This window comes from Cannabis sativa, unplaced genomic scaffold, assembly GCF_029168945.1.
Source record: "Cannabis sativa cultivar Pink pepper isolate KNU-18-1 unplaced genomic scaffold, ASM2916894v1 Contig3, whole genome shotgun sequence".
NCBI lineage: Eukaryota > Viridiplantae > Streptophyta > Magnoliopsida > Rosales > Cannabaceae > Cannabis > Cannabis sativa.
In genome coordinates this window covers 2,517,551-2,589,639 of record NW_026870039.1, presented here as the reverse complement: position 1 = coordinate 2,589,639, position 72,089 = coordinate 2,517,551, and the positions used below count along the sequence as shown (strand labels likewise).

Here is a 72,089-nt window from a genome sequence, read left to right as displayed (position 1 = left end):
AAATATCTTAAAATATCTGACCTTAAATTTAAAAAAATATAATCAAATTTAAAAATAAGATAGATTTTTAAGCAAAAAGATAAATACTAATTCTATTCAAATTCAAATTACACTAATATCTTGAATTAAATTAAAAAAATTTAAATTAATTCAAAATGATAATTAGAATTGAATTAGGAATAGTAATAGTATATATACAAAACCATACAAAAAATTGGAAGTTAATTCCATGAAAAAGTATGAAAAATTGAAGAAAATTGAAAAAATTCGAAACTGTACGGACAGTTCTGCGATCGCAGGAAATTATCAGCACAGCCCCGATTTTGTCAAATCTTCAAAAAATCATAACTAATTCAAATAAAATCCAAATTGAGTTCTGTAAAAGGCTAACTTGCTTAATTTTTTCCATACTATCCAATAAAAATAATGCCAGAACCGAAATAACAATTATTTTTCACGAAAATTTCACAATCATCAATCAATCATCAAATAACACTCAATACAACATGATACCATCCAAAGAACATACAAACAATCGTTTTAAAGTCCAAATTACATGTAAGTAAATCAATTACCATGGCTCTGAGGCCAGTTGTTGGAATTTATTTTACCAGGATCTTAGATCTACTCACAAGTATGTTTATTAACAATCTAAATATGAACTTTCTAAAACGATAAATTAAACACATATAAAGTTTAAGAAACCTTACATTGGGTGCAGCGGAATATAATGACTCCTTCCGTTCAGATATCTAGCCCTTGATTCCTTTCTGTAGCAGAGCATTATCAATATCTGAACCTGGATCTCTTTCTCTGAATCTTTGATGCTGAAACTCCTTTGCTGATGATCTTTCTTCACAATCTTCCTCACTATGATTGAGGTATCACTTGATGTGTGTGGGCACTACTCATACACTAAGGATTTCGAAATTATCAAGGAAGAAGAGAGAGAGTGGTCAGCTAAAGATAGGGAGAGAGAAGGCTCAGTTTTTCTGAATAGAAAAAGTCAGAAGAAAAGTGTAATTTTTCTGAAGCCTTCACTATCTATTTATAGCATTCCACTAGGGTTAGATTTGAATTATATGGCATTAAAATAATGAAAAAATCAATTTAAAAAAGCTACAAAGGTGGCTGGCCATACACTTAATGGATTGGGCCTTGGGCTTTGCAATTTTGCAATTTTAACACCTTTTGTATCTGATTTTCTCAAAAATGCCAATTTCCTAATTCAATCATTTAAATGCCAATTCTAACTATTTAATAACTATAAATAATTATTAAATAATATTGTCATTTATCATATTTATTAATTGAACCATACAAAGTATCATAATTAACAAATATGCCCCTATAAACTCTTTCTTTACAATTTCGCCCTTACTTAGTGAAAATTTCACAAATAGACATAGTCTAACTTGTGAATTATAATTGATTAATCAAAACCAATTACATGAGTCTTACAAGCAATATTATCTCAACTAGTGGGGGGACCATGGGTCTATATAACCGAGCTTCCAATAAGTAGATCAAGAATTTAGCACTAAAATTCACTAACTTATTAATTCTTCGTTGAATCCACGCATAGAACTTAGAATTGCACTCTCAGTTATATAGAATGCTCTATATGTTCCACCATATAGACACATCATTAGTTATCCATTGTTATAATCCTAATGTGATCAATGATCCTCTATATGAATGATCTACACTGTAAAGGGATTAAATTACCGTTACACCCTACAATGTATTTATTCCTTAAAACACTTGACCCCGTATAAATGATATTTCAGCTTATGTGAAATGAGTACTCCACCATTTATGTTCGTTTGGTCAAGCTCGAAGGAGATCATCCTTTGCTTACTATTCGCCAGATAGAAGCTATAGATTCCATGTTTATGCTAGCGCTCCCACTCAATTGCACTACCGTGTTCCCAAAATGTACGTATCACCCTGACCTAAAAGTAGGCTTAACTAACAAATCAAAGAACACGAATAGCCTTTCAAGATTGAGCCTAATCATATCAGGATTAAGATCATTTGATCTAGGATCAACTAGGCGATATTGACTTGAATAGATATTACGGTAAGTTTAATAAATCTAAGTCAAAGTTCAATATCGGTCCCTTCCGATGCATACTCCATGCATCCAACCTAAGCTTTACTTTAACCAATGTTCTGGAAAGAACATAGTATTTCTCCAAATACAAGTAAACTCTTGTTGTAGATTATCATATCAGTAAAACCCTGTGTCTGATAAATCTAGGAAACTTTATTCACATAGTCATGTTTACTTTCCAATGTGTTGACGGCACAATAAACACGATCAAGTATGTGAAAAGGGTTTCAGATGAATTTATACATTATGTACATATAATCAAGAAATAAATCATGTGAACCATGCAACATTAAATGTTGTTTCTGATCTATATTAATAAGTAAATTTGATTATATTGAAATGAGTTTTATTTAGGGCATTAAACCCAACAGTTTCTGGGTGGTTGGCCGAAGGTTGCATCAGACGAAGGTTTCAATCAGACGAAATAACTGTTAGCAAAATGTAATGCAACTCTTGTGAAACATTAAAAATCAGAACAGTGTTTTCACATACGTAACTCTATTTACATGTCTTTTTATGATTTTATATGAACAAATTCATCATCAGAAATTTGGAAAATAACAAAAATACACTCAGATAAATATTTTACTATAGTATTGATATATTTTTTTTATTATACTTGAGTTGGATTGTTTGGGAACTCCAATTCAACTTTTTGAGATCTGCCTTTCATGGATCTAAAAATTGAAGTCAGGACATTAATTTTATGCAAATTAAACTGGATTTCCAGTTGAATTTTAATTTCGTAGTAGTTTTTTTACACTTTTTTTATGAATTCGAAACAGCCCCTATTTTGATTGATTCTTGTCGTCTTCTCAGGTGAAGTCGCCAGAATTAATGGTGGTTTTCTTTCTGGTTGAATTTTCATTTCAGTTGCGTTGGGTTGCTGCATAGTTGCACGAAGGTTGCGCGATGGTTGCGTGATAGTTGCCCAGGAAGCATGGATCTTGGGTTAAAGGTGTGTGTAAGTGGTATTTGTATAATTTTTTTTTTATTTGGGATGTATATTTGTTTATTTGGCCAGCTGGAAGTATTTTTGTAATATTGTTACTTTTTTTGGTTAAAACTGAAAAAATCCCATTTTTTTTTATACAATCATCATTTCACTATTATCTTTTAAAAAATTTATTCATTTTTAACTTAATAAAAATGTTTCACTATTAAAATTCAAACATAATAAATAAAAAATTATCAATTAAAACAATTACAAAAATATCGATACAAAATTTTAACAAAAACAATTATATTTAAATGGGTAAATAACGGCATAAGTGCCCAAAATTTTATGTTTGTAAGCGGCACAAACCCAATGTTTATTTTTAGCGGCATAAGTACCCAATGTTTGTAAAACTGTAATTTTTCTCTAATTTTGTCAGTACAGACTCTGTTATTGTCTTAAACATGGCACATATATAGCTCGAGTTCTAGATCATTAGGTCAAGATAGAAATATGTAGTATCAGTTACTTCCAAATAATGTTCTTTTAAGATATTCAAAACAGAGTTTGTAAAAATTACAGTTTTACAAACATTGAGTACTTATGCCGCTAAAAATAAACAATGAGTTTATGCCGGTTACAAACTTAAAATATTAATTACTTATACCGCTATTTACCCTATTTAAATATTCTATGTGAGGTGCAATCTTTTATACCCAGTATATTAATCAATTCTTTTATCATAATAGGAGTGAAAATCGGTCGGTTATGGTCGGTTTTTAAAATTTTATAACCGACTGGTCGATTACGGTTTTTATTTTACGAAAACCGTAACCGACCGTTTAGAAATTATAACCGTATAAAACCGACCGTACAGTTTTTGGCGGTTTTCGGTTTGGCGGTTTTTTGCGGTTTTGACGGTTTTTTGGTTAAATTATTTTTTTTATTTCAAGAACCGAAACCGACCGCCATGTCAAAAAAACCGAAACCGAAATCGACCGCCAAATTCGGTGATGACGTGGAACTGAAAATTCGATTACGGTCTGGTCGGTTTGATGGTCGGTTTCGGTTTTTCGGTTTTTATGAACACCCCTATATCATAATGTCATGATATCTTTTATAATTTTTTTTTAGGTAATTATGGTCATACTGTGTATAATTGTAATTAAATTCCCAAGAAAGAAATTATGCTTAATAGTATCTAAAGTAGTTGTTTAAAATTATAAAACCAAACACGGTCTTAAGGGGACAGCTGTCACGTTTAGATAGGAGCTGTCATACATTAAGGTACTCATCTTAAGGATGTGTTTATCCATTGACACGTAATCACCGTCAGTCAGATAAAACCACCCAAAAGAGAACACATAAACGACACGCCATTCAGATACTTACGTACATCTTGAACGCTGACGTGGCAACCTTATGTTCCTTTTCGAAACGCAGCACGGTGGGTCCCACTATCTCTTTTGGTGTTTAAACAAAACGGAACGAATACGTTGTCTCACTCACGTGGCACATAAATCCCAAAACGACAAAGAAAAAAGAGCCCGTCGAGGTGTCGTTCTTTTAAGACCCTAAAGGCTAAAACTGGGGAAAACGAGAAAGAAAGAATCTTAAAACTATTCTTTAAATATATATTATTTTTAACGGGTAAAAAAAAATTATTTACACCACATAAAAACATACTCTATTTTGAAATTTTTTTTATTGATATATTGAATTTAAATTATTTTTTAATTTTTTTCTTTCTTATATTTTTATAAAATACTATAAAATAAAAATAAAATAATTTTCAAATATGTAAACAAATAAATTAAAATAAAATATTATATAAAATTTTATTAACAAAATATATACATGAATTTATAATAAATATACAAATAAAATTGAAATAACTATTAATATGAAGAGAAAATAATGAGATTTTTTTTTTTTGAAAAGGTATTAAAAGTAATTTTTAAAAATTAATTAATTTTTTTTTTAAAATAAATAAGGTGTACCTATAATTTTTTGGAATATAAATAAAATTTAAGAAAATATCTTTCTGGTTCAATTTATCTTATTAGAAAAAAAAAATATATTAGAGGGTATTAGTAAGTGCATACCTAGTACCTTCAAAAATATAATATTATTATTGGTATAATTAAATATTGAGTTTCACATTATTTAATAAGAAATAGTAAAAATTACACAATATAAAATATACACAAAATACTACTATTAGTAAAAAAATATATATATATTATATTATATTTTTACGGTATTCTATAAAAACAATACGAAAACAATAATAAAACTACATAAAAATAACATTCAAATAACATACAAATAATATACAAATAATAAAAAACTAACAACAATTCATCAACATAATAACAAAAATACAATATTAAAATAATATAAAATATCAAAAGACCGTATTTATAAATAAGATCTAACCAATTATAAAATATTTAAAATTTTGTACAACTATATTTTTGAATTTTATTTTTGTTTTTTTGTCTATTTTTGAAATAATTTTTAATGACACTTCTAAATAGTATTAGAGATGTTTTTTTTTTAGATCAAAGTCTCAACAAAAGGGATGCTCTATTAGAAACAAGTTTTTTGTTTTCTTTTTTATTATTTTTTTTAATATAATGACCAATACAATGGTCATAATACAACAAACAATTTCTTCCAACCAAATAAGCTTATATTTAGAAAGGGAAAAAAATCTTCTCAAAAAAAAAAAAAAAGATTTTTCTCAAAAACAAAAAAAAAAAATAAAAGGAAAATAAATATCTTTTTCTAATGTATATAAAATATGTTATTTTAATGGAGAGATCGTTTAAAAAGTTACGAGTTTTTTTGGTTGTGAGTTTGGAAAGAAACGCATGCCAGACTATTCCGATTTCTGCTAAACTTTCATCTCTCTCATTCCGTTTTCCTTTAAATTCGTAATCATACATTTGCAATTCAAAGATTGTTGAAATCAAGTTCAAGACAAGTAATCGCCTTTCCTCGCGTATATACACAGATATATCCATATAAGCACACCCCATTTTTTCGAAGAAAAAACAGAGGTTTGTATAGAAGAAAAAGGCATGGACAGTTTGTGTTTGAAAACAGGGATTCATGGCATAGCTCCGCCGATTCAAATGGGTGGAGGGCTTGAAGTCCGCACAAACCCATCTCAGTTTAGCGCCGTAGGAAGGTCTAACACAGGTGACAAGTCAACAACGGTTCAAAAGAAGGCGGCGGTGTCTTCGATGTTTTCTTTTAAATATTCATTGAAATCTTTTTGGCCCGGTGGAGGAGGAGAAGGTCGGAGTGGTGGAGGCAGGTATGGTGGAATGGCCCTTGACGACACCGTTTTGACGGAAACCGGTGAAGAGAAGAAAAAGAAGGTCGACAAGGTAGGTGGTGAGAGGAGTGGCGTAATGGGTTCAGATGGACGAAATGAGAACTGGGTTTTGAAGATTTTGCATGTTCGATCGATGTGGAAGGACGATGAGGAGAAAGAAGAAGAAGAAGGTAAAAGTCTTGATCTTGATGCTAAGCTAAGGAAGGAGGTTGGAAATGGTGGTGGGGCCGTTGATAACCAGGGTGAAGGATCTGAGGGTGAGGATGGGGAGGGTTGTCATGCGTGTGATGGGTGTAGAGTAGAAGATGGTGACGAAGAAGTGGCTGAGTTTGATAGAGATTCATTTTCAAGATTGCTTCGGAAAGTGTCTCTTGCCGAGGCCAGGTTATATGCACAAATGTCATATTTGGGGAATTTGGCTTACTGCATTCCCAGAATCAAGGTACTGTAAAATTTGACTCCCAAAAACTTCTGCTTTCGATCTTAAAAAAAAGACCCCCTTTTCGCCAGGATTGGGAATTTAAGAATATGGGTTTTAATGGTAGATTCTGGAAAATAGTTAGATCTCATATTATATGATGTTTGTATTTATAAACTTGGTTCATATGACATCAGGAGTTTCTGGACTAGATCATGGAGATGTTTGTTATCATATTATTCATATTGTTGCGAATATATCATATACAAGAAAGACCTTTTTTTTCCCTTTCTTTTTGGCTTGTTTTAGTCAGTCTTCAATGATAAGAAATGTTCGATTGAATTTTCTTAACACTTGAATAGAAAGAAAAAAAAATGTTGTCTTTAAAGTTATGGTTGATCATTATTTGGCATTGCATTTTCAATGTAAGGATCATAAGTTCTATTGAAATCGACTTGGTTTTGAACATGTTATTTTGGTTTTGTTCATTCAGCCAGGAAATCTTCTCAGATGTTATGGCCTGCGTTTTGTAACATCATCCATTGATAAAAGGGAATTGGCAGCTAAAGCTGAGAAAACTCAGGAGCCAGAGGAAATTCAAGAAGAAAAAAAAGAATCAAAGGAGGTTGAAGAAGTAGAAAATAACAAAAGCAATGGATATGGAATAAGTGCATCTGCTGCTTACCATATTGCTGCCTCTGCAGCTTCTTATTTGCATTCTCATACAAGGAGCATACTTCCCTTTAAATCTTCAAAAGGTGATGTTGGGAAAGATTTGTCCGAAGAAATTAGGAGGACCAACGAGGGTGTCAGGATGATGAACTCTGAGATGGCTTCTTTGATGGCTACCACTGATTCTGTTACTGCTGTGGTTGCTGCAAAGGAGGAAGTAAAACAAGCCGTTGCTGACGATTTGAACTCATCACATTCATCGCCTTGTGAGTGGTTTGTGTGCGATGATGATCAAAGTGGCACAAGATTTTTTGTTATTCAGGTAAGAAGAAGGAAAATTGATCCTTTTCCATATCTTCTTAGGTAAGCAAATGTTTTCATTTTGATTATGTTTGGCTGATGTATCCTAATTATGTTCAGGGATCAGAGTCACTTGCATCTTGGCAAGCAAACTTACTTTTTGAACCTGTTCGATTTGAGGTAAATTTTGTTAATTTGCTCATCTGTTTTCATTTTTGTTTTCTACTATGATGAGTGAATTCTTAACAAAATTGGTTTCGATCGTTTTCAGGGATTGGACGTGCTTGTGCATAGAGGTATATATGAGGCTGCGAAAGGGTTATATGAACAGATGCTGCCTGAAGTCCTTGCGCATCTTAAATCAAAGGGAGACCGTGCAACCTTTCGTTTCACTGGCCATTCTCTCGGGGGAAGCTTGGCTCTACTAATAAATCTCATGTTGCTAATACGGAACAAGGCGCCAGTTTCTTCCCTGCTACCTGTAATAACTTTTGGCTCACCATCCATTATGTGTGGAGGGGATCGTCTTCTTCGCAAACTAGGATTGCCACTAGGTCATGTTCAGTCTGTTACAATGCACCGAGACATTGTTCCTAGAGCGTTCTCTTGCAATTACCCTAACCATGTTGCTGAGTTTCTCAAAGCTGTTAATGGGAGCTTTCGGAATCTTCCCTGTCTCAGTAACCAGGTAAAGAATGTGTATTTTGTTCAAATCTCAAGCTTGTCCCTTTCCTGTTCACCTTTTAAATTGGCATTAATTCTTTTTGTGTATTTCTATATAACAGAAACTATTATATGCTCCCATGGGCAACCTTTTGATTCTTCAGCCAGAAGAGAAGTTCTCCCCAAACCATCATCTTCTACCTTTAGGCACAGGTCTATATCTTTTAACTTATCCGTTGTCGAAAACAGATGATGCAGAGAAGCTTCTTCGAGATGCAAAGTCAGTGTTCTTGAACTCACCACACCCACTTGAGATTCTACGAGACAGATCTGCCTATGGTTCCGAAGGAGCCATACAAAGAGATCATGACATGAATTCCTACTTAAAATGTGTAAGAGGGTTTATTCGCCAAGAGCTAAATCTCATTAGAAAGGCCAAGAGAGAGAATCGCCGGAAGGTGTGGTGGCCTCTTGTGGCGCTGCATAGCGTCAATGCCGGCATTGTTGTGGGTAGAAGATCTCTCGGGACAGCAGCAGGCAACATGGGCCAAGAGCAGTTCAACTTTTCGGGCATTGTAAAAACAGGTAGAGCATCATTGAAACGATTTAGCAGGCTTGTTACATCACAGCACATGCACTTGTTTGTTGTGCTTCTGTTCCCTGCGCGGTTGTTACTCTTAGGAGCATTCAACATGATCAGTTCCAATTGACTTGTCATGTTGAATTGAGGGGCTGGCAAGGCTTGTAATGTCTCTCCCTTTAGCTTTATTTTTTTTCCTTTTTCTTTTTTCTCTTTTTGGTGGGACACTTGTACAGGTGGGACTTCCATTGAAGTTGGTGGCAAGTTGCTTAGATGATTCTTTATTCAATACTTTTTCCAAATTTGGAAGAAAATGAGGTGTTTGTTTAGCATAGAGTCAAGTACAGTTAGGAAAAACATTATTGAAAAGAAAGTCATTATATGAGAAATCTTCCCTTTTCTTGTGAATTTATTTGAATTATTATTATGTTTGATTAACCATATTTATGACATGTTAAAGGTCCACTTGGGTTTCTCTGCACGTTGATTAGAGATGACTAAAATGGTCTATGCATTTGTGTTTTCTAATTTCTATACACCTATAAGACAATTGTTACAGTTTTTCTGTTTTGTATATATTATTATTATAAGATCAAGGGAGGAGTGTAGTTTTAATTAAAAATATTATAAGTTTATTGATCTAATCAAAGAGGTTAATTAATGGTCTTGAGAAAATGATGGTTATTTATTACTTAACGAAATATGAAACCATTGAAAGTGAAATATTGATTCTTGCGTTAGCGTGTTGGATTATGGCTTGTAATTGTTGTGTGAGCATTGGCTCAATAATTGATGCACTGATATATTGTTATTATTATTAGTAATAATACCTATAAATAGTTTTTTTTTTTTTTTTTTTTACAATAAATACCAAGCTGTGAGTCCTTCCTCAACCACCAGTAAAAAACAACTGATATTTCACATAATTTTTTTTTTTAATAAAAGTGATATTTTTTCTTTTCAATATCTCATGCTTATAATATTCTTGACTTTATTTTTGTTTTGGTGATAAGACTAAAATTGCAAATTGCACAACTAAGAGATCTTGTTATTCACATGTGATGAAACTTGGAATGAGGGAGAGAGGAAAGGTCTTGTAATTAGTCTTTCGGGCTCCAATTGCATATAAATCTAAAATAGAAGACAAAACAGGCGTCCCCAGTCCAAAATGGCTTAGCCCTTCTTATTCTTAATACCTATCCATCCAACAATGCATATTGCATAACCTAACCCTTTTCAGTACAAAATCTATGAAAGAAATCTCACTTCTTTTGGGGTTTGTATAACTTGTATAGACAAATCCCTTTCATGGGTTTTGGATGTTTTATTTAAATAAATTAATTTTTAACCGTGTTCATTTTGTTTCTTCTTCGTGTGGGGCTTGAATGTAGGGCAAAAGTGGAAGAAAAGGCCAAGGTTGTGAATTGATATAACCTTAGATTTAGTCCTTTTTATTGGGTCAAACGTGTAAATAATGATGAGAAAGATAACATAGCTTTTGTATGGAGATGTGTTTTTTAGTTTTTTTTTTTTCTCATTCACTTATCCATGCTGGTGATTTGAATTTCTAAGCAAGTTCCCCTAAATTTCGTATACTTGTGTTGGAAATTTTAATTATATTTGACTATGATGAAGTGCAACATTTTGGATGGCAAGAGTTTTAAATGTATTTGTGGTATGTACTGACAAAAAAAAAATGTATTTGGTATGTTTTTCAAAAATGGTTATTTTTGTTTGTCAGCTAAATTGTTTTGCCACGTTTTGTGTCATGATAAAAAACATGTTTATATACCATTTTTGTGCTCTACCGTATAATCCAAAAAAAAAAAAAAATGGATATAATTTGATTGGATGTATTTTTTTTTGAAGAGGGGTGTATCTATTATATTGAATTGAAATATTCCTAAAATTTGTCTTTGGACAAAAATGAATTGAAGAATTGAATGGTAGTTTGTCTCTTACTAGTTACAGATAAAAAAATTTTAATAAAGGAAGGGGTAAATTAAAGGTTTTTTGTTCATGTATATATTAAAAGGGAAATTTGATTTTCTATACTTAAAAAACTTAATTTTTTTTTTAAACCAATACATTATACACTACAAAAAATATGACACATTTTTCAAAACCTCAAAAATACCCCCCTCTATCTACTTTATCTCTCTCTCGGACCGAACCAAAAAAAAAAATAAATGCATGTGGTCCGATGGTCGGACCACATGGTCCGATGGGGTCCGACCAATCGGACCCATCGGACCATGGGTCCGACCATCGGACCAATGTGTCTCTTCGTTTTTCTCAAATTGAAACAAAAAAAAAAGCACAAATTCCAGTTATTGGAGAAGAGTTCTTGGGTTTGCCGTTTTTGGTTTCCAATGTAAACGTTGGTATTGAAGAAGACTTCTTGGGACCATGTGCTTTTTTATTTATTTATTTTTTTGTTTCAGTTTGAGGAAAACAAAGAGACACATTGGTCCGATGGTCGGACTCATGGTCCGATGGGTCCGATTGGTCGGACCCCATTGGACCATGTGGTCCGACTATCGGACCTCTGGTTTTTTTTTTCAGTTTGAGAGAGAGGAAGAGAGAGAGAGGGGTTGGGTCCGAGAGAAGGGGCTGGGTCGTGCATGGTTCGGACGGTGGTCGTGCGTAGTCGGGGTGGTGGGTAGTCGTCGGTGGTCGGGCGTGGTGGTCGGGCGCTGAAGCTGTGGTCAGCGAGAGGGAGAGAGAGGTTCGGGATGAGGCAACCATGGATGGATGATTTGAGTTTTTGATTTTTTTTTCAAATGGGAGGGGTATTTGTGGGATATTAGGAATGTGGTCATATATGACCAATATTATTAAGTATGTATTTAGGGAAAAAAAAAATTAAGATTTTTTAAGTATAGAAAATCAAATTTCCCTATTAAAATAGCAAAAAAATTATATAAATATATTTGGCAGACCCTATAAATATTTATACAATTCAACAATAAAAATTTTACAAAAAATACTTCTTGCTCTATCCATTCAGCCTCACTAACTACTTTCTTTAACAACGACAACTTCCAGCAACTAATCTAGCAACCCAACACAACTGAAACGAAACCCAACTAGAAAGAGAACTACCATTAATTTCGACGACTTCACTTGAGAAGACAACCGAAATCAATCAAATCAGGGGCTGTTTCGAATTCATAAAAAAAAAGTACAGAAAAACTACTACAAAACTAAAATTCAACCAAAAATTCAGTTTAATTAGCATAAAACTAATGTTCTGACTTTAATTTTCAGATCCATGAAATACAGATCTCAAAAAGTTCAATTGGAGTTCCCAAACAATCTAACTCATGTATAATCCAAAAAAAAAAATATCAATACTATAGTTAAATGTTTATCTCAATGTATTTTCATTATTTTCCAGATTTCCTATGGTGAATTTGTTCGTATTAAATCACGAATAGAATAGTAAATTCACATGAAGATAGAGTTACGCATGTGAAAATATTGTTCTAATTTTTTATGTTTTATAACAGTTGCATAAATATTTTGCTAACTTTCTGAAACTTGACATCTTAATTATTACAAATTAATAACAATACAGTAGATTTTATTATATTTACAAGTATTTCATATAGTCAATACAATATAAAACTCTTTAAAGAAACTTTTATAACATATTTTATTTTATTAATATACTAAATTAGTTGATATAAAGTTAATTTACAGAGGTCTAATAATTATTTTTCCACATATTACTATGAAGGTACAAATAATTATCGATCAATGATAAAAAAAAATACTAACAAATAGTTTCTTATAGATACACATTTAAATTTAACATTTTTAGTTGCAATTAAGTTGCACATTAGTTGAATAATAGTTTTGCTACTAGAATATCATAGTATTATAAAAACATGGCTCAGAATTGTCAAATACGCGACTTGAACAGATAAAACATGATTGTTGTAATATTTTTTTGTATTAAATATGTGACATTATTAGTTGTTTTGTACTTTTATGTTAATTGGCTCGCAACAAATATAATTGTTGCATTACAGTTTTCTTACAGTTTTATGTTAACAATAGCTTAGATATTTATCCTCATGCGACTCTATTTCACTTAGATTGCTTTCGATCTTACTACAAGGCCCTAGATCTTGTTTTTGCATGATCAACTTATTAGACAACAAGAAAAAGAAACATGGACTTCATCTTGAAAATAATTAACTATGTAGTAAAAGAAAACCGGACATATAATAATATTAAACATGATCAAAATAGTTTGCAGTGCTTTCTTGATAGCCAATTGGAGTGTTTCAAAAGATTATCTTAGAAAGAGAATCCCTCAAATCGAGAGTGCTTTAGCTCACATCCAGTCTAATGTTCCCATGTCTAGTGAAGATATCCAAAAAGCTAAATCCCAACAATCTCAACTAGACAGAAAGAAAGGGCTCGTTTAGTATGGCGTATAAGAGTCGTATTGTATTAAATAGACATGTCAAAAAGATCTATTTAGTTGGAGCAGGTTGGAGCTCTGACCCGACGGATCACCTCTGATCCGAAACATTCGAATACTTAATGGATCTTGGATCATATCCGCACCGCCCCCGCCTAATTTTTTTTTTGAATCGAATCTGATCCGAACCGATTTCAATTTATTTTAAAAAAAACTTAATTCAAGACTCAGATCCCTTGGGACCTGGACTCGGACCCGGACCCAGACTCGGACCCAGACCCGGACCCGGGACCGGGACCGGGACCCGAACCTATACCCGGACCCGAACCCCGAACCGGGACCCGTACCCAGACCCGGGACCCAGACCTGGACCCGGGACCCAGACCCAGACCCGGGTTCGAGACCCAAGACCTGAGACCCAGACCCGAACCCGGGACCCCGACTCAGACCCCGGACCTGGACCCAGAGCCCGGACCTGGAAAAAGTGTTATAAAATTAAAATAGATATAAAATTATAAGTTAATATTAAAATTCTTTAAAAATAGTTGGGTCGGATTAGATCCGATCCGAATAAGTCGGGTCGGATCTGATCCGATCCGAGTATTTGATCTAGCGGGGCGGGTAGATCCTTACATGATCTGGATCAAGTCGGATCATAGTCGGATCAGATCCGACCCGACCCATTGACACTCTATTAAATAATAAATAATATTATGTTTGGATAAAGCAATACATTGTATTAATTATTACGACCAAATTTTTTAATACAAGATATGTTGTATTATTTAATGCATAACAAATGGTCCGTATCAGCTTGTATTATAATGTTTACAAAGTATTCATGGTCAACAACAATCTCCGACTCGGACCCAGACCCAGACCCAGACCTAGACTCGGGACCCGAATCCAGACCCAGCCCGGACCCGAACTTAGTCCCGAACCCGAACCTAGACTCGAACCCAAACCCGGACCCGAGACTAAGGACCTAAACCAAAGACCAGGACCCAGACCCGGACCCGGACCCGGACCTGGACCCAGACCCAAACCCATATCTGGACCTAGACTTGGACCCAAACCCAAACCCAAACTCGAACCGGGACCCAGACTCCGAACCAGACTCGGATTCAGACACGAGACCCGAGACTCGGTACCCAGGCTCAAGACCTGGACTCGAACTTGGACTCGAACTCAGACTCGGACCCAGACCTGGACCTAGGACCCGAACCCGGACATGGGCCTAGACCCCGGACCCAAATTGGGACCCGAACTCGGGACCCAAATCGGGACCCAGACCCGGACTGGAACCCGGACTCGGACTCTGGACTCTGAACCCGGACCCAGACCTGGACTTGGACACGGACCCGCGACCCGAGACCCGGACCCAAGACCCAGACGTGGACTTTACCCGTAGTTGGTGTTGGGGTCGAGTGTATTAAAAATATATTATAATTTTACACAATCTATTAATACAAGTCAATACCAAATATATTATTATATTAAATAATACTAATACAATACAATATAAACTAACACAATTAAACACAATACAATACGACGTACTAAACGAACCCTAAATAAGTACATTAGCACAAGAGATTTAGAATAGACTAGCTCAAAATTGGGGATGAAAACACTAAACTAATTCACCAAAAAGCATTCTCTACGAAGAAGGATATAGGATTAGAAGTTGTTAAATATTAATCTTCTCTTTTTACCTCTCAAGGTACCAATAAGGATGCTATTAATACTGATTTATCTGGAATAAATAAGAGGATGGGAGAATATTAGAATATTTTATATATGGAAGTTATTTTCTAATTAAGGAAATGATTTTCTATTTAAGGAAATAAATAAATAATTGATTTTCTGATAAATGAATATTTTATATTCATTGAATCTGGACAAAATCAATTATGTAATATTCTATATATGGTCAGATTTCTATATTCATTACCTGATTTGATTTCTTGAATTAATTGTCAAAATATTCTGACAATTAATGTGGCGCAGATACTGATGGAGTATCTCACCTATAAATATAGCGTCTCGGTCCCCGAGCTCCTCACTCATTCTGAATTCATTCAGCAAATTCCATCTAAAGAGAGTTGAGAGAGCGAGGAAGCCCGAACTCCAATACCGAAGCTATCGCAGGGATTGAAGCTCAAAGATCAATGGCTGGAGGTATATTGATCCTTTCATTGCATATATTATAGATATGATTACAGTTATTTTTCTGCATTTCATATCGTTTATATATGCTATATTACATACACTATATTATAGTCTAACAGTTGGTATCAGAGCGGATTTATCTCTGCCTTGATTTTGGTTGAGTTTCATATATATATATACACTTATATACACTATTCATATATATATTTGTTTCGTTCATTTCGTGGTGTATATATATATATACTCATATTCATATAATTCCAAGTATATATATATATTTTTCATACGTATATACATATATATATCTTTATTCTTATATATATAATATATACATTTATATATTGTATATATATATTTTCATTTTCACGTGTATATATGTTTATATATATATTGTATATTATATATATGCTTTATCGCATAATACATTCATAATATTCATTTTCATTATGTGATATATACATGCATATATATATATAACATAAAGTTATCGGTTAAAGTTTATTTTTTCCGTTTTTCATTTTTATTTTTCGGTGTTTATTTCGAATTCTATATACATTACTATATTCGTATAGTATTATAGATCGATCTAAGCATTGAAAATCCATTGAAAAACTTAAAGATGGAAAAAATTTTCAGTTAAAACTTTTTCGGACCCGATTAATTTCGTGATATTAAAGTATACATTTTTTCATGTTTTCGTACATAAAATCTATGTGGATCTCTTTATTATTTGATTTAGAACATTTTAGATTTGAAAACACGCAATTTGGTCGTCGGAAACGCAATTTCCGATTGGGTTTGGGTCGGGTTCGACGGACCCGCGTGCAGAAAAACGGGTAAAATTGACCCGGTTTGGCTGAAGAAGACGACCAAAACGACGTGTCGTTTTCCACAAACGACATGTCGTTTTTTGTGTTTCTGGGCTGCTGTCGTTTGATAAAACGACATGTCGTTTTTCCTTTCTGAAAAACGACGCGTCATTTTGTTAGAATTGTGTGCTGTCATTTTATTAAACGACATGTCGTTTTTTCCCCCATGGAAAACGACATGTCGTTTTTAATTTTTGAGATCAGCCTTTCAGTATATAAAAAACGACGTGTCGTTTTAAGCTTTGCAAAAAACGACATGTCGTTTGGCGTATGGTTTTTCAAAAAAAAAAAAAAAAAAAGAGGAAAAATTCTGAGTTTTTGATAAATTTTTATTTATTTGGAGTATTAATTATTTTCCTATTTTGTGTGTTAATTTAGTCAATAAATTGTATTTAGTTAATTTTCCATTTTTGTTTAATACATATATATAGTATAAATTGAAAATGGAAATTTGTTTAATTTGGTAATTTATTACATGATTTATTTAGGCATGTAAAAAAAAAAATTGTGCTAATTTGTGCATTTAATTATATATTACCAAATTTCTGCAATTTATTGTCTAAATTAATTTTGAAAAATCTGCCATTAATTTCATATTAAGGAATTTGCATTTAATTAATTATCATACATTAATTGTATTATTTTGTAATTATTTGATAAATTTATGTTTAATGCAATTAATTTAGATATGTATGATTTAAATGCTATTCATAAATTCCTTTTATAGTGCTAGATATATTTAGAAATATTCAAACATTAAGATAGGTTGAATATTTTATTTAGCAATTAAGTTTCATAAAACTTCATAAAATTATTCATAAAATATTCATAAAACTTAATAAACTGAATAAAATATGAATAAAACGTAAGTAGTTTTGTGGTTTGACATAAGAAAACATGAACCTGGGACAAATGCTCATATCTAGAACGATTTTTAATGATCTTCGGACGACCACACTAGGAGCACTAATCTCAGTGATTGTCTATTATGTTAATAACGAAATTACTTTTAGGTAGAGCCCAATACCTAATGTCTAAAGTGAAAATATAATTTTTTATAATTAGGGAGTAGCCACAGCATCTTTAATTATATAAAATTATATATTAATTAAAATTCACCTTAATGGACAAAACTTGTAATTAATTATTTGGATATAATAATTTTACCCCACAGGGATTTTATTATATTTTTATAATTAATTAGGATAATATATTAAGTTAAATTCTCTTAATTTACCCCACAGGGAGTTATGAGGATTTGATTTAATAGTGTTATCACAAATTTTAATTAAAGATAGATTTCATTCCTCCATTATTTCTAAATTAAATACTTCATTAAATCTATCATAAAGTTCATCTAATTTTATTATATTTAAAATTTAGCCCACAGGCAATTTTAGATTTAATAAAATTTTCATCTTCATCATGTTTCTACATTGGTAAAACATGAATTCATTAAAGCCTCAATTCTTTTAACATCTAAATTTTTTGTAATCCTATCTTGCAGCTATTTCATCCACCTCTAAATATGCTGAAATCACTAGTGAAATCCCTGAGCTTAGGAGTGACAACTTCAAAATCTGGAAGGAACGAGTTCTTCTCCACCTAGCTTGCACTGACATGGATTATGCAATAAGGAAAGATGAACCAGCTGCTATCACTGATACTAGCACTGCTGCTGAGATTGCACTACGTGAAAAGTGGGAGCAATCTAATCGTCTTTGCATCATGTTCATTATGTCCAGAATTCCTATGGGAATGCGTGGATCGCTGGAGCCACCTGAGAAGGTGAAAGATTTTATCAAAGTGATGGATGAGCAATTTGACACTTCAGATAAATCTTTGTTCATCAACCTCATCCAAGAGTTCTCGTCCACAAAACTCACCGGTGTTAAAGGAGTTCGAGAACACATTTCTAAAATGAGGGACATCACTGCTCATTTGAAGAAACTCGACGTTATCATTCCTGATACCTTCCTGGTTCATTACATCCTTCACAATCTTCCTCCACAGTATGGGCCTTTCAAAATTTCCTACAACACACATAAAGAAAAATGGACTATCAATGAATTGATGACCATGTGTGTTCAAGAGGAAGTCAGGCTCCTACAGGAGCAAGGAGAAAGTGTTCACCTGACCACTCAACCTAAGAAACGCAAGCCATTCAAGAAGAACAAAGGGAGAAAGCCCATGGCTCCCAAGGCTGCCATAAAGAAAGATTCCATCAAATGTTTCTTTTGTAAACAAAAGGGACATGCGAAAAAGGAGTGCAGCCAGTTCAAGAAATGGATGGATGACAAAGGTAATCCAATTTCCTTAGTATGTTATGAATCTAATATGGCTAATGTTAATCTTAACACATGGTGGATTGATTCCGGTTCAACAATTCACATAACAAATTCCTTGCAGGATATTCAAAATCTAAGGAAGCCAGTGGCAAGTGAGCAAAGCATCTTATCTGGAAACAAGATGGGCTCACATGTGGAAGCTATTGGAACATGCAATTTAGTTTTAAGTAATGGTTTTATTTTAAAGTTAGAAAAGACCTTTTATGTACCAAGTTTCTCTAGAAACTTGATTTCAGTTTCAAGACTTATACCCTTTGGTTTTTCCTTTACATTTTCAGACAAATATTTCAATTTATATTATAAATCTGAATGTGTTGGAAATGGTATTTTGTCTGATGGTCTTTAGTGCCTTAATTTACAAAATAATACCACTAATAATGTTATGCATGTTCACACTGGCACTAAAAGATGTGTTATGAAAGAGGATTCCTGTACATTGTGGCACCGGAGATTGGGACATATCTCCATTGATAGAATTAAAAGGTTGGTAAAAGATGGGGTACTCAATACCTTAGATTTTACTGACTTTGATACTTGTGTGGATTGCATTAAGGGAAAGCAAACCTCCAAGTCCGTCAAAAATGGTGTCCATAGGAGTTCTGAGATATTAGAAATCATACATACTGATATATGTAGTCCAGATATGGAGTCACATGGTCAGAAATACTTCATCTCATTCATAGATGATTACTCACGCTACATGTATATCTACTTACTTCATAATAAAAGTGAAGCATTAGATGTCTTTAAGATATTTAAAGCTGAAGTAGAGAAACAATGCAACAAGCAAATTAAGATAGTGAGATCAGATAGAGGAGGTGAATATTATGGTAGATACACAGAAGATGGACAAGCACCTGGTGCATTTGCGAAGTTTCTTGAAGAAAATGGGATAGTTGCCCATTACACCTTGCCCGGTACACCCGAGCAAAATGGTGTTGCAGAAAGAAGAAACCGAACATTAATGGACATGGTGAGGAGTATGCTTAGTAGCAACTCTAACCTTCCTAAATCCTTGTGGACTGAAGCATTAAAGACATCCGTGTACATATTAAACCGAGTTCCAACAAAGGCAGTCTCAAAAACTCCTTTTGAATTATGGAAAGGTTGGAAACCAAGTTTGAATCATGTACGCATTTGGGGATGTCCATCTGAAGTCAGAATATATAATCCACAAGAGAAGAAATTGGACCCAAGGACCATAAGCGGATTCTTTATAGGGTACGCTGAAAAGTCTAAAGGTTACAAGTTTTATTGTCCATCTCATAGCACAAGAATTGTGGAATCAAGGAATGCAAAATTTCTTGAGAATGCCTTGATCAGTGGGAGTGATCAATCAAAGGACTTAGGTCCTGAGAAAGATCCTTCAGAACCTTCCACTTCAAAAACAAGATTGATAATGGTTAACACTCCTGTAGTTCAAACGAATGTTGAACAACCATTACCAATCACTGAAGATCCACAAGTTGGTAATGATAATCCAGTAGATCAAAATGTTCAAGAGTTGCCTGCAACTGTTGAACAACCCGCCGAACCACCGTCGCTCCCCAAGAGCCTGTTGGTGAAGTCTTAAGAAGATCTACTAGACCTATCAAACCAAAGATTTACAAAGACTATGTTGTGTATTTATTAGAATCTAATATTGGAATTGGAAATGATCCAGAAACGTTTTTACAAGCTATGAACAGTAGAGAATCAAAATTGTGGTACAATGCTATGGATGATGAAATGAATTCTATGAGGTGCAACAGAGTCTGGGAACTTGTAAAGTTGCCTAATGGGGCGAGAGCCATTGGTTGTAAATGGGTCTATAAAACTAAGAAAGACTCATTAGGCAACACTGAGAGGTACAAAGCGAGACTTGTTGCTAAAGAATTCACTCAAGAGGAAGGAATTGACTATACGGAAACTTTTTCTCCTGTATCAAAGAAAGATTCCCTCAGAGTCATCTTGGCATTAGTTGCTCATTTTGATTTAGAGCTGGAGCAGATGGATGTAAAAACTGCTTTTCTGAATGGTGATCTAGAGGAGGAGGTATACATGAAACAACCAGAAGGATTTTCCTCTAGTGAAGGTCAGGATTTGGTATGCAAGCTTAAGAAGTCCATCTATGGATTAAAACAAGCATCCCGTCAATGGTATTTAAAATTTCATGATGTCATCTCTTCCTTTGGATTTGAAGAGAATGTCATGGATCAATGCATATACCTGAAGGAAAGTGGGAGTAAGATCTGTTTTCTTGTTTTATATGTGGACGATATTCTTCTTGCATCCAATGATAAAGGGTTGCTACGTGAAGTGAAACAATTTCTTTCAAAGAACTTTGAGATGAAAGACATGGGTGAAGCATCCTATGTCATAGGCATTAAGATTCATAGAGATAGATATCGAGGTATCTTAGGTTTATCTCAAGAAGCCTACATCAACAGAGTTTTAGAAAGATTTCATATGAAAGATTGTTCACCGAGCGTTGCTCCAATTGTGAAGGGTGATAAATTAAATTTGAGCCAGTGCCCAAAGAATGATTTTGAAAGAGAACAAATGAAGAACATTCCTTATGCTTCTGCTGTCGGAAGCCTAATGTATGCTCAGGTGTGCACAAGACCCGACATTGCTTATTCTGTCGGAATGTTAGGAAGATTTCAGAGTAACCCGGGGATAGACCACTGGAAAGCTGCAAAGAAAGTAATGAGGTATCTTCAGGGTACTAAGGACTACAAACTGATGTTCAAACGAACTGACAATCTAGAAGTAGTTGGCTACTCAGACTCAGATTTCGCTGGTTGTACTGATTCACGTAAATCTACATCTGGTTACGTGTTTATGTTTGCTGGTGGAGCTGTGTCCTGGAGGAGTAACAAACAAACTTTGACTGCTACTTCTACTATGGAGGCTGAGTTCGTTTCTTGTTTTGAGGCTACATCACATGGTGTATGGCTAAAGAGTTTCATTTCAGGCCTTAGAGTGGTTGATTCCATTGCAAGGCCACTAAAGATGTTCTGTGACAATTCAGCTGCTGTTTTCATGGCTAAGAACAACAAAAGTGGAAGTCGAAGCAAGCACATCGACATTAAGTACTTAGCTATTAGAGAACGTGTTAAAGAAAATAAAGTGGTCATTCAACACATTAGCACTGAATTGATGATTGCCGATCCTATGACAAAAGGCTTGCCACCTCTTAAATTCAAGGATCATGTAGAGAACATGGGACTTGGTTCCCTTATGTAATTTGTACAAATAAAATTATTATTAATGAAACTCTTATTTTGATTTTTCTCATATTTATGCGCATCTTAATTTTACATTTGAGAAAATTTTCAGAGGACCTGAATAAACATAAGGTTTAGAGGACCTGAATAAACATAAGGTTTAGGGTTTATTCACTTAAGTACATTGCCACATAAAGTACATTGTTATATAATAAATGTATTGTAATACATGGAAGACAATACTCGATTCATAATGAGGACATGTCGCTATGATTCGTATGTTTATTATATAATGAGGAACGTTGGGTTTGAATATTTTAGTTTAAATGCTGACCAAGTGGGAGAATATTAGAATATTTTATATATGGAAGTTATTTTCTAATTAAGGAAATGATTTTCTATTTAAGGAAATAAATAAATAATTGATTTTCTGATAAATGAATATTTTATATTCATTGAATCTGGACAAAATCAATTATGTAATATTCTATATATGGTCAGATTTCTATATTCATTACCTGATTTGATTTCCTGAATTAATTGTCAAAATATTCTGACAATTAATGTGGCGCAGATACTGATGGAGTATCTCACCTATAAATATAAGGTCTCGGTCCCCGAGCTCCTCACTCATTCTGAATTCATTCAGCAAATTCCATCTAAAGAGAGTTGAGAGAGCGAGGAAGCCCGAACTCCAATACCGAAGCTATCGCAGGGATTGAAGCTCAAAGATCAATGGCTGGAGGTATATTGATCCTTTCATTGCATATATTATAGATATGATTACAGTTATTTTTCCGCATTTCATATCGTTTATATATGCTATATTACATACACTATATTATAGTCTAACACAATATACTTTCTTCCAACTCTCTCTTACATTGAGAATGAAGTTAAGTTTGCTCTCTTCCAACTCCATAGTGACAAAGCCCCTAGAATAGATGACCTTAATGCCCATTTTTATCATGAAACTAGGATATTCTAGGCAAAGATCTTTGTAAAGTTCTTGTTGTTCTAAACCATGAAGAGGATTTAGCTTCTACGAGCAAAACTCTTAATTGTTCTTGTCCCAAAAATATAGAATGTCAATAAATTTAGAGAATTCAAACTTATGAGTCTGTTCACAACTCTTTACAAGTTTATATCTAAAGCGCATGTTAATAGACTTAGAAAGATTTTAACCGACGTTATCTCGAATGTTCTAAGTGATTTTCTCATTAACATAATTAGTTTTGATAATGTTTTGATTGCTAATGTGAGTCTTCATGCCATTAGACATAGGAAGGCAAGAAAGATATTGAGTTGGGATCAAATTAGATATGGAGAAACTTTTGATTAAGGTTGAGTGTCAATTCCTTGATTGGATTACATCATAAGACATTTTAATTTCCCTCTTAAGTTTATTAATTTAATTATAAAGTGTCTTTCTTCTGTCAAAATAAGTTTCAGTATTAATGTTTCCAACCAAAGGTATAAGGTAGGGAGATTCCCTATTATTGCTCTGTTCTGAAAGACTATATTAAGGAAGCTAGCAATGATCTTAGAGGCATTAGAATTTCCAGGTTAGCTCCTCTTATCTTTCATCACTTATTTGCTGATGGTAGCTTCCTATTTATAACTGTTAATGCTACTTCTAATAGAGTCATCAAAAAGGCTCTTGAGATGGTCAATTTTAACAAATCATCTCCACTCTTTACCCTTAATACACCAATGCAAGAGCGAGAGTTTTTCCTTCAAAATCTTCACAACAAGTCTTTTATTAAAAAATATGTTAGTCTCCCACAATGTTTTGAAAGAACTAAAAGTTCCTCATTTTATTTCTTGATAGATAGTGCTAAAAGCTACTTAAACTCTTAGAAGCTCGAAAAGAAGTCCTTAAAGCTGTCATTCAAGCTCTCTTCTACTATGCCATGTCTTGTTTTAAAATCCCCATGAAAATTTGCAGTAAAACTGAAAAAATTATGGCAAAATTCTTGTGGAGTTCTTATGGGAGCATTTAAAAAATTCATGATAATTAACAATTTTGCCCCCTGAATTTTTCGATAATACTAATTATGCCCCCTAAAATATACAGCTAGTTAAGAATCCCCTGAATTTTTACATTTACAAAAGTTTAGTCATTCTACTATGTTTCGTCTCATTATTCCGTTTAAATGCTAATGTGTCTTTGTAAATTAGTAATTTTGCTTCATAAACTTTGAAAACTATCAAATCGTATTCCCTCAAAATAAAAATGAAAGATTAAATTTTGTTTAGTAAATCTTAAAAAAAAAAATTTAGATCGTAAAAAAATTATTTTAGAGGTAATGAAATAGAATGGAATGGAAAGGAAACAATTTTCATTCCATTCCTTTGTTTGGTTGCATTTTAAAATATAAGAATGACATTCCAATGGAATGTTCTTTTCACCATTTTGGTGGAATGACTATTCCATTTTAAAAAAAAAAAGAAAAAAAAGACCATTCCAATATAACAAGAAAAAAAAATTCAATGATTTTTTTATGCATTTTAAATCTTATTCCATTCCATTCCTATTCTTATATTTTCATTCCTCCCAACCAAACGCCACCTTAAATATAAACGATTTTTTATTAGATGCTTATGAATTGTTGGAAAAAACTCCTTGTGAGATGTTAGGAATAATGTGGATGATCTGGAATTTAAATAACAAGCTTTTTGGCAAGAATGCTTACACTGTGCAGGAGATTTACAGTAGGGTAACAAGATATTCCAAGAACATAAGGAGGCTCCGACAATTGACAGGCAGAGGAAGAGCAAAAAGAAAGAAACTAGCAAGAGCTGCAGATGGAAACCACCACCTCAAGGCAAATTGAAGCTAAATGTTGACGCTGCCATAGACTCAAAAAGAGAGAATGTAGTTGTTTGGGCAATAGTTAGGAATTCGAAAGGAGAAGTTAAGAGTAGGAAATGCAAACTTTCCAGGAGATTACTCCCCAACAATGGCAGAGCTTGTGGCACTAAAACGAGCAATAAGCTGGAGTATAGCTCAAGGTGTACCAGTGTCATATATAGAGACAAATTCAAAAGAGATAGTAGATAAAATCAATAATAATCTTAAAGACTTATCCCCTTTGGATGATGTTATAGTTTTTATAAAGAACTCTTTATCTATAACCCCCAGTGTTTCTTCAACTCTTGTAAGAAGGGAAGACAATACCATTGCAAAGAAGGCACTTGTCTTGTAAAGGTAATATTTCAAGTGTTTTAATGATGTAACTTGTACTGAACAGTTCTATTTTTTTAATGAAGTTACTTATTCAGTTATTCTCAAAACAAAAACAAAAAAAAATCAGCATAGAGTAGTTCAACCCTTATTCTTTCTTTTTTTTTTTCAATATGTAGACTTGATATAAAGCAAGCAAACTACACTGCATAATCATCACATCAAGTCCATCCTTATTACAACAACAGCATATACATTCCACTATCATGGACCTCGTGATTTTGTTTAAATTGTTCAATCAGAATACAAGCTTTCCAGGAAATATCTATACTGATTATCCGTGAGAATTTCATGTTCATCAAGAGTACAACTTCTTCCACCGTAGAGATAAACACAAGCATTTCACTACAGATTAAGCTTACCTGCTAAGTACCATGAGTGCATGGCAAGGCTGCCAAAGGACATGATATTAGCAAGAGAAGACAAGCCGTGAATCATCCCAAATTTCTTGTTCATAGCTGCAAGCTTTGGATTCACCTTGGCAACTTCCACATTCTTTGACCACCCAACTTCACCCCCAATGTTCTCTTCTCTTTCCACTTTGTGTCTTTGCTTCATCATCTAAACAATAAAAAGGGTCGAAATGCTACATTAGTATTCGAAATTTAGCATCAGCACACTTATCTGATTCTGTTTACTGCTCCCAAATGAAAGAAATTGAATTGTAAGGAAAATTGTTTGGAGACAACTGACAAAAACTAAAACATTTTGGCATTGTAAGTGCCAGGTTTTAAATTCAATATGTAGGCAAAATTATGAAGGGAATTCAGATGCATCTTTAGAGGCATTCCAAAGTCAGATACTTGAGTGAAATGTTCAACTTGAAGAACACCAGGAAAGATTCAAGTTTTGACTAAGTGGGACATTGCCTTTTGTTAAAAATTTGTGTATACGTTATGTAAAACTTGATCTGTTTGTTACTGGATCGCTTACTTGGACTAAATGTCCCAAGAAGTAGCTATCGAAAGGTAGTGAACCTGTAAAAATCTTTTGAGTTCTTTCTCTTGAGCTTCTATCATTGAATATTGAACAGAATAATAATAACAATCTGGTAACAACTCTAATTTAGGTGGCTAAAACAAATTTAGCATGTTCCAAAGTCAAACAGTAATTATTTCTAAGTTCCCATTGTCATGCTTGGCATAAAAATAAAATCATTGAAAATAAAGCTTCTATCATTGAATATTGAACTGGAATAATAATGACAATCTGGTAACAACTCTAGTTTAGGTGGCTAAAACAAATTTTAGCATGTTTCAAAGTCAAATAGTAATTATTTCTAAGATCCCATTGTCATGCTTGGCATAAAATCATTAAAATAAAGCTTTTGTGTTACTTCAAATAGTAGTTAAATCGAAAATTCTCTTTGTCAAGCTTACAATGAAGCTTCTAATTAAGTTTTTTCAAAATAAGCTCGGTATAACTACACTAATTCTCATGCCCCTTGAGAATTGAAGAGCCTCAGTTATCTCCATTTACATAATAACAATGTAATTACTCAGTTAAAAACATAAATGTGTAACCTGTTAATTCCCACTAATTATATTAAGATCCAATTAGCATGTTATTTTCCAAACACAGCCATAGCTTTTTCTTCCTAGTTTGAATAATTTCCAAATATGAATATGTGAGTAGAACACATCAATAAATGACGAAGAGAAGTACTTGGTTATAGTCTCAGAAATACTAGCTAATATGAAAATCTAAGAATTTTCACATAAGAATTTTCATATTTTCTGAGAAACAATGGAAACGTAAATCAATAATTTAGATTAATAAGTGCTAAGCCTTGAACATCATAGTAGTAGGTTGTAACGTCATCAAAACACGAGGTTTTATGTATTTATGAAAAAGAGAAGAGTTTTAAGAAAAACTGACCTCAATGGTCATGGGTGTAAAGACAAATAAATTGGTCAGATTGAAGGCGAATGCAGATAGCAAAAACCCGAGTTGGTATTTCTCAGTAGTAGCTGATGTCTTCCATGGATGCAGATACCCAAACGAAGCTACTGATACTGCGCAACAAACACCCACCATTGAGAAGTAAGCAGGGAACATTTTGCTCTGCAAATTACCAAATTGATGCCTCGGAAGGTTCCTAACAAATTGTATCACAAAGCAAGAATTTCCATGTTAAGAAAAGTAACAATAGTGAGACATTATTATATTTCATTATGTAGTTGAATATAATAATAACAGAAAGAAGAAGCCCTAAGCAAATTTTCCTAGTTTATTTGAATTGAGTTCCAGGAAAAAATATCAAAGAACCAATAGTTCTAGGTTTGGTCCTCGAATATTAATGATTATCAATGAAAACCCTACTAAGAATGAATAAAATAAAACCGAGAAACCCTCTTTCCCTATCAATGACCAATCTCAAAATTTTCAAGAAGTTAACAAGTATAAAACCGAGAAACGCTCTTTCCCGTCAACCAAACAGATCATATATACCTCCAATTCCACATCTTCTTCTAGAACTGAAGACCAAGATTAACAATTCCAACGATAAAAAAACTAACACATTTAAAACAGAACAACACCTACTTGAACATGATGATACCGCCGATGAAGGTGACCCATATAGCTGCACCCCAAGCGGTGGAGAAGCAGAGAAGATGAGCCAATTTAATATAGGTAAAAATTTTTGGTGAATGGTGACTGTCGGACTTAGATCCAAAGCTCTCCGGTGAAAATATAACTCCAACCGCTAAGAAGGTGACCGCAGTAAGGAATCGAGATAACCAACCCATCTCACACTGGAGTGTCGTCTCGTCGGTTTTGCAGAGCAAGATTATTTGTTAGGAAAGAAAATTGGGGAGAAAAAAAATGAAAGGAGTACGGAGAATGGAAAGAGTAGAAGTAGTAGAACCAAATTGTTAAGAAAAGTTAGACACTGTTTTCAATTAGTATTAGAGTAATTTATATTTAAATTTAACTTTCGAAGTAAGTTTAATTTTTAGAGGTATGAGTTATGAATTTTTAATTTTTTTTAAAAAATATAATTTATATGTACCACACATGGATAATGAGTTGACATTCATATATATACAAAGTTCTAAAAATATAACTTAGGTATTATTACCGCTAAAAATAATCTAGCTATTTATTTGTAACTGAAAGTTAAACTTAGATATTTATACTACAAACTACTTTCAGTATTAACTAAGCAATATAGTCGTGGTGAGTTTAATTTTTTTTAGTATTTTAACAAAAATAATTATTTATTAATATAATAAATAATAACATAAAAAATTAATTATAATATATATTAAGGGACACGATTTTGTCTCATGATGTACTTTCACGGAATGTATTTTGTGGTACATTAAATGAGTCTCAGTGTACATTAAATGGGTGTCAGGATACGTTTCTACTTTTTAACCCTAATTACCCCTAGATTAATCTCAGCCATCAGATCAAATAACTCCCTCATCTGACATATGTCGTACATCACGGACTACAATCCGTGAAAGTGCAATAACGGAACAAAATCATATCCCTATACATTAATATTAAAATTATATTATCTAATTACATGTTATTATTAAAAGAAAATTATCTATTAAAAATAAAAGGGAAAAAAACAGGAAAATTCCAAAAAGGGTAAAATATTACAATATTACTATGGGTCGGCCCAATCAACATTTATACAGCCCGCATTGAAAAAATTACAAAAATACCACCTAGTCTATACCTTAAGCTGCACGTCACGAACGGAGACGATGAAGAAACATCCATCGATCCAATCTGCTACGCAACCAGAATGAAACCAGAACGAGTGTAGAACAACTATAAATTCTGGCAAAATTTGATTGGAAAAGAAGAACTCCAATGATCTAAATAGAAAATTACGAAAAAAAAAACCAGAAAAACCGTGAAGAAACTGAAATTAAACATTTGATTTCGCTTTTAATCGTTCAAAATTACTCAATCCAGCCTAGAAAATCCAGATTCAAACAATGTAAATCTGTATTAAACAGATCTGGAGCTCCCCCTCGAATCCAAAAAAAGGTATGATATGAAAATTTATTCAAAAATGAATATACGTCATATACAGTTGCATTCTGGTTGATTCACTAGTTTACAACAGGCAAGTCAGATTCTTAAAAACAAAAAACAAGATCTGATTCTAATTAAGGAACCACATGTTACGAATAAGGCTGTTTTTAATTTTTTGCGTTGCCTTACAGTAGCAATATCATTTTAAAATGGTTTACAAATTATGAAAGAGTGTCACTTGACGTGTACCAAATACTAGCAGATATACAAGGTACGATTTATGTAAATGGTGGCAAATTAGTTTTATAATAGTTGGAAATTGATCTGATTCAAATAAACATGATGAAAAGGCACAATGACAACAATTATGTTAATTTGAGTAAAGAGTTGTGGTTTTTAAGTTGATTTACAGTTGCATAATCATTTTATAATAGTTTAATTCCATTTTTTGCAGGAATTTATTTTGGAAAAGAGAAAAGGAGAAAACACTTTGAGAAATGGTTAGTTTCTGAAATATTTTTTAACGTTTCTTAATAGTTTTATTTTAGTTTCCTAATAGTTTATTAACAGCAAAAAAATAAAATAAAAATGGCAAAAGCAGGAATCAGGACAGGAAATACAAGACTTGAACAAAGGGAAAGAAATAGAAGTAAGTTTGTACTCTATTTCATAACAGAATCAAACCAGTTTTAAAATCGTTGCCTTGCACTAATAACCATTTCAAAATCACAGGAAAAGAAAGACATTCCATTCCTAGTCTTCTGCAATGGACAATTTGATGATCGAATGAATTATGAAAATTATGAAGCTAGTGGACATTACATTTCAGCCAATTGTAACTATGAAGAATTACAAACGAAGCTGAAAGATGTCCTGGAATGCAACCAAGAAAATACTGTTTTGCAACTGAAATATCAAGTCAAGGAAGGATACCAACCATTAAGGATAAAGGATGATCAAAGCCTGCATTTCTACGTACAACTCAAACTAACCCCGACTTCACAACATACCCATTGCGTGTGAATGTCATCAACAACCCAACAACAACCATCAATCCATCATTCTTGGGAAATGTTAATTCATTAATTACACATACAAGCCCCTTTGAACCGATCGAATACAATGCAGCAACAACAGAAGACTCAACAAATCAAAAACATACAATTGAAGCTACAGAACCGGAAGATGGGGGAGAAAATTTTGACTTTATGGACTATGCAAAACTTGTGGCAGAGGAGATGGTTGAGCAACTGGAAAACAACAAAACCAGGGAATTAGAAATAACAGATTATGACGAACTACTAATCACAGATCCGCAACATCCTGAAATAGAAGAAGCACAAATATACAAAGACAAAGAAACACTCCAGAGTGTGCTTGGTTTCTATGCAATTAGGAACAACTTCCAATTCAGAGTGAAAAAATCATGTGCAAGAACATACAAGATTTGTTGCTTGGATCCAAAATGCAAATGGGCACTAACGACATCCAGAAACAGGCCAACAAAGTCATTCATCATTCGAAAGTATGACAGGAAGGTGATACACACTTGTGATCTAAACATAAGATTTGCCGACAAAAGACAAGCTACAACGAAATTGATTGGAAACTACATCAAGCCACGGTTTACCAACATAAAAATAACTCAAACGCCACAAGACATCAGAGGAGAAATGAAACACAAGTATGGGGTGAGAATGAACTACATGAAAGCATGGAGAAGGAAAGAGCACGCGCAAGAAGAATTACGAGGAAAAGCCAACAAATCATACAAGCTACTGCCAAGTTTTTTGCACATGTTGCAAAAAACTAATCCCGGAACAATAGTTCACATGCAAACAGAGGAAGACAATAGCTTCAAGTACTTGTTTGTCGCACTGGATGCTTCAATAAAAGGATGGAAGAAATGCAAACTTATAATAGTTGTTGACAGAACTTTCCTTAAATCAACATATGGAGGTACATTGCTCTCTGCTTGTACACAAGATGGAAATGGGCACATTTTTCCACTAGCTTTTTCTGCTGTGGATTCAGAAAACAACAACTCATGGCAATGGTTTTTCACAAAAGTAAGAGAAACATGTGGGATTATAGAGGAACAGTGCTTGATCTCAGATAGACATGAGAGCATAATTAAGGCACCTGCTCAAGTATTTCCAGAAATCACGCATTGCTATTGTGTATACCACCTGTTAAGCAACCTAAAAGCAACCTTCAAGAAGAATGCAAGCAAGCTGGATAAACCATTCTTCGCTGCAGCCAGAGCATACACAGAGAGGAAATTTGAATACCATATGAGGGAGTTGGACAGCTTGGACATCCGTGTCAGACCATATTTACAACAAGTTGGTGTTGGGTTTTATGCCCTAAATAAAACTCATTTCATATAATCAGATTTACTTATTAATAAAGATCAGAAATAACATTTTATGTTGCATGGTTCACATGATTTATTTCATGATTATATGTATATAATGTATGAATTCTTTTTAAGTCCAGAACATATGAGTTGGTTAAAGATTATAGTATTGTCAGCACAGTGGAATATAATCTTAATCATATGTTCAAAAGTTTATTCCCTGATTTGTCAGAACACTGGATTTAGACTGACATGGTATAATCAGCGATAGGTATTCTTACACCTTGGAAAAGTGTTATGTCCTTTCCAGGACATTAGCAAAGTTTACCAATATCGGATGTATGGAGTATACATCGGAAGGGACCGATATTGAACTTTGATTAGATATGTTAAAATTTACCGTAATATCTATTCAATTCAATATCACCTGTTGATCCTAGATCAAATGATCTCAATCCTGATATGGTTAGGCTCAATCTCAGGAGTGTTATTCGTGTTCTTTGATTTGTTAGTTAAGCCTACTTTTGTGTCAGGGTGATACAAACATTTTGGGAACACGGTAGTGCAATTGAGTGGGAGCGCTAACATAAATATGGAATCTATAGCTTCTATTTGGCAAATAGAAGTAAAGGATGATTTCCTTCGAGCTTAACCAAACGAAGATAAATGGTGGAGATCTCATTTCACTTAGCTGAAATATCATTTATACAGGGTTAAGTGTTTTAAGGATAAAATACATTGTAGGGTGTTACGGTAATTTGATCCATTTACAGTGTAAATCATATATATAGAGGATCATTGATCACATTAGGGTTATAACAATGGATAACTAATGACGTGTCCATATCGTGGAACATATAGAGCGTTTCTATAAGACTGAGAGTGCAATTCCAAGTTCTAAGTGTGGATTCAATGAGGAATTAATAAGTTAGGGAATTTACTTGGTAAATTCGGTTCGACTTATTGGAAGCTCAGTTATATAGATCCATGGTTGTAATACCCAGAATTAAGAAATGGATTAGCAAAACCCTAACTAGATAATTATGTATAATTGAGGAAGTTATATTATTATATAATTTAATATACGTGATTTTATATGAATTTTAATATATTAAAGACCCCGTTGGTGAGCCAGGGGCATTTTGGTAATTATGACCCGAGAAGGGTAAATTGTTGAGATTAAATTAATTACGTGCTTAATAGAACTATATTATTATATAGTATGCCTGTGTTGTCTTTTCGAGTGTGTTACGACGGAGTTAGCGCGGTATAGTCACACTGAGAATTTCGGGCACGAATCAGGGTTCGGGCCCGAAATGTAAATTGGATTGATTATTTGGCATTTTATGGTTGAGTGAATAATCTGAAATTTATTTAGATGTAATTGGTGATGGAAATGACTTTATTGCCCTTGTTTTGTGCATAAGCTTTTATTTGGCCCAAGAGGGCATTTTTGTCATTTTGCCTATTTGAGTATTTCTAACAAAATGAATTGTGAGTAAATGAAATTCATTTTTTTCTGGTTTTACTCAGCCCTAACCGACCTCCCTCATCCTCTCTATATTTCATCTTTTCAACCATTTTAATTCTTGAAAAATTAACCTTGAATCTTACTTGAAGTTGGTGGAAATCTTGGAGGGATTTTGTTAAAGCTTTGTAGGCTTGGAATTTGGGTAACACTTTGATCTTCTCTTTAATAAATTCTGAGTTAGGTGAAACTTGATATATGTTTTATGCTATTGTGTTTGTTCTTGAATGCATGTGGGTGTAATTATGTTCATATAAGCTAAGCTATGCTTGATTGTGTTAGTAGAATGGAGTATGTTGTTTTGTGGTGAGTTCTAGTGAGAATTTTAGGTTTTGATTGGTGTTTATAATCTGTTTTAAGCTTTGAAGTTTATTGTTGTTGCTAAGCTTGAGTTTGGACATGGTATTCAAGCTTTTGGGTATGGAATTTTGTTGATTTTGCTCAAGCTTTGGAGCTTTGGTTGGGTGTTGTTGATTAATGTTAGAATTGATGTTTGTTGTGATGATTTTTAACTATAAGAAGTTAATTTTGGGTATGGTATGATTGAGGTTCGAAGTTATGGAAAATTAGCATGTTTAAGACCTTAAAAATGGAGTTTTGGGGTGTTCTAAACCCAGTCGTCGCGACGGGATTTTCGGCCGTCGCGACTGGATTTGGCAGTGAGAAATTCTGTTTTTCTCAATTTTGTTTTTGCCATAACTTTTGACTCGGGACTCCGTTTGGGACGTTCTTTATACCGTTGGAAAGCTCTTTTTGAGCTCTATGTGATTATCTGTATTTGAAATGCCATGAATTTATTTTATGAATGTGAAATCAGAGGTTAACCCTATTTGTGAAAATCCCGGATTGTGTGTGACTAGGATTACCGGCACCTGGTCAGGAGCACCTGGCGATTTGGAATCTCTACTATTGCGGGACAACAGGTAAGACAGTGATTAACACGTAGAGTATGCGCAGTGGCGCTTATGTTGAGAATGATATGCATGAATGTTTAAGTAACTGGGATTAGGGTTATTACCCTAATAGGAACGGTCTAATAGCCTATGGTTATTACCCTAGTGATATATGTGTATAAATGCCATGCCATGTTAATTGAAATGAGATTTAAGGATTATGTGCTCAAGGCATAATCAGGTTGGACTCGGTACTCATAACTGAGATGAACCGCTTCTAAGGCCTTAATGTATTTAGACGTGTGAGAGTAACACGTGGGTCTACGTCATGTAGATTTAATTAGATGTGTGAGCGCAACACATAGGTCTACGCCACGTAGACATAAATGGGCATGATGAAATAATGATCAGGTCTGTGCTATACAGACATATGTGAATGAGCATAATATATTTGTTATGATTTATACTGTCTTGCTGGCCTTGGCTCACGGGTGCTCTACTGTGCAGGAAAGGGTAAGGCATTAGCTGATCAGCCATGAGTTTCAGGAGCAGGGCGAAGAATGTACATGTTCATGCCACTTCAGACCAAGCGGGTTATGGGTCTAACAGTGTTGACTTTTGTATTCGGTTTTGCCGCTTAGGTCGGCTAGTAAGAAAGAACTTGTAATAAGTTTGTAAATATTTTTGGGATCCCAACTATTTTAAAAAGTTTAAATATATTACAAGTTTATTTTCAGTCTGTTTAATATAAAAGTTTAAATTCTGCGCTATTTTAATTAGTAATCCCGGTTAGGGGATTAGGGTTTTATAAGTATTATGGGTAGCGTGCCTAATTATTTAGGGCGTTACAATGGTCCCCATACTAGTTGAGACCATACTGCTTGTAAGACTCAGTTAATTGATTTTAATTAATCAATTAAAATTCTAAAAGTTAGACTATGTCTACTTTATGAATTTTCACTAAGCAAGGGCAAAATTGTAAAGAAAAAGAGATTTTAGGTTTATTTATTGATTAAGAGACTTTATATGTCTAAATTAATAAATATATTAAATGGCAATATTATTTGATAATTATTTCCAAGTTATTAAATAATTAGAATTGGCATTTAAAAGGTTAAATTGGAAAAATTGGCATTTTTGAGAAAATGGGAATGGAAAATAACAAAATGGGAAAGTTGCAAAGTGAGGCCCAATACCCTTTGTATGGCCGGCCCTATGCATGAGAAATACCATTTGTAGTTTCCATTATTTTAATGCCATACAATTCTAACCTAAACTCTAGGGTTTTCTATAAATAGAAAGTGTTGGCTTGAGGAAACTAAGACACACATCTTTGATCACTTTGTTTCTCTCAGAAAAAGCCTCACACGCCTCTCTCTCTCTTTTCTTCTCTCTAAATTTCGAAACTTTGAGTGAATGAGTAGTGCCCACACACATCAAGTGGTATCTCAATCATAGTATGGAAGACTATGGAATTTCTGCATCAAAGAAGGAGAAAAGAAGATCCAGGTTCAGATCTTGGTGATGCTCTGCTACAGAAAGGAATCAAGGGCTAGAGATCTGAACGGAAGGAGTCATATTATTCCGCTGCACCCACTGTAAGGTTTTCTAACTTTATATGTGTTTATTTTCATTGTTTTAGAATTCATATTAGGTTGTTAATCCAACATACTTGTTAGTAAATCTAGATCCTGGTAAAATAATTTCCAACAGTTGGATACCATAAATGGTCAAGATACCACTGCAAAAATAACAGGTATTCAACTATGACTTCAAACATTGTTGAATCTCTAAATGCAACAAACTTAACAGCTAGAGAGCTACCAATCACAACACTGATGGAGTCATTGAGAGCTTTGATACAACAATGGACATACACAAACAGGAAAAAGACACAGAAAACAACAACATTTTTAACACCTACAGCAGAGAAAAAATTAGTCAACAACTTTGTGGACTCATTGACTGAAAATGTAAAATCTCTTAAAACTTTAAGTTGCATTACTGTTTCTTAATAGTTTATTTTCCGTTTCCGGAACATAATAACAATTTTATAAATTGACTTAATTCACAGGTAAAGCCAATAAACGAGACCATGTTCGAAGTGGTAGAACTAACCAGATCATGGGTCATCAATCTCAAGGAAAAAACATGCAGTTGCAACCGATTCCAACTTAACGAATTACCGTGTGCTCATGCGCTTGCTGTTATAAAAGAGATGAACTTGAATGTTTACAACTATTGTTCAGGTTATTACACAACAAGAACATGGCTTGAAACATACAACGGCTCAACATATCCGGTACACAATCACACAACATGGGATGTACCACAAAACATAAAAGATATCATTGCTTTGCCACCAAACCAGAAAATAAGATCTGGAAGACCAAGGAAACGAAGGTTTTTATCTGATTGGGATACAAAAAAACATAACAGGTGCAGCAAATGTGGTCAACACGGGCACAACCGAAAGACATGCAACAATCAAGCAATAAAATAGATACAGATGAATTATTTGAATTATTTAATTGTGTGTGAGAATTCACACAGGTTGATATGTTATATTCTATACACATGGGATTTTATTTTTGAAATTTTTTAAACAGTTTGGTAATAGTTGCAAAATCGTTTTTTGACAGTTGTGACACTTCTTAAATATTTAGTACAAAAATAACTTCTTTATTAAAGTTTTAAAAAAAGTCAGATAGGAATTGATCAAACATAATTAATAAAGGAAAATGGAGAAAGGGAAAAACGGGAAATAAATACATTGATAGTCAATTAAAAAATACAAGTACGCTGAACAGTGTACATTGTTTGTATATAGTTGTAAAATAGTTTCTATATAGTTGTGCGACTGTATATAAAAACTTGAACAATTAGAAATACATACAACTTCTGCTGATACAAACATATAGAATAAACATATTATAAGGATTGATGTCAAATATCCTAAAAGTTTAAAACCAAATCCAGAGTATAAAACCAAATATAATACCTAGAAACATAAAATCACTAACTATTGTCTGATAATAGATTCAACCAATAACACCAAATTGTCACTAAATTAAAAGACCCTACTTTTTCAATTTAGAAGCCTTAGAAGACTTGCTTTGCTTCTCATCCTCGCTATCAATGCTTTCATCAATTTGTCTTTGGCCATATGAGAAGAAAAGGACACCAAGTCAAGTACGATAAACTTCGATGTCAAAATCTGCAGGAACATCTTTTCCATGGATGAAGAACTCGGCAAATGCAGCCACAAAATGCTCCACAATCACTAAAAAACGAGAAAAAAGGAAAAACACAGTCTAACAACTAAAAAACAACATAAAATAAACTTAAAAGAAACAACTCACTTTTTCTGCTGAGACGGGAGACCACTAATCTCCACAATTCTTAGAGGAGCTGTAGGGTCATAACCTAAATCAGGAGCATGTGACCTATTCTTCCAGAGTCCAAGGAGATCAAAAAACAAAGGGAGCAACACAGAATAAGCCTTCATTGCATTCCTAGCTGCATCATTCATTTTGGCAGTCCTCAAAGAATTATACAGAAACAGAATCCCATCATTCAAGTCAAGACGACCAAACACCCAATGACTTTCCCTCCTTAGATTTATGATGAATAACACATGATCGACTTCATACCAAGGCTTAGAACACGGAATTCGCAAACCTCGGATGTAGTGCGCTATTGGGTGGGTAGCATGAATGTGCGATATCTTAGTCTTCATTGCCTTGGCTTTGTTGAACTTGTGGTACAACGCTTGGATGGAATCATCAAAGAGATAATCAGTTGTTGCAAAATTCAATGTAACAACGGAACAATATTTACCTTTTCTCCTAAGGTAATAGAATATGGTGTTCATATGCTAAAACAAAAACATAACAGAAACACAAATCAAAAGGTTGAACAACTGTTTAAAAACTTTAATACAGTATCTAAAGTAAAAAAATATTTAAAAAGCAACTGAAAACCAACTATCATAAACTATAATGGAAAATAGAAACTTTACCGAGTCATTTATAAACATGTTGCAAGTAGCCAAATGATAAAACCATGTTTTATCCTCCACATAATCAACACTTAACCTAAAAACCGGGGAAAATTTCTTCGCACCATCAACATAACAATTGTAATGCCTAAAAGAACAAACAAACAACAAAAAAACAATATTAAAACCAAAATAAAATTGAAAAATAAAACAGAATACAAATACAGAAATAATAAAAATAGTCACCTAGGATGTTTAAGCAAGCCTTGACCAATCCACGCGTCAAACTTTGCCTCAATCTCAGGAGATACGGGATCAGCAAATGAATCATTAAGAGCATAAAGGCCCTTCACATAAGTAACCATTTTAAAATCCCTATCATCCCCAGTTGATTGAGAACCTGAGGACATTACCTCCATTGGAGTGCTCCCCACATCAGCCGACCCAAAATCAACAAAAGGAGATTTCAAGGCCGGAGCACGCTTCCTCTTATCCAACAGAGGTGTATTAGAGACAGTGTCCTCAGTTTCTTCATCAGTATGAAGTGGCAACCGGACTTTGACCAACAACATCTGGATTGGGTTGGGGGACCTAAAAAAAACAAATACTGAAATTAAACAGTTGCAAAACAAACAGAAAACTATTAAGCAACCAAAATAAAACATAATTTTCTTGCAAACAAATTAAGATACACTTACATGGATTTTACGAACAGCCTCCAAGCCAGCCAACACAACTTGATCATCATAAATTTCAAGCTGGCTTAACCCATCAAAAAAATTGTCTCCCTTTAATCCAGACTCATTGCCCTTTGGCTTCTCAACATCCTTAGCCCTCTCATCACTGCCTCTAACAGCCTCAGATGGATTCACATCAGAAGGAGGAACATCATTAACAACCTTATCAGCATCATCAGCATCACCACCATCTTTAACCAACTCATCACCATTATCGGAGTCGAAATCAATATTTTCAGGATCAGGCAGTTCCTTCTCATCATCCTCAGCATCATCATCATCATCATCATCATCAGAATCTTGAGTTACTAATTCATCAGATGACTTTCCCTGATTCAAACAACATAAATGCAACTTAAATAAAACAGTAAAGAAACTAAAAATAAAGCATGAAAAATAGAGACAATAAACTATGATTAAATACCTCATCAGAAGGACGACGATGAATGGCATTAACCTTCTGCTGAATATCCTTAATTACAGTCATTACAAACTTGAAATTAAGATCAACAAAACACCTCAAGGATATGAAGTCTTCAGCCAATGATGCTTGATTCGAAATGACCATGTCCAACTTAGATTTCATCAAATCAATATCCTCTGAATCAGATTTCTTTGAAGATGAACCACTCTCAAATGTTTGCTTCGATATACCACGGTCATCAATAGACTCATCAAGAAATAAACCTTCAAGTTGAAGCTTCTGCCTCTCTTCATTAGTAGGACATATGTTTTTGATTTTTAACTGAACAGCATAATCAAACAGAATATAAAAATGAAAAAAAAAAACAATTAAATAATCAAATTATTAACAACAACATAAAGCTGAAAAAAATAGTAAAGAAACTGTATTTTACCTTGTTCGACGGCAAATCAAAAATCTTGCCCTTCAAGTCTCGAAGAGTTGGATTTTTGGTCACAATGGTGTTGCTCCAATTCAGAATCCTTGGAATCATAGATGAAACTCTTTTACAGAAAGTGTTGACCATAGCAGGACAACATTCATAAAACCAAACAGTAAAAACCCACGGACATCCTAAAGTCCTATAGCAACCATCATACTAGCCTCCCTTCTCTGCCTTCTTATTTTTCATTATAATCCCATGCTGAATTCCACCTTTGAATGAATCAATAGTCAATTCAAAGGATTCCCTACCCCAACAATACTCGTCCCACCGACCGCTATCCACAACATCTAGATCAAACCTAGATACTTCTTTATCAGGAGTATTACTAAGAAGAAAACACTGAATAAAATACAACACATCCAGTTTCAATCCAAGGGACTCATCCAAACCCCACCTACTACCCAAAAAAGCATCCTCAATAGCTTTGTGGTCAATGGTTTTTACACCACGAAAACAAATTTCCACCAACTGATTTGATTCCTGTGAAAACAACAACTTGTTGCAATCACCGAAATAATCAATCCCAGTAATCAAATAAAATTCCTCAGCACTAAACCGTATGCAACGACCAGCAACCTTAGCCCAAAACTCTTTAGGATTGGGCTGGAAAACTTCCCTCAATAATAGACTATGAACAACTTGGGGATGGAAAACAAACTCAGGCATATCTAGAAAATGACCAAATTGAGTCTCACGAAACGTGACAGTAAATTGACAGATAAAGTTTTCTTAATATCATCAATGACAGAAAAAAGACTAGTGCAAACACATTTAGATCTGTAATAATCAGAAAGACTAAATTTGTAGTCCCAGACCTGCAACATAACCAAAATGGCAACAGTAAAAATAAATTGTGAATAATCAAGTATAGCAACTATAATAAAACTATAACAAAACTAAAAACAAACTCCCAAACAGAAACAACCATAAAAATATAAACTGCAAACATCTGAAATCGTATTGATACCTAAAAACTAACAGCAAACAACTATACCTAATAAAAATCCCAAAACACATCAAACATAAACATATTAAACTATAAACAAACTAAGAGGAAACTACAACCAACTGATTACACACACAAAAACGAAAACATAAGTTTCAAAAATATCTAACAATAAATTACAAACACATACAGAACCTAAAACACAAACGAACACTGTAACGAAAGTAAATACAATTTGATTAAAAAGCCAAACCCAGAAAAGAACAAAATAAATTGATCAAACAAAATTAAAGACCTAAAAAATTAAACAACATCAAACGAAATTTTAAAAGCGAAACCCTAAAATCTCACAAAGTAGAATAAACAAAAACGCAGAAACTAGAAATACAATAAAATGTTCAAAAAATGGGGAAACGAAAATGAAACTGAAAACCAACCTCGGTTCGAACCTCGGCAGCAACACTAGCTTTTTTCCCAGAAACTTCACCAACCATTTTCTCTTCCACACTGAGCTTTGATTTCTTCTTAGGATGTGGCCTCCCATGCTTGGTTAAAGGAGGAGCAAAATCAGAATCATACTCTTCAATAATTGGACGTTTACACTTTGCTTTGTTAGCTAGAGATTTCAATCCCATTTTAGAATTTTTTTTCTGAACAGGGGAAGGAGATGAGGATGAACGGGTGATAGCCATTTTAAAAAGAAATTGGAAACAAAAATAAACTGAGAGGAAAAAAACCGTGAGGAATCGTGACTTTAGTGGGAGTTGAAAAATTTTGGAAGAACAAAAAATGAGAAGGAAAAAACCGTGATGAATCGTGGATAGTTATGCTTCAATAATGGAGGTTATTGATCTTTAAAAAAAAAGAAAAACTGAAAATAAATCAAAAATCAAATGAAAAACAAAAGGAAAAAAGAGAGGAAAGTGATTGGAAGTTGATTGATGGTTGATAGGGAAGCCACACGTGTCTGTGCATGGAATTGATGTGTAAGTGGTATAATTGTAATAAAAGAAAGAGGAAAGGTAAAAATGATGATGTAAGCGTGTAGGAATTTTTTTGTAATAAATTGTGTAAATTGGATTTTTGGTGTAAAAATTTCAAAATAAAATAATATTTTTTTAAAATTTATTCCCAATATTAATAATTATTATTATTAAGAGAATATAAAAGTTGATTAGTGTGTTCTATTATTTATTTATTAGGAAGTTTAAAGATTATATTATTAATCCGTATATATGTAGATTTATTAAACCAAATCATCCAAAACTAAGGATGCAAATACGGAGGGTAGGGAATTCCCACTAAAAGTACGATCAGCCTCAAAAAGAGAAGATCTAACGGAGTAAATTTAGTAATGAAATTTAGTTATAATTTTTTGGAAAATTCTATAATGCATTCCTTTAAAAGGGATACACCGATACATCTCTATCTGTTTTAGTATCCGAAATTATTTTTTAGTTGATTTTTTTCTCATAGTCATGTAAATTATACTTATTTAAGACATCCAGTAAAATTTAAAGAAATTCAGAAAAGTTTAACACGCCGAAAATTACGTTCAAACAGTGTGTTGCACGCGCGACTATTTTATTTTATACACGTGTAAAATAGACTGTTTGAGTTTGAACATTGTTTTCTATATTGTAAATTATTCTGAATTTGTCAAAATTTTGTAAGGTACCTTAAATAGCTATAACGTACATGAATATGAAAAAAAAAATAGACTAATTTTTTTTTTATATGCCGAAACAAGTAGATACATTCCTTTTACGGGATGCATTGGAGAATCACCCTAATATTTTTTTTTTTATGTAAATATAATCTCCCTTTAGTAATTTTTTGTTTTTTATTTTCTTTTTAAAGAAAAAAAGGAAAAATAAGGGGTTCTGGGCTGAGGCTGATCACAGTTACCATGTAATTTCTTACACGGGCCAGAGAAACTCCCAAGTTCAAGCCCATCATTCACTTAGCCTTATCCAAGTCAGGGACATTACACGTGTTATAGATCGGTCCTTGGTTGGGCCAAGTGGAGCGTCCAAATTCCGCCGTATTTTTTTTTTTAATTATTATCGCGCTTATTCATTTGAATGAAAAAACAAAATATCAGAATTTCCCTCCTTTAGTTAAGACTCTTCCACAACAAGTTTCAACACACCAAAAACCCATTTCTCCTTCTGCTTATCTTCTTCTTCTTCTTCTTCTTTAGATTTAGAAGCTTCTGATTCTCATTCATGGTGTTACTGTGTTAGATTTCTTTCTTCTTTGCCTAGTTCTTGCTTTTCCCAGAAAGACATTTCGATTTGACAATGGAAACTACTCAATTAGTTCAACTATTTCACGGCGTCCGTTTCGTCCTCTTTGGATTCGACTCCATTAATGAACACAAGGTATTTCAGTCTTTTCATTTCATATATTGTTGAATTTTCTTTTCGTTATTTGGGTTTTGTTTTTTTCTCACCTATTTTGGTTGAATAAAACGTGTAGATTCGAACTAAGCTTGTGGAAGGTGGGGGAGTTGATACTGGGCAGTATTGCCAAAACTGCACACATGTGATTGTGGATAAAGTTGTCTATGTAAGTGCTCTTAAGTGTTTTGCTTATCCATTGTAATTGGATTTTTCTGTTTTACTTTAAGTAAATTGGGTTTATTTTTCTTGGTGTTTTCTTGAAATGGTGGGAAAATAAAGAAATAAATTCAGTTTTGTAACTATGTTTCAAAATTCATATGTTAGTTTTGAAATTTAAGTGGTCTAAAACCTTTATTATTTGTTCAGGATGATCCTCTATGTGTTGCTGCTCGAAAAGATTGCAAAACAGTAGTGACTGGTTTGTGGGTAGATCATAGTTTTGACGCTGGAATGCTGGTTGACGCCACTACGGTGAGGGTTTATACATTATTGTTTAGCTCTATCATGGTTGTTTGATTTTGGGTTTACAAAGGAGTCTGAATAATTTTTGTTAATTTCAGCTTATGTTGCATGACAATGTTCATTTAGAATAATTAGTCTGGCATTGATGAATTCCGCCTAATAGATCAACAGTGAAATGCTTTTTATCCATCACCTATGGTTGATACCTTTCCAAATTAAATCCCTAAGGTGGAGTAATGAAATAGAATGGAAGGAAACAATTTTATTCTATTCTTTTATTTGGTTTTATTTTAAAGTATTGGAATGTTAATTTTATTCTAGCTATGTTTTTATTCCTTTCAACCAAACACCACTTAATTGGGTGTTTGTTATGTGAGTTTGAGTTGGAAAGAATAGAGTTGGAGGGAGTAGACTTGGAGGGAATATGAAACCCATAAGCTTGAGGGGATTAACATTATCACTATTTTAATTTAAAAAGTAAGATTTACTTGGAAATACAAATCTCTTGTCATTCAAATTTAATTTGAATTTTACATTTCCATTTTCATTAAGTCTAAATCTCATACCAAACGCCCATAAGGAATACTAATTGAGATTTTCATATGTAGCTTGATTTTGAAATTTTATACATGCATTGATACTGAGTTTGGGTTCTCTTTAGTTTGTGCTAGTTTGATTGAGATTTAAGTTTTTGGGCAGGTAATGTACAGACCACTTAGAGATTTGAATGGCATACCGGGTGCTAAAAGTTTTATAATTTGCTTGACTGGATACCAGCGACAAGACAGAGAAGACATTATGGTATACCTATCTTTCTTTTCTTTTCTTTTCTTTTTCCTGAGTTCCGATTATGGAATTCTAGATACTTCATTACTTCAATTAATCAATTCTTTTGATTTTCTCAGAATATGGTTGCCTTAATGGGTGCACATTTTTCTAAGCCATTGGTGGCGAATAAAGTCACTCATCTCATTTGCTACAAATTTGAGGGTAATTATTTTTTTCACCATAATTGATGGGATTTAAACGTGCATGACACATATATGTGCCTTGCTTTTGTTTTTGTCAAGTAATCATTCTTTTCAATTCGCTTACACCATTTGTTCTCGGATGAATTCAATGTGCAACTCAAGAGGAGAAAAAAGAATCACATATATTGCATGTGTAGCTCTACGTTTTATGTTATGTATATTTCTTCTACAGTAATTCTCTTCCACTAAATAAGCCTTAAATAGCAATCGAAATTAATGAGACTTATTTGTGTAGGAGAAAAATATGAGCTTGCCAAGAGATTAAACAAGATAAAGTTGGTCAATCATCGTTGGCTGGAAGATTGGTATGTTTTAGTGGAATTCTTGGTGTGATCTAGCATCTTATCATTGACAGTGAATAACACAAGTTTCCCAAATTTTAGTCATTGACTTTTCTTCTTCTCGTGCTTCTTCTGCTGGCAGCTTAAGGGAGTGGGAAATTCTTCCAGAAGTTGACTATACCACAAGGTGTGGTGATCGTTAAAATATATTTTTTTCTTTCTCAATGTTCGGAAAATTATTCATTCAGCATATGTTACTTATTATTCGCTCAAAGACAGTTACCTCACTTTCATATGATTATCAGTTGCTTTTTTATGCGTACTTTTGTTCTTAGATCTCATTTTCTCTCAACAGTGGCTATGAGTTGGAGATGATGGAAGCTGAGGCAAAGGATTCTGAGGATGAGGTTGAAAATGCATCTCTTAGGCCATATGTAGTAGAAAACGTGCATAGAAGTCCTATCAATATAGCAACTAGCTTTCCAGAGACACATACGTCACCCAAAATAGCTGCAGAGGCGCCACATATTCTGCCTGATTTACCACAGTCTAAGATTCCTTTAAATGTCAATGCCACTGACGACAAGTTTTCAGTGCATGGAGAGGGGAAAAGAATGTCTCCAGCGTCAAGTTTGGATTTTGGGAATCAGAATTCTAGCATCCTTAAAGGGACTTACTACAGCAAGGAAATTGAGTCTCGTTATGAATCTCCTGATGGTAAGAATGCAAGGAATGACTGGACTTCTAATTCTCGGAGTGTTGACAGGGTTCCTTCTAATGAGAGGTTTGGTGCTGCAAGTTCTTCAAAGAAGACACCGAAGAGATTATCAGGTAATGAAAGTGGCTTTGAGAGAGACATTATGGGTGAACCCAAAGTCAATAATCTTTCATCCTTAGCGCAAGCAAAGAGAAGAATTGGCTCTGATTATGTTGACACACTACATTTACATTCTGGAGTTAAGCTAACTGATTTTTCGCCTCCAAAAGAGATACGAAATGGCTATGGTAGTCCCACTTTGCGAAAGGTAAATGATAATGTGAAATCATGCTTTAGGAAGAGTCCATCACCAAACAGTAAAATTCTTGGGCTGAGGTCAGCGCCTTCTTGTGATGGCGGCCATGAGACTAATGCTAGCCGAGCTCCTTTTGGTAGTGGATGCTCTAACAGTGTATTTGCAAAAGTGAACTCTGCAATTGAATCACACTCTACTGATGTTACCACTCATTCCTCTAAGTTAACTAAATCGCCACAAAGCGGCCTCCCTATTTCTGAACCTACAATTTCAGACTGCGGGCAGCATGCTCTTGCAAATGAGAAGACATCTCCATCCTTTTTCAAGAGTGTAAAAACATCCTTATCCTTCTCATCCCGTGGTCCAGACTTCAACAATTTTGTTAAGGAGAATTCTACGCCCGTGGCTCCCATTACAGGGGAACCCCAGAATGGTCAGCAGGATATTAAGGGTTCTGAAAGTAACAATGCATCCCTATCCTCTTCTAAGAGACTAAAAACGTCCTTATCCAGTGGTCTGGACTTTAACAATTTTGTTAAGGAGAATTTTACACCTGTAGCCAACACAAGGGAACCCAAGAATGACATGAATGATCCCAAGGGTTCTAATTCTAAACATGAGAAGACATCTCCATCTTCTTTCAAGCAAGTAAAAACAACCTTATCTAGTGGTCTGGACTTTAACAATGTTGATAAGAATTCTACACCTGTGGCTGCCATTACAGGGGAAGTGCAGAATGATCAGCAGGTTGGTATCGGTTATGAAAGTAACAGAGATCCAGATACTTATAACTCTAATGGCCCTTCTAGTTTGAACTTGGTTGAAGATGAGAAGTCAGTTACTAAACCGTTGGGAAAGAAGACGGGTTCAAAGAAGACATTGGGTACAAGACCGAAGAATGTTTCTATTGCTAACCAAAAGGGTTCCATTTACTTGGGCAAAAATAATACGTCCCAAAATAATGCAGCAACTTGTTTGAGTGGAGAAGAGAGTGACAAATCTCCTATGACCAAGAAGACTCAACTGTCTTCTCCTATTGTCAACAATGAAGCACCCACAAAAGCAGTGGCAGAACATGCTAATAGATCTCGAGATAATGCTATGCCTCAAATAGAATCTCTTGATGATGAAACAGAAGCTCCAGAAGAAAAGGTTGAGCAGTTGTGTGAGAATGTAGTCAACAAACAAAATGATAATGGGACACAGAAGAAATCTGCAAGCAAGCAGCATGTATCAAATGAAGCCATCACTAATATTAAGGAAATGACCTCAGAACAAGACAAGAAAGGAAATGAAACAGAGAATGCAGTGGATAGCACTACTTCTGTTCTGGTCAGACCAAGCTCAAAGGTAGATGGATTGAAGAGAAAAACGCCTAAAGAGAAGAAATCCACTAAGAGGAAAGTTCTGGATGTGGCAGATGTAGTGAAATCTGATGAACTTGTTAATAGCGAAGAGATTGAGCTTGAAAACAATGGTGGGCAGGATAAAGTGGAAAACAAAGCTGTTACAGGTTCTAAACCTAAACACCAAAAAGTATCCAGAAAAAAGAAGTTAAAGAACACTGTGGAAGAAGAGGAGAAGGAGAACAAGCCAACTGAAAGTGGTAATGAAAATGGAAGTCAAGCTAAAGAGCATGGAGAACAATCAGGTCCTAAACCAAAACCCCAAAAAGTATCCAGAAAGAAGAAGTTAAAGAACTCCGTGGAAGAAGAGGAGAGCATGCCAACTAACAGTGGTAATGAAAATGGAAGTCAAGATAAAAAGCATGGAGAACAGTCGGTTGTTCAATCTAATATTACACAAATGAAGGTTAAGGAAAGGGATTCAAACTGCAGACCTAACTCTTCAAAGGAAGAGGGAGGAGTTGCAAACAGTGTAAAAAATGAACCTGCAATGTTTATTTTAAGTGGACATCGACTTCAACGGAAAGAGTTTCAGAGTGTTATTAGGCGGCTGAAAGGAAAATTTTGTCGTGATTCGCATCAGTGGTCTTACCAGGCCACACACTTCATTGCTCCGGATCCTATTCGCCGGACTGAGAAATTTTTTGCTGCAGCAGCATCTGGAAGGTATATTTGTTGTTGTTTGTCTTTTGATTAATATGGACTTCCTTCTAGTTATGAACTTATAACCATTGTTTTAAAATCGGTCAAGGCGTGGCGCGCCTTAAGGCGTGGCGGTGAAAAAAACGATTCTGAGGCAACGCCTCAGCTATTGGACTTGAGGCCTATGCCTCACCCTGATGAGGCAGTCTTGATGCGTATGCCTCTAAGGCGATTCGTGTTGAGGCGTATGAGGTGCACGCCTCAGTCCTCACCAATTGGGTTTCATTTGTAATTGACTTTATGGGTGTTAGTTGGGGCCTTTTCTAACATAATTTCAATAGAGTAGATAGATTTAAAAAGTAAACCCTAAGCAGCTGTCTTCTTCTCCGACTCCCCACTCCTCCTTCCCCCAATCTCACCAGCTCTCTCTCTCTCTCCTCCCTCCTCTCTCTCATTCAGAAGAAGATAATGATGATCATTATGACTTCTTTGACATTTGAGTTAGAATGAGGAATATGTTTCTATATATGTTTAGAACTTTTACTATTTTCATAAGTAATCGAACCTTTTATGAATATAAATTATCATTTGAAGACCTAATTAGTACTTTTCATAAATTTTATGACTTTTTTATGGATTATGTGTTGTTTGTTATGAATTTTATGATATTTTATGAAGGTTTTCTGCTAATTTTTTAGGTGTAAACCTATTTTATTGTAGTTTTTCTTCGTTTTTTAAAACCTTGCTTATAACTCTTGTTTGCAACTGTCATGCAGGTGGATTCTTAAGATGGATTATTTAACGGCTTGTAACCAGGCAGGAAAATTCTTGGAAGAAGAACCTTATGAATGGTACAAGAATGGCCTTAATGAAGATGGTGCTATAAACTTAGAAGCTCCAAGGAAGTGGCGTCTCTTGAGGCAAAGAACAGGTCATGGTGCTCTTCATGGAATGCGCATACTCATTTATGGTGAATGTATAGCACCACCTTTGGTACGTTGAATTAACACAACCTATTGCATTTAGAATTGATAAGTGATTATGATCTTAATGCGTTTTCTCTCTTCGCCTAACATGTGAAGACCCTTTTTCTCATTAACATTTTTCACTTTATATGTATATGTATGTATAACTCTAAAACGGTGTTCTTCAGTGGAGTTGGATTTCAACCTGTCTTGTAAGTAGGCAGAATGGCTCACACTCTGGCTAAGAGTTTGAAATTAACATATATTTTTTTTTGTGTATTTTCATGTTAGCATTTCACATCAATTGGTTCAGATTGTTAGACCATTTACGATTTAAAAATCAATACTAAAGAGAACTAATTTTTTGCCATATGCAATGTTATCAAACAGGACACCCTGAAGCGTGTTGTGAAGGCTGGGGATGGGACCATACTCGCAACATCTCCACCTTACACTCGCTTCCTCAACTCAAACGTTGATTTTGCAATTATCTCTCCCGGCATGCCACGTGTGGATGCATGGGTCCAGGAGTTTCTAAAGCACGAAATACCGTGTGTGGTAGCTGATTACTTGGTGGAATACGTATGCAAACCCGGGTATTCCCTCAACAAGCATGTGCTGTACAACACTCACGGTTGGGCTGAGAAATCATTTGCCAAACTCCAAGAGATTGCAGAAGAGAAAGTTGTGGTGGAGCTGACACCACCAGATCACAAAGATGTACCATGCCTGGTATGTGGGTCTCGTGATAGAGGTGATGTGATGTTGATATGCGGTAATGAAGATGGTTCTAAAGGTTGTGGAGTTGGTTGCCATATTGATTGCTGTGATCCTCCATTTGAAGATATTCCTCAGGATGACTGGTTTTGCTTGGAGTGTATTAAAAGCAAAACCAGGGATCAATCTTCCAATAAAAAAAGGAAAAGGGGGACCTCTTCATTGAAGAAGAGGAGCAGTAAGTAGATGGATTAGATAGGTAGACAGATAGATATGTGTGTGTGTAACTTTATACTTCGTTTTGTATGGACTGTCTTCACTCTGCAGTCTTGTATTTTATTTCATTTAGACATTGTTTATATATTAGGTTCTCTAAGTACCTAAGTAACAAAATTGTTTAAACATGGCCCTTTTTTTTGGGACTGGTTGTTCACTTGTATCTTGAAATTTTTGAGCTTATACTGCCTTGGATTTGCAGTAGTGGTCGGTAATAAGTCAGTAATTAGTGCGAGGATGTAATTATTTATTTTTAATATCATGGTCTTATCCTTGTACTTGTTTTTTTTTTTTCAATAGGAGGAACGTATTAATGTTACTTTGTAATTTGATATGAGGACAAGTATTAAATATTAAATTTAGGTGGTATTTGGTTTTTTTTTTTTGAAAAATGCGTTTATAAATAAAATAAAATTGGAGTTAGACCTCATGGTCATTACAAAAGATATTAACAGGTATAGTAGACATTTCTACCATGCCCGTAACATTGTTGGCAAATGCCCATTTAGTCACATTATGGGTCGCGTAGTTACAATTTCTAGTTATATAAGAAAAATTACAATTAGTCATAAAAGTAGAGAGGAGTTTGCAATGACGCACATAGTTCTCAATCCCCCAAATAGAGTCATCCCCTCTTAGGTTCTTGATAACAACATCAGAATCACTCTCCACTAAAACAAAAGGATGATGTAATGAGACCGCCGTCTCCATGGCTAAAAGACAGGCCGCAGCTTCTCCAGTGAGTGGGTCAGTGAATTGTAACCTTTTTGCCGCCACCCACAAAACTGATTCATTATGGTCTCTCGCAATCGCCACTGCACACATAGTCTCACCTCCTACTTTGACATCGCAGTTGATTTTAATCCAATCTTTCGGAGGCGGAGACCAAGCCTGAGTCTCAACAGACTGTGGAGGGGAAAGAAGACAGGAGCCATAGTCTGTGTAACAAGACAAAATAGAGTCAATATAGTGTTTAATGTTACCCATTGAATTATTATGTACCTTGTCGTTGCGGGCCCTCCAAATCGTATCTACCACAATTGAGGCGTAGAGGAACAGCTCATCAGTATCAACTCCTCTTGATTTAAGATTCCATAGAAAAGTAACCCAGTCCCACATTCGGGCTCCTGAATCCAGCACAGGCATAACCCCCCAAGGAGAGGATCGCCAAAGGTGGAAGGCAAAGTTGCAATACAGGAACAAGTGCTCTGTGGTCTCCTCAGCCTCTCCACAAATAGGGCAGGAAACCTCCTCAAAACCCATTCTCTTAGCAAGAGGGGCTCGTAAGGGTGGCGCATTGGAAAGGATATTCCACCAATGGACCTTATGCCGCTCCAAAATCTTTGAGTTCCAAAGTTTGTTCCATAGTGCCGGAGCAATGTTGCACATAGGAGCCCGATCAAGGGCTTGAATAAGATATGCAGACTTGGTTGAAAACAGACCATTTGATTCTTTTGTCCAGACCCATCTATCCCTTCCCTGACCACTCGGAATACCGCCTCTTAAGATGTTACTAACAGTTTCCTGGTCAAAAAGGTTGTGGAGCTTGGGTGTGTCCCAATTCCCGTCAGGTAGCAGTAAATCCGACACTTTCTCCAAGCCCCGTTGTTGACGATAATTAGACTTAGGGTAAAAATCCGTACCGTGGATAACCCAAGGGTCATCCCAAATACTTGTCTCTCGCCCATCGGATAATAGCTTGCACGCCCCTTTTCTTAAAATCTCTTTTGATCGCACCACATTTTTCCAAAACCAAGAATCGGAGCTCTTAACCTCACAGTCAAAAAACGGTTTACCCTTAAGGTACTTAGATTTGAGAACATTACAGCATAGCGACTCTTCCTCAGTAAGCAGAGCCCAACCCCACTTGGCGAGCAATGCCTGGTTCATCTCCACAGTCTTTCTAAATCCAAGCCCCCCAAGGGACTTGGGAAGGCACAACTGGTCCCAGGCTTTAAGATAGATGCCTCTATTACCTTGTTCACAGCCCCACAAGAAGTCCCTCACCATACCATCAATCCTAGATGCAAGCTTTTTAGAAAGCTTTGTCGTCTGCATCGTGTAAATAGGCAAAGCAAGTCCCACCGATTTGATCAATGTAGCACGACCAGCCTTTGATAACGATTTTAACTTCCACGCATGGAGTTTTGACACCAGATTATGAAGAATGAAGTTAAAATCTGCATCCTTTTGGCGGGATCTAAAAAGCGGGAGTCCCAAATAGTTTATGTTACCCATTTCACAGTTCAATCCCAAAGCTTGCCTGATGCCTCGTTTCATACCATCACTTGTGTTACCGCTAAAGAAAATGGAGGTTTTGAGCTTATTAATTCTTTGACCAGACCAATCACAAAACTTTTCCAGGCAATGCCACATACCCCTTGCTTCATCAAGGTTTGCCCTGCCAACAAGGATCAGATCATCGACAAAGAACAGATGGGAGAGTTTGGGGCCCTCTCTGCTTAGCTTTATACCACTTATGGTACCGTTATCAAGGGCGTGCTCAAGGATGCGCGAGAGGATTTCAGCAGCCCAGATAAAGATGTACGGAGATAGGGGTCTCCTTGTCTAATGCCACACTCCGGGGTCAAACTGTTAAATTTCCTTCCATTGAGAAAAAGGTTGAAGGAAGTTGTTGTGATACACTGGCGTACCCAATGGCAGAACTTGTCAGGGGCCTTGAAACTACGCAAAACGTAGTCAATAAATTGCCAACTCAGTTTGTCGTATGCCTTAACCAGGTCAATTTTGATTGCAAAAAACCCTTCTTTCCCTTTTTTTCTCTTGAAGGAGTGTATGATCTCTTGGATTAAAACATTATTATCTTGGATGTTCCAGCCCGGGACAAAAGCTGCTTGAGTAGGACAGATCAATCTGGGCAGGAACACTCTGATTCTATTTGCAATGATTTTCGAGATTACCTTATAAATCACATTGCACAAAGGGATAGGTCTGAACTGGGATACTTTTTTTGGGTTGGGGACCTTAGGAATGAGAGTAATATTTGTAGCATTAAAGCCTCTATGCATATTCCCTGACTGGAAAAAGTCCACAACTGCATCGCAGAAGTCTTGTCCCACAGAGTTCTAATAGTGTTTGTAGAAGAGAACTGGCATACCATCCGGACTCGGAGCCTTCAAGCTTCCCATAGAGAATAGCGTTTGTCTAATTTCCTCGTGACCTGGGATGACCTCAAGCTCAGACTACTCCAAAGGGGAGAGATGATCATGGATTAAGTAGTCTAGGCTTTGTAGAGGGCCCAGAGGCGGGTTTTTGAAAATGTCACCCAGAAAACTAGTAAACTCATTACCAATATCTTCTTTATTAGTTATCCACACACCATCCTTGTTCAAGATACTATCCACCGAGTTTCTTCTATTACGGATCGTGGCGGAAATGAAGAAAAAATTAGTACACTTATCACCATCCCTAATCCAAGAGACCCTAGATCTCTGTTGCCAGTAAATTGCTTTCCGCCTTAAAGCCTCATTAAGCTCTTTCCTCACCTCCACCTCCGTAGCCCAATTTCTTTCACCAGCAAGCAAACTCTGGACAGCTTGTAATTGACCCTCCAACTTAGAGATACAAGAATCCAATTTGCCAAATTGCACCCGATTCCAGTTACTCAGGGCCAGGCGGGTCGCACCACCTTTCTTAAACACTCTAGCAGGGGCCCAATCATGTGAAACAGACCCCCACGCTTGATCCACCACCAAGGAACTACGAGGATCCCTTGTCCACCAAGCTTCAAAGCGGAAAGGCCTTCTGGCGTTAGAGACCGAAGAGTCGGTATTAATAAAGAGGGGCCGATGGTCAGAATTGCAGGTGGTGAGAGACCGAACGACCGTCTTAGGAAAGATTTGCAGCCAACCGTTATTTACTAGAGCTTTGTCCAGGGCTGACTTAATGTGATTAGCACCGTCTCTATGATTGTCCCAAGTCATGATATCTCCTTTAATAGGCAAATCGACCAACGTATGACAGTTAATCAACTCCGAAATGAAGGGGATAAATTGATCCCTCCCCTTGGACCCAACTCCCTCCGAGTTGCTAAGAACAAAATTTACATCACCTAAGATTAACCAAGGGCCACCAAATCTTTCACCATTAACCATCAAGCTAGACCAAAATTTCTTCTTCTCATGGAAATACGGGGGACCGTAAACACAAGACAACAGCCAGGGACTCCTTGCAGGGTCAGAGTACACAAACCCGGTAATTTGATTTTTAGAAACATTAATACTTTCAAATTCAAAGCCCTCTTTCCAAGCTAAAATTAATCCCCCCGCACATCCCACTGGCGGCACAACAATATTATGATAAAAGTGAAGTTTCTTAAGGGAACATACCAGACTTGAAGCATCCACTTTTAGTTCGGTAATGAAAATGAAATCAGGATTGCACGACCGAATTAGGGCTTTCAACTCCAGAACTGTAGAGGTCTGCCCTAACCCTCTACAGTTCCACGCTACGCCTTTCATGGCTCCTGTGGAGGAGATAAGACATTCTCCTCCACAGGGGTTTGAGAGTGAACCGATAAGCTAGTGCCAGAATTTTCAAGGCCCAACTTAGTTGATGACCCTATATGTGCCTTTTCTAAGTGCTTGTTGTCACCACATGGCTTAATAACTTCATTTAAGCCTTCACTAGGCCCAAATAGGCCCGACTCATAACTATTATGAGTATCTGTCACCACCATTACTCCTTCTGGCCCACCAACCTTATAAAAAGGAGACCCATGCCCACAAGAATAGGCCTTCGTCCCTTGGCCCACATCCTTTAACATATTCAAATTTTTTGGCACATTAGAGGACCCAGTCAAAGATGGTATCGCTATAACAGGAACAAGACCAGGCGACTTTTTCCATTGCAGAATAACGTTCTCCTCACCATTACCAGATGAAGCAAAATCCAATACACAATAGACAGGCATGGGCATGGGGAACCACCCCGCTTGCTTCTGGTTACCACCGGCACCAGGATCATGGGACGTCGCCATCAACGCACACCTCTGACGACGAACAAGTTTAGAAGAAGGGCCCTTAACACCACCAGTTGAAGAATCAGCAACGGCCGGAGTCGAGAACAAGTTTCGTTTATGATTCGGAGAACCTCTGGCCGTAACAGTTCTGGCACTCGAGAAGACATCCTGGTACACGGATGAAGGCTGACTTACATAGAAAAAGTTGAAAGTCTCCTTTTCCATGCTCTCCAAATGATCCATCTTCTCATGACTCCGTCAACACAAGAAACCGTTTCATATAGAGAAAACAGAGCATATAGAGAAAAAGATTTGCTCCTCCAACAACAGGCCAAGGCGGCAAACTTAATCAGCAAACACAAAAATCTAATCTTTAACAAAAAAAAAAAAAAACACAAAAATCTAATCTTTAACAAGCCTATCACTCTATCTCTCTTTTCCGCCTCCCTCTCACTTAAAAAAGACACCATCTATCAGCCCAACCACATTCCCAATTCCAACACACTCTATCTTCTTCATTCACCCATAACCAGAGTAACAAACCAGGCATACATAGAGAAAGTATAAACCCCAGAATAACTTCAACCACAGTCTCTCTCCGTGGAAGGAATCAACCAATTACTCATGACCCCTACTCTCTCTCTCTCTCTCTCTCTCTCTCTCTCTCTCTCTCTCTCTCCACCCTGAGACGTTGGTATTTGGTTAGATGATATTAAAATATAAAAATGAGAATGAGAATAGAATTAAATTTAGAATGCATAAAAAAAAATTAGGTGAATTACCTCATGTATTATTTTTTTTAATTTTTTTTTAAATTTATGGTTTGGGGTTCTAAAGTGGTTGCAGGGCTAGTTGCAATAGAGGTTTTATACGATTTTTTGTTGCAATTTAGGTTGCAGCGCTCGTTGCAATAGGAGTTTCTATGCAGAATTTCATAAAAATGCAAAAAAAAAAAAATTTATTTTGAAGTGTAAAAATGAAAAAATTCTAAAAAAATATTATTCGTGTTTTTAAAAAAAATGCACGTGACATTTCCAATTAAAACTTAATTGATTAAGGTTTGCTCAAAAGCCCTACGAGATAATGGGCTCAGACTACACAGAGGGATGGGCTTCCAAACCATTCGAGATATAAGATATTTATGCTTGGAATTAGATGTTTTTGGATCCAAAAGAGTGCATCGTCCCATTTAAAATGTAGTCAAGACCCTCTGAATGGGTGATTGGGATATATCTGGAAGGGCTTTCCAAGTGACGTTTCGGAAGCCAAGCTAAAGGTTTACATGGTGATCATCTGACACCGAATCCCGCTATATTAGGAGGTTGTCCCCTGTGTCACCCTGGGAATGCGTGTACCACAAAAGGGAACATCCCTTTTGTCCTACGACCATTATTCAGACACTACATTATGTAAAGGAAGCGCGTGCACAACACTTGTCAACCTCAAGTGGTTCCCTAGCCATACGAAGCATAACAACCCCACGGGTTGGGCCTCAGTCCATGGGCCCTAAGTAAGTGTATTTTATATAGGAGTGTTTATCAAACCGCTCAAATCGCTTAAATTGCTCGCACTGCAAAAAAAAAAAATTATGTTTGAAATTCTTTGCGGTGAGATTGCAGTTTGAATTTTTCCTAACCGCGCGGTGCGGTGCGGTCGCGGTTTTAAATTGTTAATATGCGGTTCAAACCGCATCGCACATTATAAAAATACTAATTTTTAAATTTATTTAGGTCCAATATGTGAATGTTCAACTCAAAGCCCACTAATTATTGTATTGTTGAAACATAATTTTTTTTCATATTTATTTTCAAGCCTTATGGTATTTTTGACAAGTATTGCTCAAGCTTTATTGTATTTGTGATAGTTTAATTATTTGGTGATTGTCCAAACTGCAAAAACCGCAAAAACTGCACCGCACCACACCATTTTTTACAGTGCAGTTTCTGCGGTTTTTTAGTTTCGCGGTGCGAGTGCAGTTTGAGAAATTAGAAAAACTGCATGTGCGGGTTGGTTTGAAAAAATGGTCAAAAATTACACCACCCGCACCGCGAACACCACTAATTTTATGTATTTACCCCATTAGTGGGCCAATTTTACATGTAAACCCTAGTAGGTCACGGGTATGTCCATACTCGGGTTCTAGGTTATAAATACTACATTATACCCTCATGCAAAGGGTCAAAAATTCATGTTGTTAACAATATAGCAAAGAGCTAGATTTTTAGCTTGTCAAGAACATTGGGGGTAATACTTTAAGGTTTTCAGCCCAATATAACTCATTTCTAGACTAGGGTTCATTAATACCCGAACCACGTAAGAATCTTCATCTCCATTTCGTTTATTTGATTCATTTTCTTAGTTCTTACTTCATTATATTCAGCTTTCAAAAATCTTGGTAAATATTTTTGTGATTTCATTAAGAGATGATGAAAGATTTTAAGCCAAATTGTATCTATAACAATTGTGGCTACTAGAAATGTTGTCACTAAGCCCATCGCCCATGGTCAGGATGCCATCACTGACGTGTAAACCCACCTCCCGTAGTGCACACCCAGTCAGGCACTATGAGAGACGGGGAAATATCCAACGCTGGTGGCTATCCAACCAAGAATGCCCAACATTAGGAGAAATTTGTCGATGAAAACCCCATTAACGACTACGAAACAGATGGCTACAAAGAAGACCTTGAGGGCGAAGGTGGTGGTGAGGATGATGGCGGAGACGATGGTGAGATTAAAGATAGGTATTACTGTTAGAACTTGTTTTACCAGGATCTAGATTTACTAACATGTATGTTTAATTATAAACTATAATCTAACATCCTAAATATGAATTTCTTAAAATTAATAAAATAAACCTATATAAATTTATAGAAAACCTTACATTGGTTGTAGAAGAATATAATATTTCTTTCCGTTCAGATTTTTAACCCTTGATTCTTTTTGGCGCAGAGTATAATCAATATCTAAACATGGATCTTCTTCAATTGGCAGAATTCTACACAATCTTCCACAAAGGCGTGAGTACTTAATTGTGATATATAATTTGGTTAGTATAGTATACACATATATATATATATATTTGTAATTGTGATATATAATTTGGTTAGGGCATAAAATTCTAACAGTTTTCTCTTGCATGAATTTGGAGAAGAATGCAAAGTCAATTGTTGAAAAGATGGGGACATTCACCAAGGGGGATTTCGATTTTTTCTCTCGAAAAATTTGAATTCAAAGTATGAAATGGGAAAAAGTGGTGAACTGAAGTGTTTCACCCTATTAATATGGGAAGAGGTGACGATCTATGTGCCCCAAGATTAGTGGCTCAAATTGCATTTGAGAAAACACAAGTTAATCCAAAGGTCTGGGAATGGAAATGTCAGAATTTAATGTGGCATTAGAATCAAGGAATTCTCAATTGTAACATTCGCCTAAGTACGAGTGCTAACATGATTCAGCGGTCAACATGCTACTCTAGGCATCACGTGCTTTCCCAACGTGCATGAAGTTAATAGACCAAGAAGTTGGTGCAACTTGTAGTTCGCTAGCTGAAATTCAAAGGTCCATAGTTATCCACAACTAAAGAAGGCAAAAGTTGGAAAGATCATCCCCTTTTTAAATTTCCCACGTGTCCATAATGATCCAGATAGAAGACTGCAAGCCTTCGCAACTCTTGAGTTTAGGAAGCTTGTGGGTAAATATTATTTGTATTTCTAGAAGGGAGGCACGTGGCATTTTCAATCCAAAATTAATTGATTAAGGCCTGATTTAAATCCCTACGGAAGGGAGGCGCGTGGCATTTTCAATCCAAAATTAATTGATTAAGGCCTGATTGAAATCCCTACGGAAGGGAGGCACGTGGAATTTCCAATCCAAGACTATACAGAGGGATGGGCCTCCAAACCATCTGAGATATAGGATATCTATGCCCAAAATCAAATGTCTCTTTGGGTTTTATGCCCTAAATAAAACTCATTTCAATATAATCAAATTTACTTATTAATATAGATCAGAAATAACATTTAATGTTGCATAGTTCACATGATTTATTTCATGATTATATGTACATAATGTATGAATTCGTCTGAAATCCTTTTCACATACTTGATCCTGTTTATTGTGTTGTCAAAACATTGGAAAGTAAACATGACTATGTGAATAAAGTTTCCTAGATTTGTCAGACACAGGGTTTTACTGATATGATAATCTACAACAGAGTTTACTTGCATTTGGAGAAATGTTATGTTCTTTCCAGAGCATTGGTTAAAGTAAAGCTCAGGTTGGATGCATGGAGTATGCATCGGAAGGGACCGATATTGAACTTTGACTTAGATTTATTAAACTTACCGTAATATCTATTCAAGTCAATATCGCCTAGTTGATCCTAGATCAAATGATCTTAATCCTGTTATGATTAGGCTCAATCTCAGGAGGCTATTCGTGTTCTTTGATTTGTTAGTTAAGCCTACTTTTAGGTCAGGGTGATACGTACATTTTGGGAAGTGCAATTGAGTGGGAGCGCTAACATAAACATGGAATCTATAGCTTCTATCTGGCGAATAGTAAGTAAAGGATGATCTCCTTCGAGCTTGACCAAACGAAAATAAATGGTGGAGATCTCATTTCACATAAGCTGAAATATCATTTATACGGGGTTAAGTGTTTTAAGGATTAAATACATTGTAGGGTGTAACAGTAATCTAATCCCTTTACAGTGTAGATCATTCATATAGAGGATCATTGATCAAATTAGGATTATAACAATGGATAACTAATAATGTGTCTATATGGTGGAACATATAAAGCATTCTATATACTGAGAGTGCAATTCTAAGTTCTATGCTTGGATTTAACGAAGAATTAATAAGTTAGTGAATTTTAGTGATAAATTCTTGATCTACTTATTGGAAGCTCGGTTATATAGACCCATGGTCCCCGCACTAGTTGAGATAATATTGCTTGTAAGACTCATATAGTTGGTTTTGATTAATCAATTATTATTCTCAAATTAGACTATGTCTATTTGTGAATTTTTCACTAAGTAAGGGCGAAATTGTAAAGAAAGAGTTTTTAGGGGCATATTTGTTAATTATGATACTTTGTATGGTTCAATTAATAAATATGATAAATGACAATATTATTTAATAATTATTTATAGTTATTAAATAGTTAGAATTGGCATTTAGATGGTTGAATTTGAAAATTGGCATTTTTGAGAAAATTAGATGCAGAAAAGGTAAAACTGCAAAATTGCAAAAAGTGAGGCCCAAATCCACTAAGCATGGCCGGCCACTTTTGCAGGGAATTTAAACTGATATTTTCATTATTTTAATGCCAAATAATTCATATCTAACCCTAGTGGAATGCTATAAATAGATAGTGAAGGCTTCAGGAAAATTACACTTCTGATTCAGAGAAAAACCTGAGCCTTCTCTCTCCCTATCTGGCCGACCACTCCCTCTCTCTTTCTTACCTCTTGAATTTCGAAATTCTTAGTGTGAGAGTAGTGCCCACACACAGCAAGTGATACCTCAATCATAGTGAGGAAGATCGTGAAGAAAGACTTTCAGCAAGAAGGAGTTTCAAAGACTAAAGAATCAGAGAAAGAGATCCAGGTTCAGATATTGATAATGCTCTGCTACAGAAAGGAATCAAGGGATAGATATCTGAACGAAAGGAGTCATATTATTCCGCTGCACCCAATGTAAGGTTTCCTAAACTTTATATGTGTTTATTTCATCGTTTTAGAAAGTTCATATTTAGGGTGTTAATCAACATACTTGTGAGTAGATCTAAGATCCTGGTAAAATAATTTCCAACATCTAGATCCAAAGGGGCGCCTCCGCCCACATAAAATGAAGTAGTCATGACCCTTCGGATAGGTGCTTGGAATACATCCAGAAGGGCTCTTTAAGAAATTCCTTGGAAGCCAAGCTGAAGCTGACGTGGCGATCCTTTAACATTGAATCCCACCGTATCAGGGGGTTGTCCCCTATGTCAGACCCTGAGAGTGCGCGTACCAATAAAGGGAACATCTCCTTTGTCCTACGACCACTATTCTGACACTATAGTACGCAAAGGTGGCGCACACACGACACCTGTCAACCTCAAGTGGTCCCCTGTCTTACGGAGCACAACAGCCCCACGAGTTAAGCCTGAGTCCGTGGGCCCCAAGTTAGTGTATTTTATTTATTTACTCTGTTAGTGCGTCATGTTTACATGCAAACCCTAGTGGGGATCCTAGCCTATAAATACTACATTATACCGTCATGCAAATGGTTGGAAATTTATGTTGTAAACACTATAGCAAAGAGCTAGGGTTTTTATCTTGTCAAGAACATTGGTGTAATACTTCAAGGTTATTCAACCCTATACAACTCACTCGTGGACTATGATTTATTAATACCTGAACCATGTAAACATCTCTATCTTTATTTCTTCTATTTGATTCATTTTCTTAGTTCTTACTTCATTTTATTGAGTATTCAAAAATCAAGGTAAATAAAAATTATTAATTTTTTTGGGAAATTATAGCAAATGTCCCCAAAACATAGGACTATGTTAGTATATGTCCTCATTTCAAAAAATTGTAGCAAATGACCCTAAATCATAAGACTATGTTAGTAAATATCCTCATTTCAAAACTTGTAGATAAATGACCATTTTAAACTATTTATTATTTATATTGCCTTTTGTCATATAAAAAAAATTATTTTTTTTTCATTGTTTTAGAATTAAAGGCAAATTATTTAAAGATTATGGTATATCTATATTAGTTTTGTTAAAATCTTTTTTATTTAAAAGTTATGTCGATTTTTTAAATTTTTTATGAGTTGTTGGTATATAGATTTTGTCGAACGGTACATTTTTATTTTGTTATATGGTATATTATTATTCTTACATGATATTTATTTTTTATTTTGATATGTATAATAGTAGTATATAATTTTATTAGCATAATAAAAATATTTTAATGTATGTATATAATTTTATTGGCATGTTATATATATTTAATTATTATTTTTTTTTATATATTTTGATTGTATGATTATTTATTTTAAATAATATTTAATTAGTTTTTATTTTATTATATACAATGGTAGTATATAATTTTGTTATCATGGTATGTATATTTTAATTGTGATATATAATTTGGTTAGTATAGTATACATATATATATTAGTAATATATATTTTTATTATTATTATTTTTTGTATATATATTTTGGTGAACGGTATATGTATTTTTTGTTATACGATATATAATTTTTTTTTAAATAATATTTAAGTTGTATTTTCTATTGTACTTTTGTTGACATGATATATAATTTTATTAGTATCCTATATATTTTTATTTTTATTTGTTGTTATTATTATATTTATTTCTATTATAAGTTATATATTTTCTGTTATATGGTGTATAAGTTTTATTGTATAGTATATTATTTTATTTTATTATACATAAATTGTGATACATAATTTTGTTAATATGATATATATAATTTTTTTAATAATATTATATTATTTTATTTTATTTTTTATTGTATGGTATATGATGTTTGTTGTCTATAGTATATCATTTATTTAAGATGATATTTAGTTTTCATTTTATTATATATAAATTTTTTGGTATGTATTCATATTTTAATAGTGATATATATAATTTTGTTAGCATGGTATATATATTTTTTGAGTATTAATTTAGTATTGTTATAATTTTTTTTGTAATATATAATTTTATTACTACGGTATATTAATTTTCAGTAATACGATATATCAAATACTGTTGTATATATTTAATGATCTAATATATTTATTCATTTTTGTTACAATATAATAATATGAAATATTAAGAAAATTATATAACTTAAATTTATTATTATATATATTTTAAAAAATATGTGACAAATGTTTTTTTATAATTTTTATGAGCTAATTTAATATATTTGGTCATTTTCTTAATTTTTTTAAAAGTGACATTTACTAACTTAGTTTCCAAATTTATGACCATTTTGTATCTCAGCCCATTTTTTTCTTCATCTTTCATCAGAATGTCTTTCTTTTCATGTCAAAATAGAACATTCATTCTACTAAAATGATAGAAAAATTATTTTATAAGAATGACATTCTAACACTTTAAAATATAACCTAATAAAAGAATATAATAAAAATTAGTAAAATTTACAAAAATATTAGAATTTAGGTTAACTTTTACAAAAATACTATATTTTTATAAAACAACAGTAAAATAACAATAACAGTGAAAACTTAATATAGTACACAATATTTTTGAAAAAAATTCTGCCCCACCATAAAAAAATAAACAAGTTAAAATTTTTATATGTGGTGTAAATAATCCTAAAAACTATTTCTTTTCCATTCTATTTTATTTCATTACTTTGAACCAAACCCCACCTTAATTTCAAGTGATTAAATTCAATTGAGTTGTAAAGTTTTTTTTTTTTTTCTCTTTTTTAGGTGAGCTGAGTCCACCAAAGTTACACTCTTTTAATATACCAAGAGCCGAAAAAGATCAGCTGAATGCAATCGTACGAAGGAACAACGCCCAATTCAGAGGCTACTCAACCTCGACTTCCACGAGGCCTTATGTGAACCACATTTAAGATACAACTTTTTAAATATTTTTTCAGCTAATTCACATTTTTTGTATTTATTTTTGAAAGGAAAAAAAAATGATGTTTTTATGAGTAGTAGTTATGGTGATAGTAATCCCTCGTAAATTTTTTATTTTGTGTAGTCTTAATTTAGTGGTCATTAAAAGGTAATAATGAAAACAACGTTTTAGTACAATTTTGGGTCCAAATCGTTCGTACTCTATTGCTGTGAAGTTGTTGGGCCCAGAAATTGTTGTGAATAAGGCTGCTTGATGCCCACCAAGTCATATTTCACATACGTGGAATCCATGTTTACTGGACGACACGACGTTTTGCCTCTGCAGATTCAAACAAAATAAATTCGAGTAGAACAAATATATGTACTGTAGGGTAATAGTTTCCCAATGATTTCACATGTTATATATAAATATGTTCTTGTTTAGTTGAAGAAAAAAACAAGTATGTCTACTCTAACAGCATTTCAAAAAAATATAGTGTAGGGATTCTATCTAGCTAATTGGTACAATAATTTCATTGTGAAATTTGATTTTTCATGCTCAAAATTCAACAAGATAATAATAATAATAAAAAAAAAAATCTCTAAATTGAAAAAATTATAATATTATTGCATTTTAACTTCTATCATTCTCTTTCATTTTTCAGTCGCACATATCCCAAACCTAAAAACACTCGGCCCTGACCTCTCTCGTCAATGCTCCCACTTGAATTCGATCGGCTCCACTCGCTCTAATCCTCTCTCACTTGCGCTCTCTTTTGTCTTCCATCCACCCCAACAATAAATAATATTTTTTTAATTAATATTTTATTTTGAAAATTAAAAAAATAAAAATATTTTATAAAATTACTTTTTATAAAATTATTTTTAATTTTTAATTTTTTAATTGAAAATCAATTTTTTTTTTAAAAAAAAATTACTTATAAAATCTTTTTAAACAGTTTTTTTTCTTGATCAATATTTTAAGACTTTGAACACAATTTAGACTTTTGAATCCAGACTCGAACCACGACTTAGGACCCAAACCTCAACCCGAACCTCAAACCTGGATCTTGACCTGGACGCGAACCCGAATCCCGATCTAGACTCGAACCTCAACTTGAATCCCGGACCCAGACCTCAGACTTAGACTCCTAACCCGGACCCAAAGCTTGAACACGACCGGACCTGGATCCCACCCCAACCCCGACCCAAACCACAAACCCGAACTTGGACCCCGATCCTAACCCCTACCTTGACCCGAATCTCGGACCCAACTCGAACCCGAACCCGGATCCCGGATCCAAACTCAGACCTTGGACCTGGACCCGAAGCACGACCTCGGACCCTAACCTCAAACCCCAGACCTAATCCCAACTCTAGAACCCAGCCCCTGTCCTCGCCTTAGCCACAGACTCGGACCCCGTCCATAGACCCCGGCCCTAGTCTCGGCCTCAGACCTTACTTAAATAATATCAACAAATAAAAATAAAAAAAAAATTATAGAACACACTTTTATTTTTTGTTTTTAAAATTGAAAAACAAAAGTGACCCCAACCTTGGACGAGGAGCCCAGATCCCAAACTGAACCCAAACCCAGACTCCAACCTGGACCCAGACCCCGTCTCGGACCACGGACCCAAACCCGAACCCCTACCCAAATCTCGAACCCGAACCCGAACTCGGACCTGGACCCGGACCTCAAACCTCAGACCTCAAACCCCAGACCTAGTTCTGGCTCTAGACCCCAGCCCCGAATCCGGACTCGGCCCCGGCCACGGGCCCCGACCCCAACCCGGACTCGGCCCCAGCCACATGCCCCGACCCCAACCCGGACCTAACTTAAATAAAATCAACAAATAAAAATAAAATTTAGAGAACACACTTTTGTTTTTGTTTTTTATTTTTTTTAAATTGAAAAACAAAAGTAGTTATAAAGCACATTTTTATTTTTCAATAATAAATTTTAAAATAAAAAAAATTACTTAAATTTTTATGATTAAATATATTTAAAAATAAAAGTTATACCAAGAGCCACCTAAAATTATTATTATTGTATATATCTTTTTTTTAAGGGAATTATTGTATATCTCCTTAAACTATGAAAAATACGTCGAATACCATCAAGAACATGTGAAACTTTTTCAAAAGTAACAAATCTAACATGTATGTATTGATAACCTATCGAATTCCTATCAAAAGTCATCGAGATTAAGGCCAAAAACAATACACATTTCAAGACCATTGAATTCTCATCAAATAAAATCGAAAACCTATCAAATTTTTATCCACATATGCTTTGAATTCATATTATGGGAAAAAAAAAATAAAATAAATGTAGAATTACAGTCTCACCCAAACTCAAAATCAATCCTAAAAACTAAACAACTCTACTCAAATTTGATCCAAGAACAGCAATCAAACAACATTACAAAAAACTGTTACTTTTAGTGACAAATTTATAGTCACAGCATAATTTTTTTGTGACTAAATGTGACTTTTAGTCACAATAAACTATTAGTTGTGACTAAAACATAGTATTTACTTATAAGCTGTCACTAATTTAGTTTTAGTCACAACAAATTGTAATTTTTGTGACTAATACTTTTAACCATGGACTTTTTACTCACAACATAGAAATCATGATTTATAATTAGTCACAATTTTTTCACTTTTAGTTACAAGTTTTGTTGTGACTAAAAGTAAGATTTTTTGTAGTGCAATCTAGAACAATAATCAATAATCGATTTAAATCAAAAAGTTAATCAAACAAATTAAATAGCTTTGCATATGGAAAATTCTCAATGGGTTTCCGATCGATCGTTAGGCGGATGGAGGCAAAAAGAGAGCGAGAGTGACATAGAGGACAAGAGGGGGCGAAGCTGAGTGTTTCTGAGTTTGGTGCGTGCAAGAAAGTGAGAGAAAGAACAATAGACAGAGAAATAGAGAAGAAGATCATGTTAAAATGCTTGGGGTATTTTTTGAGTGTAGCGTAATGATATTTTTACAATCAACTAATAATTTATAGCTTAAAGGTCTTGGGTTCGAACTCATGACCTTTCCCTTTTCCCATCCATCTCTCTCTCACCACTAAGCTAGCCTTAGTGGCTTAATGCCTAGGGTATTTTTAGAAACAAGGTAAAACAAATAGCATGATATTGTAATAATGTTATTAACTTGGATTTTTTTTTTTCTTTGTTATTTGGTTGCCTTTAAAGCATAAGAAAACAATTTTTTTTATCTGATATATTTAGGCTTTTTTTTTTTTTATAAAGCAAATGATATATTTAGGGTTGGAGCATTTTTAGATACTAAATTTAGTTTCACACTAACATTAAATTTAGTATCAAAAATTTATTTCGTTTTAACTATAACACTAAAAACAATATTTATTATTATATTATAATTTTAATAAAATAATAATATTTTTTACTATTATTTTAATTTATTAAAATTATCACAATTATTATATTTAATTGATAATTTAAATAAAATTACTAATTATTAATTACATGACTTGTAAATTATTAAAATATTATATTGCTTGTAGTAACATAAATTAAAATAGTACTCAAACAGTCTATATCACATGCGTATAAAAAATTTATATGTGTAATAAACTGTTTGAACCTTATTTTTGGCATAGTAATTTTTTTAAATTTTTTAAAATTTTACAAGATATTTTAAATAACTACAACATATATGACCATAAAAAAAGTCGTTAAAAATTTCTCCTAAATGCTGAAATAGATAGAGGTACATCGATACACCTCTATTAGGGATTGTATTGTAGAATTTACAATAAATATATATACACATATATATATAATATTATTTATTCAAATATATATAGAATATTATTGGAAAATTTTACAATGCACCCCTAAAAGAGGTATATCTATATATTGCTATCTATTTTGTCTTTTGAAAGAATTTTTTAGTTCAATTTTTTCCATGGTCGTGTACGTTGTAGTTTTTAAGACACCTTGCAAAATTTTGAGAAATTTTGAAAAATTTAACACGCCAAAAATGTAGTTCAAACAGTATGTTGCACGCGTGACTTTTATTTTATACGTGTACAAAATAATTTGTTTGAATATTATTTTTTATAGTATAAATTATTTTGAATTTCTCAAAATTTTGAAGGATATCTTAAATAAATATAACGTATATGATTATGAAAAAAAATAGACTAAAAAACTCTCTAAATATCAAAACAAATAGGAATGTATTGATGCACTTTTTTAAAAAAGCTGCCCTGTAAACGCTTAGGTCTAGTCCCTCTTTTGAAAGGGTGTAGTCTTTCACGCGGTGCAGTTGAAGACGATATTTCTTGGAGATTGTAGGGCGGTGGCTCGAGTTTGACGACAGTGCCAACGTATCGACGGCAAACCTCAAAGCTTGCTCTATTTTGTGAGGGGTTGCGGTTGGCCAGAGCTCCATTCGACAGGCTGTGCGAACAGAGGTGTGATTGGTTTGTGTAAGTGGTGAGCGGGATTTTTCTCAGATTTAGAGGACTGCGAGTTCTCAGTATGTCTTTCTGGTGTTCGATATGGTTGGTTTAACCTGTGGTTGTTATTGTGGTTTGGTTTTAGGTGTTTGAGTCTGTGGTTTGAGTTGTGAGCTGGGCTGGGTACAGGGTGGTGGTTGTGTATAAAACTGAATACTAACGGTTCTCGTGAGCTAGGAAAGTACAAAATGAGGCATCACGATGCCTTGATAAAAGTACTTAAACCTAGAAAATAGATAGATAATATAATTAACTATTCATACGAGTAAATTTAAAATATACAATGTGATAAAATCCTTAAAGTATATTCAAGTTTGCTTAAGGCAGATTATAACTGCAATTGCGAGGCAAAGTTTGGTAGATTACTAACTGCTTAAACAGGAAGATTACGAGCAATGGAGAAACCCAAAAGTACTGTATATTTGATCAAAATATAGTTGTTTACATTGTGAATAAAAACGCAAGCAAACACAATTGTATTAAGTTCAAATGAAAATAGTACAAGACATTTAAGATAAGAAAAAACCTAAAACTGGTTACAACTTTGTCTTTACAAAAATCCCACTAGGGGCATACCATTAAGTCATCTTCCTAAACCAAGGATGAGAGGGGAAGTCGATGAACTCGAGAAAGACCGTCTGCACATAGCTTGAAAAAGATCGTCTACATGTAGCTCGGAGAAAGACCGACTATACATAGCTTGAGAAAGACCGGCTACATGTAGCACTACAAGAAATGTCACTTTTACCAAAGACAAGCTAGCATCGCGCTGGTAAAAGTAACTTTTACCAGCGCATTATACAAACTACGTTGGCAAAGAGGTCAAAGTTTTACCAGCGTACATTTGCAGTGGCTAAAATTTAACTTTTGTGCGCTGGGAAAAGTCATTTTTGCCAACGCTTTTCATTTTATGCTTGCAAAAGTTCTAATACCAATATTGATTTGCCAACCCCCTTTTCCCAACACATCACAAGTAAATTCTATTTTACCAACACAATACCAACTTTTGCCAGCACAAAAATGTGCTGGCAAAAGTGACATTATTTCTTGTAGTGTAGAGAGCCTTGATCTCTGCACAGACCTCATTCCCCTCATCATCAGAAGATCCCATTTCCTGAAGCCGAGATCTTTTTCCTATCCTCAAGAAATTCCTCGATACCCGAAAGAGGTTGGCACAAAAGTCTTCGGGCCCAGGTTTGGGCCTTGGGTTGGCTAGATTCTCTGATAGAAACCGCGCCAAATTCCTTCCCATATACACATGAAACCATGCCAATCTTTCTCTGAAATTCTTCATCATCCTGAGGAGGACCTTTAAGATCGCTCACAAGATCTATACCCTCAGGGATCACTTGTGAGGATCGGCCATGGCAGGCTACGGGGTTCCCCTGGTTTGGATTGGTCGGAATCTCCTCAGTCCTGGAATCCATCATTTGCGGCTCCGGTAGAGACTTGATGTCTGTAGGAAAAAATGGAGAATGGTTAGTGCATCTGGGTATTATGAGTTTGGAAGGATGAACTTTTGAACTCAGAAGAGACATTTTGACAGGAAAGAGATGATCCATTATGAAAATAGATCTCACTAAAGAGCCAGAAGGTTTGTAAAAAATAACAAGCTTGAGCCGCCTTTTTATACACGAAGTCCAGTGACAAGAAAGCCAAAGATTGAGAAATCTATTGGTTGGAAGTTGTGCAAAATATGAAGAGACGATTCATAATGATCCTCGAAACTGTACACCACCAGAATTAAAGGATGCATTTTTCCTAAGAAAAGATTTTGATAAAAATGCCTTCTGTAATTATTAAAAAGCTCTTTTTACTAAAAAAAGAACTTTTTAAGGGGCAATTGTTTTACCCGAAATTCGGCTGGAGGACACATGTCAAGATAAAGGGAATGTGAATCGGTGCAATAACTTTTTATGGAATAACTCATTAATTACATAAGAGTCAGAGTATATTTGTAACCCGCTGACTGTAAAGTTTTAGGCGAGGAATCAATGTACAAACTGGCACTTAGTGTATTAGCAAGAAACCATACATCGCTAAATGCGAGTAGCGAGGCACCAGAGAAAGTGACACATACCAACTTTAAAAGTCCTTAGCTTGCAATAAGCAAACTAAGTGTAAAAGTCGGATCGACTCAAAGAACAAGTATGCGAAATGACCATCTCGCTATGGGAAGACTTCCAATAGCTTCATCCAACTAACAGGAGCGAGGCTCACGACCTTGGCGAGTCAGAAGATTTCTTTATAAATAACTGCGATCGACACAAAACATACATCATCGACCTTGGAAGGAAGAATGGCCCAGCTCGCTATTGGGATCACTATAATCAAGTTTATGTCAAGACAACTCCAAATTCAACAATTAAAGATGGTTTAATACACGACAAATTTGACCCAGTAAAAGTGGGAAAATCACAACTATACGATTTTCAAATCATAAACCGCATTTACATTTCATGATATGTAATTAAATCCCATGATTTTAAGCATAATTGCTGTAAACATATTATGGTCAACTTTGTAATTAATTGCCTACTATGTAATTAGAAATAGTGGCAAACAAGCTCAAAAAAAGAACGAAAAAACTCATGAAAGAGGCTCAGAAAAAAAATACTCAAAAATCGGAATAAGATTGACTATACAGAATTTTAACTGCAAAATCACGTAAAAACCCTGTGTTCATATTCTATATTTTGTTAGCTTTAATTTTTTCTGTATAAAATCAATATTATGAGGCTCAAATTTAGTTAACAAAAATTTGCGTTAACAACAAACAATATAACTGATATGATTCATCCCTCAATTATCTACACATTTTATAATGACTATAGGTCTAACCTTTATCTATCTATAACCCTATTTCAAAAACAATATATTTGATTAGTGTAGTTAAACTAACAATAATTGTGACATGTTGTATTTCCCTTGGTAGTGTAACATTAACATGTTCAATAACTTTGTGAGAAATAAATAATATAGATAAACAGAAACAAATATGAAGAAAGGGAGAGAGTGTATATAAATATATATATTTTTATATATATATATAATTCTTAGTATCTTACGAGGGGTCTTCTGGTCTGCATGGGAGACAGAGGTTACGTGTGGTAGCACTCTGAATATGTATATATATAGAGAGAGATATAATATAGGCCAAGCACTATACTTTTTTGGCTCTGAATGTGGTAGGGTTTAGTCAATCGTAATAATTTTTTCTTACTCTCATTTCCCAAGAAAAAAACACACAACTTTTTCTTGCTCTAATCCTTATCATACGTACTAATCTATCTTATTTTTATATATGTATTTTCACATATATCAAACTATTTGTCTTTATTTGGGGTTCACTGTCTAAATTTCAGGCTCTGGTAAATTCAATATATCTAAATAGTTCACCTTTCATTATTATTCATGTACATACGTACGAACGTTGTATTTTCCTTTTATCTTTAATGGTTACTTTGAAAATAATGTATGCTTCTTAATTAATCAAAAAAATCTTTTATGTAAAGAGATTTGAATGTGTAAATTAATAATAAAAAAGTAAAATAGACAAAACTATTTTATTCATTAGAAAAAAAAAGTAAAATTATACTTATATAAAATGAAAATTAAAAAATACAAATATATGCCCATTTAATTTACTAAGTAATTAAATACCCACAATTTTTAGTATATATATAATCAATTAAGCGGTAGAATATACATTGATTGATGGGACCGCAACCTTTCACAAGTTTATTTATTTAAGAAATATATAAAAATAATAAAAAAATTATTAAAATATAATAGTACAATATTAATTATTTTTACAATTTTTAAAATTTTATTTACAAAAATATTGTACTTTTAAATTATTTTTATGTTGCACTACATTATTATGTGCATTGCATATATACTTAGTTATATTTTTAGTTTTTATCTTTGTTATGTGTATTTTTAAAATTTTATAAATTATGGAAAACTAGTTAATTTTTTAATTTTGTGTTTTTTAAATATTTAAAATTTTAAAAATTTGAAGAAAATAAATATAAAATTTAAAAATAGTAAAAATTGAACATACTGTCTAATATTAAAAATAACAATAAAAAAATAATAATGTTACAA

At 34.3% G+C, this 72,089-nt stretch overlaps 5 protein-coding genes across 5 annotated transcripts; 2 read left to right on the top strand and 3 right to left on the bottom strand.

The window, feature by feature from the left end:
• The first annotated feature begins 5,848 nt into the window (after window positions 1-5,848).
• Window positions 5,849-9,440, top strand: LOC133033154 (phospholipase A1 PLIP2, chloroplastic-like). The gene is made up of 5 exons (XM_061107772.1): window positions 5,849-6,841; window positions 7,311-7,811; window positions 7,910-7,969; window positions 8,061-8,477; window positions 8,575-9,440. Exons 1-5 carry the CDS (start codon window positions 6,140-6,142, stop codon window positions 9,160-9,162), a joined length of 2,268 nt encoding a protein of 755 aa, XP_060963755.1. The 5' UTR covers window positions 5,849-6,139; the 3' UTR covers window positions 9,163-9,440.
• A 15,949-nt stretch (window positions 9,441-25,389) lies between these two features.
• On the bottom strand, window positions 25,390-28,212 carry LOC133033158 (uncharacterized). The gene is made up of 3 exons (XM_061107775.1): window positions 27,857-28,212; window positions 27,191-27,410; window positions 25,390-25,873 (listed from the first exon to the last, which is right to left on the bottom strand). The coding sequence occupies exons 1-3, from the start codon at window positions 28,060-28,062 to the stop codon at window positions 25,658-25,660; spliced, it is 642 nt and encodes a 213-aa protein (XP_060963758.1). The 5' UTR covers window positions 28,063-28,212; the 3' UTR covers window positions 25,390-25,657.
• Window positions 28,213-37,279: 9,067 nt separating this feature from the next.
• On the bottom strand, window positions 37,280-39,817 carry LOC133033275 (uncharacterized). The gene is made up of 7 exons (XM_061107979.1): window positions 39,686-39,817; window positions 39,253-39,573; window positions 38,801-39,158; window positions 38,338-38,698; window positions 38,113-38,239; window positions 37,476-37,968; window positions 37,280-37,374 (listed from the first exon to the last, which is right to left on the bottom strand). The coding sequence occupies exons 1-7, from the start codon at window positions 39,815-39,817 to the stop codon at window positions 37,280-37,282; spliced, it is 1,887 nt and encodes a 628-aa protein (XP_060963962.1).
• A 2,980-nt stretch (window positions 39,818-42,797) lies between these two features.
• LOC133033174 (BRCT domain-containing protein At4g02110-like) lies at window positions 42,798-50,158 on the top strand. The gene is made up of 10 exons (XM_061107801.1): window positions 42,798-43,066; window positions 43,164-43,253; window positions 43,454-43,558; window positions 44,249-44,350; window positions 44,455-44,539; window positions 44,816-44,885; window positions 45,004-45,048; window positions 45,217-47,946; window positions 48,699-48,915; window positions 49,278-50,158. The coding sequence occupies exons 1-10, from the start codon at window positions 42,986-42,988 to the stop codon at window positions 49,848-49,850; spliced, it is 4,098 nt and encodes a 1,365-aa protein (XP_060963784.1). The 5' UTR covers window positions 42,798-42,985; the 3' UTR covers window positions 49,851-50,158.
• Window positions 50,159-53,083: 2,925 nt separating this feature from the next.
• On the bottom strand, window positions 53,084-54,361 carry LOC115715701 (uncharacterized). Its single transcript, XM_030644367.1, has one exon. It carries the CDS (start codon window positions 54,359-54,361, stop codon window positions 53,084-53,086), a length of 1,278 nt encoding a protein of 425 aa, XP_030500227.1.
• Between the last annotated feature and the right edge of the window lie 17,728 nt (window positions 54,362-72,089).

Bases quoted from the DNA above. Each gene is read 5' to 3' on its own strand.
- LOC133033154 (XM_061107772.1), top strand. From the start codon at position 6,140: ATGGACAGTTTGTGTTTGAAAACAGGGATTCATGGCATAGCTCCGCCG. The intron at 6,842-7,310 runs GTACTGTAAAAT...TTGTTCATTCAG, and splicing joins ACTGCATTCCCAGAATCAAG to CCAGGAAATCTTCTCAGATG. The intron at 7,970-8,060 runs GTAAATTTTGTT...GATCGTTTTCAG, and splicing joins TTGAACCTGTTCGATTTGAG to GGATTGGACGTGCTTGTGCA.
- LOC133033158 (XM_061107775.1), bottom strand. From the start codon at position 28,062: ATGGGTTGGTTATCTCGATTCCTTACTGCGGTCACCTTCTTAGCGGTT. The intron at 27,411-27,856 runs GTAGGTGTTGTT...ACAATTTGTTAG, and splicing joins GGCGGTATCATCATGTTCAA to GAACCTTCCGAGGCATCAAT. The intron at 25,874-27,190 runs GTCAGTTTTTCT...TTTATTGTTTAG, and splicing joins TTACACCCATGACCATTGAG to ATGATGAAGCAAAGACACAA.
- LOC133033275 (XM_061107979.1), bottom strand. From the start codon at position 39,817: ATGGTCAACACTTTCTGTAAAAGAGTTTCATCTATGATTCCAAGGATT. The intron at 38,699-38,800 runs GTAAAATCCATG...GTTTAATTTCAG, and splicing joins GGCTGGCTTGGAGGCTGTTC to TATTTGTTTTTTTTAGGTCC. The intron at 38,240-38,337 runs GTGACTATTTTT...TTGTTCTTTTAG, and splicing joins GGCTTGCTTAAACATCCTAG to GCATTACAATTGTTATGTTG.
- LOC133033174 (XM_061107801.1), top strand. From the start codon at position 42,986: ATGGAAACTACTCAATTAGTTCAACTATTTCACGGCGTCCGTTTCGTC. The intron at 44,351-44,454 runs GTATACCTATCT...TGATTTTCTCAG, and splicing joins AAGACAGAGAAGACATTATG to AATATGGTTGCCTTAATGGG. The intron at 45,049-45,216 runs GTGTGGTGATCG...TTCTCTCAACAG, and splicing joins GAAGTTGACTATACCACAAG to TGGCTATGAGTTGGAGATGA.
- LOC115715701 (XM_030644367.1), bottom strand. From the start codon at position 54,361: ATGAAAGGCGTAGCGTGGAACTGTAGAGGGTTAGGGCAGACCTCTACA.